The 72089-nt window shown below is 38.8% G+C and overlaps 2 protein-coding genes and 2 long non-coding RNA genes across 4 annotated transcripts; 3 read left to right on the plus strand and 1 right to left on the minus strand.

Annotated features, from left to right (window-relative positions):
* Window positions 1-16583: 16583 nt before the first annotated feature.
* LOC113315348 lies at window positions 16584-17318 on the minus strand. Its single transcript, XM_026563637.1, has one exon. It carries the CDS (start codon window positions 17316-17318, stop codon window positions 16584-16586), a length of 735 nt encoding a protein of 244 aa, XP_026419422.1.
* Window positions 17319-25198: 7880 nt separating this feature from the next.
* Window positions 25199-25756, plus strand: LOC113318096. Its single transcript, XR_003344278.1, has 3 exons — window positions 25199-25278; window positions 25363-25500; window positions 25633-25756. It is a non-coding gene; the product is annotated as an uncharacterized LOC113318096 (long non-coding RNA).
* A 15696-nt stretch (window positions 25757-41452) lies between these two features.
* LOC113319126 lies at window positions 41453-43732 on the plus strand. Its single transcript, XR_003345144.1, has 5 exons — window positions 41453-41742; window positions 42466-42558; window positions 42655-42851; window positions 43310-43376; window positions 43472-43732. It is a non-coding gene; the product is annotated as an uncharacterized LOC113319126 (long non-coding RNA).
* Window positions 43733-52107: 8375 nt separating this feature from the next.
* Window positions 52108-54755, plus strand: LOC113315349 (O-acyltransferase WSD1-like). Its single transcript, XM_026563639.1, has 6 exons — window positions 52108-52908; window positions 53003-53392; window positions 53477-53614; window positions 53738-53885; window positions 54114-54166; window positions 54576-54755. Exons 1-6 carry the CDS (start codon window positions 52108-52110, stop codon window positions 54753-54755), a joined length of 1710 nt encoding a protein of 569 aa, XP_026419424.1.
* Window positions 54756-72089: the final 17334 nt, after the last annotated feature.

Here is a 72089-nt window from a genome sequence, read left to right on the forward strand (position 1 = left end):
TCTTTACTAGTTCATTTGAGTCATTTGAACTAGTTGTGGTAAAGAAGAATATGGTTGACGTGAAAGTTCTCATATGGCTAACCATTGGTTAACTATTGTGAACCAACTAAGTGTACACGTTTAGGTACGGTTACTCAAACCTAAATGAAATACATTTCATTTGTGTATAACAAGCTAAGATTCAATCTAACGGTTGAAAGATATTAGCTTTAATCTAGTCAGGTTTTCATCTAATGGTGGATATTGAATTCTTTGTTATTAAGTTAACATTGATTGCAAACCCTAATTTGAAAATTATATAAATGAGAACTCTAGCAACTAAGAAACCTAATCCACACACCTCCTGTATGATACTAGTTGTGTTATCTAGAGTAGATTGTCCTTTAACCTTAGGTTTCTTCTCGAGACCCGGTAGGTTAACGACTTGAAGCCTTCATTGGGATTGTGAAGCTAGACCAGACTACTTTTCTTGTAGTTGTGTGATATGATCTTGTTGTATCTATCGTACGAGTACAATCGTAAGATTGGCTTGAGATTGATATCTCCGATAGGCAAGATAGAAAATAAGTCACAAACATCTTCGTCTCATCGTTTGTGATTCCGTAATATCTTGTTTCGCTAGTCGATTAAGATTATTATGAGGTGATCGATAATTCTAGGTTGTTCTTCGGGAATATAAGTCTGAGTTATCGATTGGTTCCTGTTCACCTTGATTTATCAAAAGACGGATCAAAACTCGTAGGTATTTCTATGGGAGACAAATTTATCTATTATCATAGACTTTTCTGTATGATACAAATTTGTTTATTAAAGTCTTCGACTTTGAGTCGTAGCAACTCTTAGTTGCGGGTGAGATCAGCTAAGGGAATCAAGGGCGTAGTATCCTGCTAGGATCAGAGACATAAGGAGCGCAACTGTACCTTGGATCAGTGTGAGATTGATTGGGGTTCAACTACTGTCCAGACCGAAGTTAGTTTGTAGTAGGCTAGTGTCTGTAGCGGCTTAATATAGTGTGTGTTCAATCTGGACTAGGTCCCGAGTTTTTTCTGCATTTGCAGTTTCCTCATTAACAAAACTTCTGGTGAAATATCACAGGTAGTGCGTTATTTCTGCATTTGCAGTTTTTTCTGCATTTGCAGTGTCTGTGTTATTTCTTTTCCGCATTATATTTTGTTATATAATTGAAATATCACAGGTTGTGCGTTGAATCGATCAATTGGGAAATCCAACCTTTGGTTGTTAATTGTAATTGATTGATCCTTGAACATTGGTCTTTGGTACCGTTCAAGTGATTTCTATTGTATTCAATTAGAGTCGCAGATTTTTATTTGCTTGAGTAAGTATTGAATCGAGAAATTGAGATATAACTCTTGGATATACTTTTTATAAGGTTGAGTCTAACTTTCTAGTTGATTCTTTTAAAAGTATATTGGAGTTTGTACATACACACTTCTAAGCGAAATATTGGGTGTGGTTGTTAGACCCCCGCTTTTTCACATGAGATGAAGGTAATAACAATAATAATAATAACGGGCCCCTAGCTCAGCTGGTCATCCCGTTCCCCAAAGTTTTGATGCGCTCCAGGGTGTCACAGGTTTGAGCCCCCGATGGCGCAATATTGCAGAATTTGACATGGAAGGTAGAGTTAGCTTGCCCCCCTTGTGACACAATCTCGTCCCCCCCTCCCGCTTCGGCTCCCTTGGATGGTTCCTCATAAGGCTCGTTGGTAGGCTAGAACGACAACCTGTTAAAGTAATGTAGTAGTGCATTGTTGGAGCCTAGCTTGTTAGGCTTCCAACTAGTTTCATGTAATAATCCTTATCCATTATATAAAAAAAAATTGATAGTAATAATAATAATAGTAAGGGGTGAAGAGAGAGAGTTCAGGCGATATCCAGGCAACAGAAAGCCTGAATTCTCTTCCGGGCAAAATCTCAAGAATTTCTTCACGGTTTTTCTTCTAATCCTCCTCTTTCCAATTCTCTTGTTACGATCTTTCGAACGATGCCATTTTCGCGCTGCCGATCTCTACAATCTTGGTACTGGTTCGACGGCTACTTGCAGTTACTACCATGCCTAGGCCTCGAAGAGTCCGTGCTTCATATGCAAACCCTACTGCATCTCCCATCATGCCTGCACCTTCCTGCAACAGCCCTCTAATGCAATGATCTCCTTGCCAGGGTGATCGTATTCATTGCCCTTTCCGTAGTTTTGATGAATGTACTGACGACGTTAATGGCAGAGGATATGTCCGTAGTTCTTTACAGAGGCATCTCAATGATCGTCACTTTTCTTCTGAAATGGCTAAGCAACAGTGTAGAGACAGATTGAGCACCGACATGAACATCTACACATCTTGGGAGTGTGTATTACAACAACTGCGTTGTTGGCTCTGCAGTCGTTGCATGATCCTGCATGCATGGAAGAAATCATGCACACACAACAACATACTTATTCCAGGGCCATCTAATGGCAGGCATGTCAATTTTCTGATTTCCGACATTGTCAAACCTCCAGCAGTTGTTACTGATACACCATCCTCTATCACCGTAGAGAATACTTCATTATTTATTTCCTTAGGCTTGCTAAATGAAGCTTTTCAACGGCAATTCACCACTATCGTAAGTATTCCTCCACCTTGCCGGTTGCAATTCTCAAGAACCATCAAAGCCTGTTTAGATGTTATTATTCTTAACCCCAAGGAGATGTCTTCCTGGATAAAACTATTACTACTCCCCATATGTACTCTTAATCGGTACAGCGCCAAAATCTCCTCCGAAGAACGATCAGGGAACAAGAAAAAGTTGCAAGTTGCCTCTATTAACCAAGCTTTGCTTGACTGGAAGGAATCCAATGGCTGTCTGACATTTATTAACACACTGTTAGCTCAGCCAAAACACACAATGGTGAGTAAGCCGAACAAGAAGAAATCACAGGATTGTGCAAACATAGACGCATGCAAAAACAAAATGTCATATGGACATTATACTGCCTCCATTAGAGTCCTCTCCTCTAATGGTGTTGCTCCATGTGACGACGCTACTTTTCTTGAATTGATGCAAAAGCACCCTTCCGCACCTCCACCTTCCATTCCTGCTGATCCCATTCCCTGCGATGCAATCACAGTTGACGTGGCAGCAGTTTTAAAGGCTATAAAGAGCTTCCCCAAGGGAACATCATGTGGGAGAGACGGATTGAGAGCTCAACACCTCCTAGACGCAATGAGTGGTGCATCCAATGCTGTCGCAGATGAACTACTCTTCTCTTTAACCAAGGTGGTTAACCTTTGGCTGGCTGGCCGTTTCCCCTTTGCTCTTGGCGAATACATTGCGAGTGCTTCACTCACACCGCTGCAGAAACCAGGTGGTGGTATGCGTCCTATTGCAGTAGGCACAATTTGGAGACGTTTAGTGTATAAGCTGGCAGCCACAAGCGTTGGAAGAGAAATGGCAGCGTACCTCGGTGACTTTCAATTTGGGGTTGGAGTGCCATGTGGTGGTGAGAGCATAGTTCACTCGGTTAACAGGCTCATGGAACTGAAAGGTAATGTGAGTGGTATCTCGATGCTACTCGTAGACTTCTCCAACGCCTTTAATATGGTTGACAAAACTGCACTAATTAGGGAAGTCCGTACACGATGCCGTGCGATTTCATACTGGGTTGAATTCTACTACGCACATCCAGCTAGGTTATACTACAACGAAGTCATTCTCTCCTCAGCCCAAGGGGTGCAACAGGGCGACCCACTTGGTCCCCTACTTTTCGCACTCACACTACACCCCATCGCGAAGGAGATTGCATCTTAATGTATCCTAGACTTGCAAGCCTGGTATTTGGACGACGGAACCATCATTGGCGATACCATGGAAGTCTTCAAAGCCTTACGCATCATCCAGAGAGAAGGAATCTCCAGAGGTGTCCATCTGAACGTTAGAAAAACTGAAATATATTGGCCGCTGACGGATCCGAGAAGCCTTAGCGAAGACGTGTTTCCTCACAACATCAGCAGACCTTCGTTAGGGGTCAAATTACTAGGAGGGCCAATTAGTTCTAACCTCCAGTTTTGCAAAGACATGGTCATGCAAAAAATGGACAAGACACTTCGACTAATGTACAATGTCAAGAGGCTTAAAGATCCCCAATGCGAACTCCTTTTATTGTGCAACTGTTCTGCCGTGTCTAAGTTGTATTTCACGATACGTACAACGAATCCGTTAGCCTTGGAGCAAGCCAAAACACACTACGACGATCACTTGTTTCAATATCTGCGACTGTTAGTGACTGGCGATGGTGCTGGCTTTGGCCTTTTACAGTTTCTCCTGGCCACTCTTCCAATCCGATACGGCGGCTTAGGCATCTACACTATGTCAGATACGTCTCATTATTGTTACTTGGCCTCTCATTTCCAAACGCAACCAGTCCAACGAGTTATTTTGAACAATATTCCCCCAGACGGACCAAGCCCCACATGCCAGTACGCTGTTCAACAGTTCAACCAGGTTTGTGGTGTCTCCCCTTCTTCATTTAGTTTCGACAGTACCGCCCATCTTCCCATGCATTTTATGCGTTCACTGGCAGTAATATACTTCGACGCCGTGAAGAAGCAGCTGCCTAATGAGTATAGTCTGACTTCACGGGATAATGTGTTATGGCAAAGCAATAGACTGAAGCACGCCCAAGATTACTTGCTTGCGATTCCAATCAGTGGGCTAAACCAAACTCTTTGCCCAAGAAAATTCCGTTGCGTTCTTAGTTACCACCTGGGCATTCCACTCTTCCCTGTTGGTAGTCGCTGCACTAGCTGCAATAGAGACATGGACATATATGGAGACCATGCATTACATTTTGCAAGCAAAGTTGGCCTCAAATTCAGGCACGATATATCTATGTAGATATTTGCTTTCGTGCAGGGGTATCATCCAGAAAGGAAGTATCACTTGGCCTTAGTTCTGCTGAGAACAATACCTTACTTCCTGCTGACTTGTTGGTTTATAATTGGGAAAATGGGAAGGATACATGCCTTGATCTCACCGGAGTGTCGCCCTTCATAGGTGACATACGCTCGTTCGTTCCAGGTCAGGCTATTGCCAAAGCGGTTCTTCGCAAACGCAACAAGTACCTAGCTACTTGTGAGTCCCATGGGTATGGCTTCGGCGTTCTCGCTTTCACCACCTTAGGTGAATTAGGAGATGACACAGTGAGTTTCTTGAAGCGACTCAAGAACTGTCTTGCAAACAGGGACGCTGATTGTGGCAGCAGTAGATTTTTATTTCATAGAATAGGCATGGCATGGCAATCCAGAAAGGTGTTGGTGCCTAGCTTGTGGCTCGACTACCGACCAACTCAGTGTAATAGAACCTTATGTTTATTTTCAATAAATGCCTCATAAGGCTATTTCATAATAATAATAATAATAATAATAAATTAAGGGATAATAGGGTGTAGGACCGGCCACGGCTAGGGCATGGCTTGCCGGATAGTAGGCTCGGTCCCGTAACACCTTTACCTATTTTTAATTATTTTTACATCGTGTAAAGGAAATATGGATAAACTAAGAGTTTTGCTCAAACTAGGGAGTTTGCTCAAATGATGGAGTTTTCATGATATTAGGAAAAATAATAAAATAAGTTAAAATAATAGGAGAGGCGTGGGGCCGGCCACGACGGCATGACCGACCGACCGACCGGTGGGCCTGGTCCCCTAGACGCCCCTTTTATTATTTTATTAATATTATTTTTCTTCCCTATTTTGCATAGGTTTCCTCGTTCGTCCATATTTTTGAATGCTCGTTCGTGTGTTCGGGTGCTCGTTCGTGCATTATTGCTAAGTACACTCACACCATTTTATCGAGGCTTACTCAGTGGTATCCCAGATGCCCAATCAGTGAATATTCATTACTAATTCATGAAATTCAGCTGAGAATCAGTCATGAAACAGAGTAATAAAGTAAATTGAGTATCTATTACTAGTCCATGGAATTCAGCTGAGAATCAACCATGAAACGGAGTAATGAGATAGAATGATTATCTTTTAGTAATCCATGGAATCCAGCTGAGGATCAGCCACGGAAAGGAGTAATGAGATAAATAGATTATTTTCTAGGAATTCAATTGATGAACGACAAACTAGAATTAATCTATGAATTGCTTTATACTAGCATGCGATATGTCTAGGAACAGGTTTGTTCGAGTATCGAGGTATGAGATAATGGAAGCATCATACTCGTTCTGAATATTGGGGGCGTATAGTCCGGGAACAACAAACAGTTTGACGTCCTGAAGACGTTAGCGATCTATATTTGCATGCAATATGTCTAGGAGCCGTCCAATCGTTAAGAGATTCTATACATGTTCTCTCTACATAGTCAGGGAACAACAAACAGTGTGACGTTATGAAGACGTTAACGCTCTATACTAGCATGAAATATGTTTAGGAGCCGTCCAATCATTTTGATTCTACACAGAGGTGATGATGAAATGTGTGAAGTGTTGAAAGCTCAGATGAGAGGCTTTTCGAGGAACATATTCATCATAGCTCTGAGAGGATATTCGCTCAGTCGTAGATCGTGAAATGGTTCACGAATCATAAAATATGAGTTTCACATAATTTTTGAAGTCGGGTCAGAAACATGCAGTATCATGATTTTACGATTTTATACTTTGTCGAAAATCCACCATCAACAAGTAGCTTTAGTAGTTGTTGTGGGTGAAGCATCTTGGGAAGTTGTAATTGATCTTGTTTGTACTGGTACAATAACTTGATAAGTAGTAGCATCTTCACATGTAGAAGGAGATAAAACTTGAGCGGTAACAGGGTCAGACTCATGATTAATTGGAGTAGGGCGTAAATATTGATTAGTAATAGGTTCGACCATTATTCTTGCTTCACTCAATTGGAAATAAATGCTTCTTAATTTATTGGTGCAGTTGACGACTCTCTTGTTATAATTTCTCTATGTATCATTAGTACAACAAGCGACAAATCATATAAATACTCCCCCACGGGCAATTCTTTTAGTTTATTTGAAGTTGAAAATGCGGTGCATATTCATCAAAACGTACATCTTAGAGATAATAAGTTTACGTGACACAACATTGCAGCATTTATATCCTTTTTGTATGGAAGAGTACCCAAAGAACATCACAATGAGCGCACATCAAATTTATCATGTTGAGGTGCTTGTACACGGACATAGCATACACATCCCAACACTCGTAAATGAGACAAATCAATCTTTCGGTCTTTTAAAACTTCTAAAGGAGACCTAAACTGAAGTACTCGAGTAGGGAGCATATCAATTAAATATGTTGCAGCCAATACCTCATGAGCCGAGTATTTTTCGGAATATTCATATGAAGCATTATAGCCCGCCCGGTTCCTAAGATATACCTATTTTTGTTTCATCCACACCATTTTGTTGTGATGTTCCCACATAACTTGTTTGGTGACAATGCCATTTCCACGAAGATATCCACGTAAGAGTCCTCTACAAAATCAAATTATATTATTTGTTCGCATCAAACTATTTCATTGGCATATCATGAAAAAGTTTGAAAATAGGGAAAACCTCAGTTTTAGATTTCAACAAATATAAACAATTACTGCGAGAATAATCATCAACAAATATAAAAAAATATTTAAAATCATCGTAAGATTCAATAAGTGATGACCACAAGTCCGAATTAGCTCAAAAGGTTTACCCGATAACGTCAAATAGTTATGAAATGGTAAACGAGTTTGCTTAGAAATTGACAAACATCACAAACACTAAAGGAAAGAGATATTTTAGAAGCCTATTATAGGGGATCCAACGATTTGGTTTTGAGGGCTCCTGGATTCAAATGTCTCAAATTTGTACGCCATTAGATAACTAACCGAATTACCTTTTAATAACTAACTTAAACCTAAACCAAAAACAAAACAAATATAAATCACATCTTCCTTTTCTTCATCCCTTCTTCTCCTCCATCGCCTTTTCTTCCTTTTGTTTCTTCTTCAACGACGATTAATCGTGGTTTCTCAGCCAATAATGACATCAATTAGGTGAGAAAAGAAAAACCCACAATTTTTTGGGATTTTTATTGCATGAATAAGTTAAATCTGATTAAATTAGGGTTTTAAAAATTAGTTTCTGAATTGCCTACGGTTGAGAAATCAATAATTCCTAATAATAAAAACGATTTCCACGGTTGGTAAAATATGAATTCTCAACGTAGAAATCCCTTACGGTAGGGAAAATATGAACTTCCAACCGTATATAATTTTTACGGTTAGGTATGTCTTTTACGGTTGGGAAAATATAAACTCCCAATCGTATATAATTTTTACGATTAGAAAACCTAACCGTATGTTAAGTTTCATCTAAAAAAGAATCAAAAATTTCCCAAACGTAAGTTACCCTGATTTTGTCTATGATATGAATTATATAGGGTTAAAGAAACCCAACCGTATGTTCAATTTACAGGAAAAAAATCAAGTTTTTTGATTTTTGATTCAAACACTAACTATGTATCAAATTATTAGTCTAACCTAATCACTAACCTCTCAAGAAACTCTCTCTCTCCTCTAAGAAACTCTCAACGACAAACCTTTCATCCTGATTTTTTTTTGCTCAGATCTGCTCCTTTGGTGGTGGATTCGAAACAACCTCAACCTCTGCTACTTCTTCTACTTGAGATTTGATTTCAACGTTTTTCTTTAGTTTTTGGTTCTGAATCTGAGTTTTCAGATTAGACCCAAACTTTTAGCTTTTCCTTTTTGATCTAGAATATTAGATGTTTCTTAGGTTCCATGTTAGTGTAATGACTTGGGGTTCTGATAGGTTTATATCAACTGGTTTTACAATCAGTCTGAGGTAGAAGATTAGGTTTACAGAAGCAAGCTTTTTATCAAAGACACCATCAACAACAGTTACTTCAAAGACACCAACAAATCGTTACAGAAGACCGATGATGAAGATTCCGACCGACTTCGACCGATTCCGATTTAACGTAATCGATTCAGGTTATCCTTGTTACTATGTTTATGAAAAACCCTTGAGAAATGGTTGGATCTTTGGATCCTAACATCTCTACTGATTGTGGAGTTTTTAATTGGTTTGGATAAGTTACTTTTCATCCAAACATGGACATTTAAACTTGTTCTACTATTGTTACTGTTACTTATGAAACTATGGAATCTAAAAGGAATGGATAGAATTCTCCATCAAAGTAGGGTTGTAACTGGTTTGGGAAATGCTTGGTTCGTTCCTGTTGTGCTTATTGTTGTCTGTTTAAGCTTTTAAAAACTGTTGGAAATCATATAACGAGTCAGTCCTCTGTAATGAGTCATGTAACCGATCCCGATTTCGACTCGGGTTATTATTATCAATATAAGTAAGGTTTTCCCGGAAAAAAACCTAATCTTTTTTTTAAAAGTTCACCAATTCATTAAGATAAGAAACTTGAGGTTACATTTCTAGGATATTTTGTTCCAATCCTATCATTAAATATAATTTCTTGGATGAAGGATGGGCATGTGAATTCCCAGCTATTAGTTGTTATCGCAGTTGTGTTGTTGGTTTGGTTTGTGACCACCTTATTTGTTAATCCATCGGCTGCTTGGTTCGCCTCTCTCCAGGTGTGTGTGATTTTGTAGCTTGGTATATCACTTAGGAGCGAGTTGATTTCTGCCAGCATGTTGTTTAGGTACCATGGTATTGGTTCCTTTTTTTGGATTAGACTGAGAAGTGCTTGCGAGTCAATTTCAAACCAGATTTTCTGCCATTGGTGTTGAGTAGATATTCTTGCCGCAAGTAGTAATCCCCATGTTTCCGCCTGAATTGAAGTGGTTATCCCCAGTGGTGCTGCCATTTCCTTCAGTAGATTCCCTTCACTATCTCTGCATATGATCCATGCTCCTTCCGTCCCGGGTTTCTTTGGATGCGCCATCTGTATTTACCTTGACCCAATTTATTTCCGATGGAGTCCATCTTATGTAGATTGTTGAAGTAGTCATTCTCTTCCTTTGTATTCTTACAATTTGGTCCATTAGCCATGATTGGAGCCATATATTCCTATGCTCGTTGATACTCTCCATACATTACCGTTATGATATTGAATGTTTGCTTTGGATGTTGTCGTTTCCTTTTGTACACTATTTCATTCCTGGCCAGCCATATGTACCATACCGTGAAACTCAGTAACTCTTTTTTTTGTTATGAGTATGCTCTGTGGAGTACGTCATGAATGTTGGTTGGACATCTGTGGTTGTTGGAGCTTGGTGGCCTTTGTTGATGTTGATGTTGATGTTGTGATCCTTCTTGTTGGTGTTGTCGTTGATGAGTATCGTTTGTCTCTGGAATACCTACTAAATGATTTATTATTATTTCCAAACTTCTTTTGAGTTATTACATTCGAACAGTAGATGTTGTGTTGATTCTTCCTCATTGTTGCAATTTGGACATGTATTTGGTGTTGTGATGTTGAGTCGGTGAAGCCGTTGGAATGTTGGTAATCCATGGTGTGTGACCTTCCACAAGAAAAGTCTTATTTTTGGTGGACATTTTAGTTTCCAAATTGAGTTGGAGTACACAGGGTGCTGAGTTGATGCTTGGTTTGTTGGGGGATTGGTTGTTTGGTAGGTGAGTTTGCTATAACCATTTTTGGATGTGTAATTGCCTGTTTTTGAGTGTGTTCATACTAGGTGATCGGCTTTTGTTTTTTTGGGGAGGTGAATACTGATGATATTTTGTGCTATGGGTGGAGGGAAGGTTGAGAAAATGAGGTTGTGGTTCCATGTATTTGATGAAGGTTCAATGAAGTAGCTAACTGGTGTATTGAGTGGGATGTTGATTGGTAGGTTTTGAAGTGATAAAGGTTGTGAATTTGGAATCCAGTTTTGGCTTATCATTGTGTTTTTTCCATCTTCCACCTGTGAGAAAACTAAACCCTGCAAAAAAGTAGAAGTGTTGGCTAAGCTTTTCCAAAAGGGACTGGCTGATGATTGAGGCTTTGGGAATGGTAGTGATTTTGAATTGGTTTTGAAGTATTTTGGAGTGCAGATTGAGGTCCACACTGATTCTTTTTACTGTTATAACTGCCAGACTCGTTTCATCAGCAATGCTTGGTTATGTTCTTTGCTTTTCCTGATACCAAGGCCTCCCTGTGATGATGGTTTTGTCACTGTTTCCCAACCAATTGGGTGCATCTTTCTTGTTTGACTATCTTGGCCCCATAGAAAGTTCATGGTGATTCTGTCTATCTTGTTGTGCACCGCAGTTGGTAGTTGTTGAGCTTGCATGACATGGTTCACAGTTGGGGTCAACGCTGTTTTCATCAGAACTAGCCTTACCGCTTGATTGACACACTTGGTTATCCAGCCTTTTTCCTTTCTTTCCAACCTGTTTAGAAGTTCAGTAAATAGATTTGAGTAGTTCCTACCATTATTGAACGGGATGCCTAGGTACGTCGGTGGGGTTGTTGTTGTGTTGATGTTGAAACAGATCTTGAGTTGTTGAACCAAAGCCGGATGTAATTTAGGGTGGTGGATGATAGAAGATTTTTCCCTACTAATTGCTTATCCATCCGAAGTGGAGTACCGTTGGAGGAGTCGTTGTAAGGTTTCACATGACTTCACATCAGCCGAACATGTGATTAATATGTCATCTGCTTACATCAGGTGCAGCATTGGTGGTGAATTCCTTGCAATTTTTAGACCTTTCAATGCTCCAGTTTGTTCTAACACACCCAAATTAGTGGAGAGTACTTCAGCGCAGAGGATGAAAATGTATGGTGAAAGTGGATCCCCTTGGCGTAGTCCTCTCTTTAGCTGGATGAGATCTTGTGCAGAGCCATTGAGATTGATAGAGTATGAAACCGATGTAATGCATTCCATGATGTATTGTATGAAGGTTGGGGGGAATCCCATTTTTTCCAGAGTGAGACGGATGAAGCCCCAATCAAGACTATCATACGTTTTCTGTATATCAAGTTTCATAGCAATTTTTGGGTTTTTTGATGGTGTGGTGGTTCTGATTGTATGGAATAGTTATGTTGCAATGGCAATATTGTCATGGATTGCACTGTCAGGTACAAAGGCACTCTGGAATAGGCTGACTATGAATTGTAGTAGAGGTCTTAAACGGTTAACAAGGATTTTGTCTATAACTTTGTAGGTCACATTACATAGCCCAATTGGTCAAAAATGATTTGGTTTGGTGGGGTTTTGGATTTTTGGGATTAAAGTGATGTTTATGTGATTAAAAGGTTGTTCAATCTGGGATTGTTCAAAGAAATGTTGTACCATTCCTATCACTTGTTGTTTGATTGAAGGCCAAAAGTAGGTGTAGAACTTACTAGTGAACCCGTCCGGCCCAGGAGCTTTGTTGGTCCCAATCGAGAATACGGCTTTGTCAATTTCCTCTTCCGTGACTGGCTGAATCAAGCCCCTGCATTGGTTTGGAGTAAGCCTATTGGAGATACAATCGAACAGATTTTGATCAATGAGTGTAGATGGAGCTACATATTGATTTGTGAAGAATTGTTGTATCACTCTCAAGATGGCTTGTGGATGTGTATGCTTATCTTCCCTGGTCATCTTGAATATGCGAAATATGTTTAATTCTCCAGTGAATTGTTGCTTTTGTATGGAAGAATATGGTATTCGCATCTCCTTCTTGCATCCATTGTATTCTCGATCGTTGTTTCCAGTATAGGTCGTTGCAGTTTACCAGCATCAAATGTGTATGCCTGTTGTCTTTTTCATTTTGTAGCCAATCTTGCAGTGTTGGGCCTGTTGAGGTTGCACACATATGTTGGGCTTGTTTGATGATGTGTTCCATTGTAGCGATCATTGATGGAAGGTATCCAAATGTGGCCTTGCTCCATTTTTGTAAGGCATTGGTTGTATTTCGCATTTTATTCAGCAGGTCGATGGGTGGTGAAGGTGAGAGAGATTGGTTCCAAGCTTCCAGCACCACTTCTTTCATTTGGGGGTGAATAAACCATAGGTGTTCCATTCTGAAATTTGTTGTTGGCATCCGTCTGATGAAATTTTCTTGGAGCAGAAGGGGTGCATGATCAGAGGCTATTCTGGGTAGATGTTTGATCGTCATGTTGGGGTGTAAAGATAGCTAGGCTTGGTTGCTCAGTCCACGGTCTAATCTTTCCATGATAATGTTTTCCCCCATTTGTTTGTTGATCCAAGTATATTGATAATCATGTATATGCTACATTTTATACCCATATTTATATTAGCTATGATACAATATTTTAGTTACTAATACTATTTTAGTGCTTTTGTAGAAAGTACAAGTGAATTTGATCATCCAGCGAATAAACAACAAAATGTGAGACTTAATGGTGTTTGCGACGAAAATGGAAAAATGTGGTTGGCATGGTACTTCCATATATCAACAACCACAATGATGAAATGTGTTTGGCCTGGTATTTCCATGTATCAGCAACCACAATGATCAATTATGATGGCCTGGTATTTCTATATATCAGCAGAACTTATTATGCTGGCCTGGTATTTCCATGTATCAGCAGCCGGGTTGGCCTGGTATTTCCATGTATCAGCAACCACAATTATGAAATGGGGTTGGCCTGGTATTTCCATATATCAGCAACCACAATGATGAAATGAGGTTGGCCTGGTATTTCCATATATCAGCAACCACAATGAAAAAAATGACAAAATGTAGCTGGCCTGGTATCTCCATATATATCGGCAGCATAAAATTGTTTCATATGCGAGGCACAAACGCAACAAAGGAATTGAAATCAAAATGGGGTTGGCACATGCAAACTGAAAATGAGAAGTATTTTATCTTTCTTACTTTATTACAAATATATTCCACCGGGAAAGATAATTTATTTGTCATGTGAAGAATTAATTGAGGAATATTCACACGTGAGATTATTTTGGAAATAAAATAATTCTTTCTTCATTTAGGAGATTTTGGAAATAAGGAGAGTTTATTTGGGGAAAGATACTGATGACGACATCAACTTGTGTTCAAGTATTTCATAGAATAATTTGTTTTGATACTTTGTTTAATGAAATAAAATAAAGGGAAGGTGTATAAGAAGGATGTCGAATATTTGAGAGGAGAGGCACCCGACCATAGTGCCGCAACAAAGGAATGGTTTTGAAGTTTTGTTTTGTTTTCGATTCTTCATTTTTCATTAGCTAGAGTTTAATTTTAATATGTTTATGGATTTTGAGAAAGCCATTTCTAGCTAGTGTTATGTTAGGGTTTAGGTAGAAACCAATAAATTGTGTAAACTCTATATTTATATGCTCAATAATGATTTGAATGACTAGTAGTTTTTCTTCATATAGCTTGGTATTTTATTGTTCATGTGATTTCATTGATTATTTATGCTTTTCAATTGATATGGCGTGCTTTGGTTAAATCCCTTGACGTGATATGCTTTAGGATTGATAGGTAATGCTTTAGAATCGCTATCCATGAAGCGAAGGAAACTATAGCGGAGAAATAATATTTGAAAATTCATGGAATTCATTTTTAACGAATAGAGAATTTGCATAATTAATTGGTGGAAACCGAAAACCCTAATAACCCACACTCATTTTGTTTATATTTAAATTATTCATCATTTCATTTTGTTCCGAATTTCCAAAAATCCTTAAAACATTATCTTGTTGATTACTTAATTTTTGGTATTAGTTGGTAGAGTATTTCACACTCCTTGTGGGAACGACCTGTGCTTGCCATTGTCTACTAGTTAGACGTTGTGCACTTGCAGTACATTATTGTAGGTTTCCAAACCTACCATATATGTGTCTCCCTAAAAGCCTAAATCTATGAGCCCATTTGTGTCAATCACCTCTTTAAAATCTTTTTCTTGGTTGCTATGGACAGGACGTCCTCCCATTTTTTCAGATTGGTTTAGAACCTCATTGAAATATCCCATCAACAGCCATGGAAGGTTATGTTGAGGAATTATTGAGTTGAATTCTTTCCAAAGGTTCCATCTTGCTTGAGGTTGTGGAGGTCCATAAATGCCATTGAATATCCATGGTTGAGAGTTTGAAACAAGTTCAACATAGACATGAACAAAACTTTGATTAGCAAGTAAAACAGTAATGTTAACTATGGAGTTCCACAAAAGCCCTAGCCCTCCTTTATGACCATTACAAGGCACATCAAAACAGTTATCATATCCTAGAGAAGTTTTCAAAAAAGAAATATGATGTGTAGATGATAGCGTTTCAGATAAAAACATAATAGAAGGTCTATAATTGCGTGTGTACTCACGTAATTTCTGGATTGTCAAGGTATTGTGGGCACCTTGACAATTCCAGACCAAGTAATTCATAATGAAGGCGAGTGTTGGCCTTGGCCAACATCTCGCTGAGGAGTATCACTGGTAATGCCATCAGTCTCATCTTCAAGAGATAGATGCCAAGTCGTTGTGGTTGAGGTGCCCTTGGTAGTTGTACTGGTTGTATGGGGATCTGTATCTTTTGGATTTTGTTGTTGTTACTGTATCCCTTCAGTAGGTTGAGAGGTGCGCCCAATATAGATGGAAGATCTTGGTTTTCTTGTCCCTACCACTGGTACTTCATGAGTTGGTTGTGATGTTCTACTCGATCATGTCCTCAGTTCTGATAAGGATATGAACTTTTGTAGTTTTGATGGCGGTGCTGGAGCTCTAAATGCAGGAGTTGGTGGAATGAGTAGGTGTTTTGGTAAACTTTTCCTCACCCTTCTTTCTTTGCGTTTTCATGTCTTCACAGGTGTACCTACTGTTGGTGCAGGATTTTGAACAGTAGATTGCACAACTGGAGATACAGTTGTGGTTTCTATCTCTTCCGTGTATCTATGGGTCATCTTAACATGAGGGTTATCATTCACAGCTGTGATTTGCAGGTTCACAGTGGCCTCCTTCTTCTGCAAGAAGTTCATCAATAATTGAGAGAAACTGAGTGAAAAATAAGTGGAGAGAGGGAATAATTGGATGGATGCGGGCCCTGGTGCTGCTGGAGTCACTCGTTGCAGTTCTCGGATATGAAATGGTGAAGTTGTAGTGCTTGTAGAACTCATTGTGCCTTTCCCTTTGTCATCACTCTTGTTGGTTTCTCGATTGAGCCCAGTACTAGCTTCGGTAAGCTCTGCGACCGACATATATGCCTGGGTTGTTTTATGTGGTGATGGCTGAACCGGTTGTTCGGAACTGGTAGGTACAGTTCGGGTTTGCGGGTTCGGGTAAACCGGCCCGCTTCCGTGGGCCCTAGTCATTGAGCTTTCAGATGGGACATTCTTTCGGCTAGTAGAATCCTTGGTACTTGGTGCAGAGATATGGATAGTTGATGGTGAAGCTTCTACGTCAGAGACAGTGTCAGACTGTTGAAGTTCCTTGGATTTCGCCGGGATAACAACAGTAGCACCTTGTTTTTGGGGAACCGGATTCCAGTTGAGTCCTTGTTGAGTCATGGCTGGGGCTAGTCTTATTGGGATCGGTCTCGAAACGGTGGAGGATGGTTGTGGTAGTGGTTGTTGTGGTGTTGAAAACTGTTCTGGTAGCTGGGTTGGTTATGTGTAAGAGATTGGGGAGGTGTTCATGACTGGTGGATCATGATTGGTGGGTAGAGGCTGATGTTTTTGAGGGGATATTGGATGAAGAGGATGTCAGCATATTTTGGGTTTTTGGTTGTGGGTTTTGATCTTTCATCCTGCTGTTGAGGCGGTGATATGGAAATTTGGGGAACTGAGTATCCATCAGAACATGGTCTGTGCTAACGAATTTGGAACATTCTCTTGCTATGTGGCCGAGAAAACCACATCGATAACAAATCATGGGTAGATATTCATAAGCCAGCTGGATCCAAGTAGCTTTTTCACAGTTCAGTAGAATACCTGGGGTAAAGGGGTTTTGGAGGTCCATTTCTATTTTAGCTCTTGGTGGAGAAGAACTAAGATCAACTTCCAGTACTGTTCCGACGTTCTGTAGTAGTTGTTCAATGGAGAGCTTGTCGATCCAGTACCTTGGGAGATGGAGAATCTGCAGCCAAAAAACAGCAACTAGAAAACTCTGATCAGGGTTAGCGATGAACTTTTCATAGTCCTCAAACAATACCACTTGTTCAGAAATAATCCAGGGTTTATGTTCTAAAATCTTGTTCTTATCAGTTTCATGATGCATAACCAGTTTGTAGGCCTCCGTATGAGTAATAGTTTCTAGGTGTTTAATTTGCATGGGGGTCCAGTGATTTTTCAGTTCAATCTGTAGGGTATTATACGAGAACTTTCCTGACAGGATATTTACAGCTAAACAGTGACGATGGTGGTCTTTCATTAGATCTTGCATCCTTTCGGTGAGTTGGAAAAGGTTAGTATCTTTGTACTTTTCTTTGATGATGAGGGTTTGCCAAAAAGGTGTGAGTGATGAGGAGTTTTTTGTCTGATCTGGTAAAGTTTGCTGGTTTTCTTTTTGAAGATTCTCTTGAGTTGGGTGGTTGATGTCTGGTTCTTTTTGGACAGAGGATGGGGGTGAGAAAAAGGAGGTAGAGGTAGACGATGAAGAAGCTGAGAAGGTAATGTTGTTGATGGTACCGATGGGGGATAGAAAAGGGTTGGGAGGTGCTACGGCTACATCATGATTGCAGGGTATTGGAATAGTCGAAAGTTGTGGGGGGTTGTGAAGCTTTTCAGACGTGGTGGAGTTGGATGTCAGGGGGGAAAGATGGTTGAGATGGGTTTGCTGGGGCGGAGCTATTGGGTGGTTTACACGGTGGCTGAAATTCCATTAGTTGAGCAGGAATTGATTAAAGAACTGGTAGGAGAAGTGGGTGATAGCAACGAGGTTTTGATTTCTTAGTAAGAGCAACAAAATCCCAGTAAATCTAGCCTAGATTTCCTCCTTACCAACATAGCAAATTGACATGAAAGATTTTAACACTCAGTGTAAAGAAAGATTCTCGGGTATTGATATGAGTAAGAACAAGATAATGTAGGTGATATGCAGATTTGTTTAAAACTCAACTCATGGTCAAAACTCGGCGACCCAAGTCAAGGAGAGATCTGTTCTCAGGTGTACGCCCGGTTAATTTCACTTTAAAAAAAAACCTAATCACTTACCTTATTTTGTTTAGTTAATCAAATCATTAACTCTAATTAATCCAGGGATTCTAACCATTAACAAAACTACAACAATAAAAGGTATTAGAATTTAGAGTCAAAGCATATCAATTCATATCAATCAGAATTGATATGCTTCCATATTTAGTGTTTTAGATTTATTTTCCCTTCCTTATTAATATCTTGTAAAATCACAATTATCAGTGATTGACGTAATTGCATATTTCTCTCCTAGATTACAGTCATTCTTTATTGTATATTGTTTATAATAATCTCTATAAGTAAGAAAACTTTCACCATTGTTTGTCATACAGTGAACAACAATTAGACCGTGTCATTAGATTTGAAATGGTATCTTTTTTCTAGGTTGTCTAGGTTGATCATATCATATCATCTTTTCTTTTTCGTTTTTTTTATCTTTGTTTCTTCATATCTTTTTTCTTTTTGTGCTATGGACTGTATGGATGGTTCAAAAGGAGCTACACCGATACTACTAACCCGAGACCAGTTAATAGGTTTTATCGATGGAACTGCCGAGAAGCCAACTGATCTGATCGAGTTACGCAAATGGCAGAGTCATAATAACATGGTACGTAAATGGCTTTTAAATTCTACCAATCATGATGTTCGATCAACCATAGCAAATGCTACAACTGCCCATAAGGGTTTTAATCTCACATAAGATGATCTTTCTGTGTCCGAGTACTATGAAAAATTCAAATCTTCATGGGATTAGTTAGACTCCACTAACTCATTTCCTCCCATTGAATCTGTTATGCCAAATGTTCAAGAAAGGCAACATGCTCCAAGTGAGTTTTCAAACTATTCTACCGTTAGATCACGCCATCCCAACAGAGGAAGACGTTCTCAATGTGACCACTGTGGTAAAAGGGGTCACACTAAATCCGCCTGTTACAAGCTTCATGGGAGTCCCCCAACAGTTAAGGAAGGAACCGGCTCATTTCTTCCTCACAGAATTTTGAGATGAACACTCCATCTTCATAAAAGCCTCTCACTATTGCGCAGTATGCTAAACTGCTGGCTCTTCTTTTAACTATGCCAAGAGCAAATCTTGTAGCCGTACATCAAACTAGTGACTGCTATTCCGATGGTGGAGTCAGCTACAGCTGGTAATAATTCTCCGACAGATGCGCCAACAGTCCCATCTGCCAACTTAGTAGGTATGGTTCTACCATCTCAATCCCCTTGGATTATTGACACTGGTGCGTCGAAACATATATGTTCTTCGCTTTCATTTTTTATTTTCTACATATATAAAAGCTCCTCTAGATATATATGTACAGCTGCCTAATGGTGAAAATCACCTTGTTTCTCATATCGGTACAGTGGTTTTCTCTCCCACTTTTCAAATTCGAGATGTTTTTTATGTACCGTCGTTTAAGTTTAACTTGCTGTCTATATCTCAATTAACAGCCTCTCTAAAATGTGCGGTGATTTTTAATCAATCGCATTGTGTGTTTCAGGACCCTTCGATAAAATTGGAAATTGGTCGGGATAAAGCCAAAGATGGCCTCTATTTTCTATGCTCAACAGCAAGTACTCATGTTTCAGCTTTAATGTTGAATAATTTCGATCTATGGAATTGGCGCTTAGACCACCCATCAGATCTTAGATTCAAATTTTTATATAAGACTTATCCTTATATGAACTGCTCTTGTGATGTATGCCCCCGGGCAAAGCAATCTCGCTTAAATTTTAATAAAAGCACTAATTCTACTACTCGCGCATTTCAACTTATACAATATTTTCTAACAATCGTTGATGATTATACAAGGTGCACATGGATCTATTTAATGTCTGCTAAATCAGACACAAAGAAATACTTGGTGTATTTTTCAAATATTATAAAAACTCAATTTCAGTCAAAAATTGATACTCTACAATCTGGTAATGGTGATATTTTTATACCACAAATTCAAATCATCCCGTCGGACAATGGCACCGAGTTCCTCCTTAAAGACATTCAATCATGGTATTTCCAGAGTGGAGTTCTTCATTAACGTAGTTGTGTTGATACACCGCAGCAAAATAGTGTCGTAGAATGAAAAACCTCTTGATGTTGCTCGTTCCCTTCGATTCCAGTCGGGGCTACCATTATCCTTTTGGGGAGAATGTATCTCACCGCTGCCTATTTGATAAACAAAATGCCAACTCCTATTTTGAGCAATTTGTCTCCTCACCAAATGTTATTTGGCACTCCACCATCTTATTCAACACTTAAATTTTCGGATGTCTTTGTTTTGCTCGAAACACTCACATTAAAAATAAATTTGATGCCCGAGCTGATCCAGGATTTTTTGCAGGTTACCCTTATGGTCAAAAAGGGTATCGTGTTTTTAACGTTGAAACACGTAAAATTATTATTTCTCGTGATGTAGTTTTTCATGAATGAGTATCTTTATCACAAAATTAGTTAAAAAGACCAAAATCAACAATTCTTGGATGAAAAAGACATGTAAACTTTGATAATGTTTAAATGGACAAAATTTTAAAAATAGACAGGATGTAAACAGTTTCATCCTGCCCATTTTCAAGTATTTTTTCTTGTTTTAAATATACATCAGGATGCAACCAATTTCATCCTCGCTCTTTTCTAAGTTTAAGACAGGATGAAACCATTTTCATTCTTGCTATTTTTTTGTGTCCATTTCACCAATACTAATTTCTACTCGTCCATTTGAACCGTGTTTTAAAAATATTTGGACAAATGACACATTTTCCGTATTTTTATTTCTCGATACGGTTAAATATAATCAAAATAAGTTCCAGCCGTTGATATCTCTTCCGGTTATAAATGATAGTCCTATATTTGATTATGTTGATTGTTCCCAAAAGCATAATTCGGCATCAACTGATCCTAATATCACTCTATCTCAGGAATCAACATTAAGAAATGTACAAGCATCACCTGTACACTCTCCAAGTCCTTCCCACTTGGACTTGAGCATTGATGGTAATTCTCGGCCCATATCAAGTTCAAATCCAAGTTCTCCTTCAAGGTTGGAAATTCAAATCCCAAATAATGATGCAAATTCTCCGTTCACATTCTCCAGGTCCTTCACAGGTAGACCTGAATACTTCATTTTCTCCTAATAATTCTACATATTTGGACAGACCATCTCGACAACGTCAACCACCTAAATGGTTAGATAATTATCATTGCTCTAGTATCTCTTCAACACCATATCCATTGGTTAATTTTATTTCACTTGAATCATTTTCTCAATCTCATCAGGCTTTTTTTATCTTCCGTTCTTAATTCCACTAAACCCACTTCCTTTACCCAAGCCATGAAAGATCCGAAATTGCGTGATTCAATGAAAAAGGAAGTTTCAGCTTTAGAAGCTAATAATACTTGGACTCGCACCTCTTTACCTCCTGGTAAACAACCAATAGGTTGTAAGTGGGTCTATAAAATCAATTACCAACCCGATGGGTCTATTGAACGCTACAAATCCGGTCTTGTAGCTAAGGGATACACTCAAGTCGAAGGTATTGATTATCACGATACTTTCGCACCAGTTGAGAAACTTGTTACCGTTTGTCTTCTTCTCTCTGTTGCAGCTGTAAAAGGTTGGTCACTCTACCAATTAGACCTAAATAATGTTTTTCTTCAAGGTGATCTTGAAGTAGAAATCTATATGAAATTGCCACCTGGGTTTTCTCGTGAGAGGGAGAATTCCGTTTGCAAATTAAACAAATCACTATATGGCCTTAAACAAGCTTCTCGCTAGTGGTTTTCAAAATTCTCTAACACCCTTAAACAAAAGGGTTTCACTCAATCAATTGCCGATTACAGCCTTTTTACATGTATAAAAAGGGTTCAATTTCTCTTTTTGTACTCGTTTATGTGGATGATATCATCATTACCGGCAATAATGAAACATCAATTTCCAAACTTAAATCTTATTTGGAAAACTCTTTTTTGATTAAAGATCTTGGTAAACTTCAATATTTTCTAGGAATTGAAGTATCTCGTTCAAAACAAGGTATATTTTTATGCCAACGAAAGTATATTCTTGATATCTTAAAAGACGCGGGCCTGACAGGGGCTCGCGCTTCTGATTTCCCTATGGAACAACACCTTCGGCTAAAACTTGATGATGGTCAACCTATAACCGATCCAACTCTCTTCCGCCGCCTCATTGGTCGATTATTATATCTTACCGTAACAAGACCAGATATCACATATGTTGTTAATACTCTGAGTCAATTTATGAGTGATCCTCACACAGCTCACATGGATGCCGCAAATCGCATTCTTCGTTATGTAAAAGGTACTATTGGAAAATGCCTTTTTCTATCATCTAGCAGTACCCTTCATCTAAGTGGTTATTGCGACTCTGATTGGGTTGGATACCCGACAACCAGAAGATCCACCACATGCTATTTTACTATGCTTGGTGGTAGTCCAATTTCTTGGAAAACCAAGAAACAAGCAACAGTTTTCCGCTCTTCTGCAGAAGCGGAGTATCGTGTTCTTGCCACACTTACATGTGAAGTTCAATGGTTAAAGTATATCCTAAATGATCTTGGTATACCTCATTCAGAACCAATTTTTATTTTCTTTGTGACAATCAAGTTGCAATCCACATTACCGAAAAACCAGTCTTCCATGAACGAACTAAACATACTGAATTGGATTGCCACTTCATTCAGGAGGAAATAATCTCAAAATTGATTGCACATAGCTATGTGCGCTCCATCGATCAACTCGTCGGCGTCTTCACAAAACCATTGGGAGCCAAAGTACATCGTAGACTAACTTCCAAGTTGGGTGTGGTCGATCTTCCTTCTCCCACGCCAACTTGAGGGGAGTATTAAAATTTAGAGTCAAAGCATATCAATTCATATCAATCAGAATTGATATGCTTCCATATTTAGTGTTTTAGATTTGTTTTCCTTTTCTTATTAATATCTTGTACAATCACAATTATGAGTGATTGACGTAATTGCATATTTCTCTCCTAGATTACAGTCATTCTTTATTGTATATTATTTGTAATAATCTCTATAAATAAGAAAATCTTCACCAATACTTTTTATATAGTGAACAACATTAGACTGTGTCATTAAATTTGAAAAAGGGTTCCGTTCACAGATATTTGATGACTTGATTTTGTCATCTTGTGAGCTCTTAGAACCATTATAATATGTTTCATATTTTAAGATGCGACTACATGGATGCATAATAATATGAATTTCCATTATATTATTATTAGTGGCCTAACATGCTTTATCGGAGGATGGTATAAGGAAAGCCCATTAGAATACATTCCATCCGTTCTCGTCTTTGCATCCTCAAATATGAGAAAGTGGGTGAGAAGATAACATCACAATTTAAAGCTTCCCTAATTTTTCCGACTGATAACAGTTGAACCGGAAAGGCGGGGACCACTAGAATGTCAGAGAAGACGAAGTTTGTGGAATCTGTTAATATTTTCACCCCCTAGTACGGGTAATTTCCACTCCCATGGACTTCAATGCATGTAGTATGCTTTTCAGTTTTCATATAAATCAATTACTTTCTTAGCTAATTGATGCAGTGTGAAACCAAAATATATTGTTGGTACTTGGTAGATAAGAAGACCTCAGTGATGACTTAACTGTAATTCTCGGAACAATCAAAAGCCATACTCCACAAGTGGGTGGAACTTTAAATTATTTTCATCCATATTTGGTTTTCTTTTACCGAAATTAATTTTCATGAGTCAGAAGTGGGTGAAACTTAACCATATTACTAGTGTGGTGTGGACTGTGGAGGAGTAATTAGGAGGGGTGTCAGATGTCAATCTTTGAATGACTTGTATATATATATATGCACAAGAGAGAAAGGATATATGTACTAGCTAGACAAAAATCTATTTCTAAGAGCAAAAATGGATAACAGCCACAACAACAATGAAGCACATAGAGACGAAGAAACAAGTCCTCCAGTGAGCCCAGTATCACAGAGCCTGAACAGTAAAATCGTATCACTCATCATTTACGTTGTTTTCGAACTAGAAACATTGATCACAGAATTCGAAACACTAGAATTTTTGTGCACCCATTTGGTACCACAAAACATTCGTTTTTCTTCGATTATAGAGAGAAACAAGAAAGGTGTTTTAAGGTGGAAACGAGTTGGTATACGTCTCGAAGATCATAAATCGTTCCAACATTTCCTAATGGTTTAACTAGAGAACGTTACGATGAAATGTTGCGAGAATACATATCGAAGATAGGTTGTGAGAACTTTCCAGAAGGAAAACCATTATGGGAAGTTCATTTAGTTAAGTACCCAAGTTTGAAGGGTGCTTGTACTATGATCTTCAAGTTTAGTCATGCACTTGGTGACGGTTATTCATTTATGAGAGTCTTTTTCAAGTGTTGTGGAAGAGCTGACAAACCTTCACTTCCTCTTACTTTTCCGCAAACGGCACTGGTAAAAACACGACAGCAAGACCATGGTAATCGAGTAATAGGATTAGGGAAGAAGTTGTTAGGGTTGTTGGCTACGTGCATTAATACATCTTATGATATAGTTGAGACTAGTCTAAGGATAACGTGTTTAGAAGATCCTCCATCTGCAATCCGATATTCATACACATCGAAGAAAAGGGAGTTACTCAGACCTTTTAATGTCTACTCCGCGACAGTTTCACTTGACAGAGTCAAGCAAGTTAGAACCAAGCTTGGAGCGGTAAGTTCCACTACTCACCTTAATAATTATATATAATTAGAATGTTATAATTTATTATTGATTAGTAACAATACTGTGCAACTGTCATACGCAGACAGTAAATGATGTAATCATCGGACTACTGTCGTATATGATTCACTTGTACACTGAGAGGAAGAAGAAGCTGATGCAGCAGTACGGTGAAGAAGACGGCCTCCTGATGATGGACTCCAATGGCGCAACAAATATGACCTTATGTGTTATGGTAAACACGAGAGTACTTAAAGGCGCAAAGAACTTAGATGATATGATAAAGGCAGAAGCATGGGGGAACCGTTCTAGTATCGCGTTTGCGAAGTTACCGGCTTTTCCAACTGATGAGCAAGTTAACCCTCTTGATTTTATAATCACGGAAAAAAAGAATATGGACAGAAAGAAGAATTCCTTGATATTACCTCTTCTAGATCCTTTTCTGAAGACTGCGACACGGGTGCTGGGGCAAAAGGTACGTTAGACTATTAATTGGTTGTTCTTGGTTGTGGCAAATCTGAGAGTCATCCTAACTATGTAAATAAATAATATGATACAGGTGACTAATGGATTTTTGTATAAAAGCTTTAAGAACTCGAGCACGATGATATCGAATCTGATAGGGCCAAAAGAGCAAATGGCGTTCATGAACCACCCTGTTAGCAATTGTTACTATATTGTCTCGGGTATACCTCAGGTTAGTACGTATGAATTTATTAAGCAAAAATTACTTGTTTGGTATACTGAAAGCAACAGCACTATAACGAAAATACGACGAGGCAGTGAGACCTAAGCATTATTTGGTAATTGATATTTATATTGCATGCAGAGTACTACGTTTACATCAGTGACGAACAATGATAAATTGATGGTTGTGGTAACAATGGAGAAGGAATTTATTGATTCAGAACTTTTCACTTCATGTATGGATGAAGCCTTTGAAAACATTTTCCAAGCAGCTTTTGGAGATAATCAAGGCAAGGACGACAATGAAATCAAGAATAAGTCCGACTAGATGAAGTCCTTTCTTATCATTCTAGACGCACGGAATTTAAAATCGCTAGCTTCAATTATTTCTTATTCGGACGGTCATCCAAAAATAATAATATGTCATCAGCATAACAATTTTGAGTATTGGCAATTTGCTTAAGCATCATCCGGAACATTTAGAATTTTTCCTAGTGTAACTTTTCTTTTAAACAGGAATAAAATTTGTTGTTACTGGAAACTTTCTTCTGAATTATGCTTGGTCGGGTGTAATAACAGCTCTACTATTTGCTGTTACTGGAAACTTTCTTCTGTATTTGTAATAGGTATTAGTAACGTAGAAGTAGGAATTACTGTTTAGTCCAGTTTTTCATGATCCAATTAATGGCCACAAAATTGGTTAAAAAGATCAAAATCAACAATTCCTGGGTGAAAAGGACACTTAGATTTTGATACTGTTTAAATAGATAAAAATGTAAAAATAACCAGAATGTAAACAGTTTCATCCTACCCATTTTCAAATATTTTTTCTTATTTTTAATTTACATCAGGATGCATCCAGTTTCATCCTTGCTATTTTTTAAGTTAAAGTCAGGATGAATCCAGTTTCATCCTTGTTATTTTTTTGGTGTCCATTTCACCCATACTAATTTTTACTCGTCCATTTGAACCATGTTTTAAAAATATTTGGACAAATGACACATTTTCCGATTAATGGCTAGTCCACCCGTGAAAAACATGTTTTTTGACTAGATTATTTACTCTCTAGTCCAAAACTTCGTGGAGATTATAAAGTGTCTTTTCTAAATGCCTAAAACACCCTTCCATGTCTAATTAGTATCAACACATGTAAATGTTACTAGTAGTATGTTACTACATACTAGTAATATCAATACGGTGATACTACATATTAATATGTACTATACTAGTAGTAACAAAAATATCTTACTAATTTGTTACTAGTAAATTAAGTAACTACTTTACTATACTAGTAGTAACTAGTATACACTATACTAGTACACTATTCTAGTGTACCCTATACTAATGTACTAGCATTTTCTCCCCCTCTTTAATGAGAGCAAGACTAATCAAAAGTCAAAAACATAAGTTATAGCAGTCGTTAGATCTCTTTTCTTTAAAATTAAGACCGTCAGATGAAAGAATATTCCTTAAAAGATTCCTGTCACAGACTTTTTTTGGTTACTCGACGAAAATGTGATAAGCACGTATGTGCTACATTTTATGCCCATATTTATATTAGCTAGGACCCAATATTTTGGATAATAACATTATTTTAATGTTTTTGTAGAAAGTATAAGCGAATTCACTCATCCGGAGAATAAATATCTTAACTAGAAGCTGGTGTTTGCGACGAAATATTGCCCAGGCTACTACTCACAGCTCCAAAGACAGTTATTTAAATGTGGCCGGCCTGGTATTTATGTATCAGCACCACTCAAGTTACCTTCTTGGCTACACATCACGGCCGAGAAGTCAGTAAGCAAAGCAAAGAGTTGTCTTTTCTAGTTGGAATGTGTTAGGCCCATTTGGAGTTAACAGATAAAAAAACTGGATGTGGCCCATCTCTCAACCACATTTTTGCGGAATGGAATTCCGCAAACAGTATTGTTCATTCTCTGTCGTGTAAATGGAATTCTCGTTTTCTTCTCCATGCAGCCGGTGGTTCTTATCAAAGCATCAGATGAAGTTCAGTTTCTTCTTTCGAGTTGGAGATCAGATGGGAAGCAAAATGGAGAGAGGATTTTGGTGATGCACTTGGGTTTGCAGGCATGAGAAGGAGGCGAGTATGCTGAACTGGTAATAGTTATGTAGGAATAATAGTTGATGGTGGTGTCTAGTTGGACTTGGTTTGGTCGATGTTGCTGATGGTGGAGTTGTTGCTGCCGGAGAGATGATCTTGTGCTGATGATGGCTAGATGTACATGGGTTGGTATTCGGTGACGACGAAAGTGGTGCTGTAGCCGAAAGGAGATATGGGTTCGATTGTGCTTGAGAGAGCGAGTGTTGGCTAATGGCTGGATATTCATTCTTTATGGAGCTCGAATTGGTGTCGCTTCATGAGCTGTACAAGGCAATTGAGATGAAATGTTGGTTTGAATAATGGTGGCTGCAATTCGAGTGAAGATGGAGATATGTGTTGGCTTTGTACGTGAAGGTTAAGCTAGGATTTTAATGACAAGATGCTCATAAGGTTTGAACCTGAGTTGCACACGCTGGTGGTGATGGACTTTTTCTGGGATACCAAGAAGCAAGACCGAGCTCATCTTCTACAGAAAGTGAAGAGGTTGAGCTAGTAGTAGGAAGTTAGAGGAAGGTGCGTACAAGGTCAGTAACTGAGTTATGTCTGCAATGAGGGTTGCTGGTGTCAGAGAGGTTTATGAGTTTTGTCATGTTTGAATGAAGCAAACAAAGAAAGAAGAGATGACAGTAAGAAGAGAACAACACTGCAACATAATGATTATTGGCATCGTCTTCATATATCCGTTGCCGACGACGTTCAAGTTCTTCTTCTTAGTCCAGCGACAGTTCGTGTTTGTGGTTGTCGATGGATGAAATACATTTTGGGGGTTTCTCATGTCATGCAAGATTATCAATGGAACTTCCCGGGTTGTACTCTTGGAGATGCAAAAAGAATAGTGGTTGTTCTAGCGGTGGAGAAGGTCAGGAAAAGAAGTTGTTGTATGGCCAAAAAATAGCAGTTGGCTGAGAAGAATTGCAGTGAGTGGTAGCTAAGTGCAAATCTTTGAAAGAATGGAGACTTGGAGTCTGCACGAGGAACAACATCAATTCCCGCATATTTCAGATGGAATGGAGAATGGGTGTGTTTCGGCTGCAGATTACGGTTGAAGTTGCATAAAAGATGGCTGAAGGTTCACGGTTAGCCGGACAGGAAGTGGAAAGTGTTGTGACCGTAGTTGACCAGTAATCTGATTCTGAAGTCGGGGCTGTTGGTTGGACTGGCAACTGCTAGGTTTTGATTGTCAGTCTTATTTGGACTCTCGCTGCAGTATAAATACAAAGCGACGCAGAAATAGAAAGGGAGAGGCCGATTAGAGAGCCGAAACAAGGAGAGATTGGTTGTTGGTGACGGAAGGGAAACACGGGAAAGAAGGGGAGAACGCCGTAGGGTTTGAAGTTTTATTTCTCTCATTTCGATTTTGAATCTCTCTTATTTATTTATGGCTTTTGAGAAAGCCATGATTTGGTAAACTTAAGAACTAGGGTTTTATGTTGAAGCCACATAAAGTGTTAGGCTATTTTGATTGATTTATTGAGTAAAATATTATTATGATTTGAATAAGATTAATTTGTGATATTGTTTATTGATTTATCGTTATATGAGTTGTTTCTTCACCGGTTTTGTATAAACCTTTGTGCTTCATTGTTAGGGTTACAAGTATATTTTTTTACATATTTGATATTCCATGCTGGGTTAAATATTTTGATGGGGTATGCTTAGAATAGCCAGGTATTATTTGTGAATTTATATTTGGTTTCATATAACTTTCTCGCTAACGCAATTTGATGGTCCATGCTTTGATTTAATCTTTTGATGTTCCATGCTTAGGGCGTCCCAGTGATATTTGCGATTCTAATACTTATAATAGGTGATCTTGATAGAACGAACGATAAATAAATATTCATGAATTATGTTTCATTTCATTAATTGAATAGAAACAGTGGTGGATATTATAAACCCTGGTTACCGTTTTTTCCTGTGGACTCAATTGTTTTATTAGTTTAATTTATTTTCTTTGTTTATATTCTTTCAAAAATCCGAACCATCATCTCTGGTTTGTCAATCATAATTATTGATTACAGTATTTCCACCGCTCCTCGTGGAAACGACCCGTACTTGACGTTGTCTACTAGTTAGATGTCGTGCGGTATCGGTTATCATATATAGGCATCTCCGGATTCTATCAATTTTTAGCGCCGCTGCCGGGGAGCGGCTGTGAAATATTGTAATTAATATTTTTAATTTTGTAAATAGTTAGGTGTTTATTTATTTTATTTTTTTGTACAATATTTTTATTTTATTTTTTTAGGATTTCATTTTCCTTTTAACTTGTTTTGTGCTTCAAAATTTTATTTCAGGAGCCTTTTTGAGAACGGTGAGTGCTTTGCGCGAGACGTCGTCTATGACGCTTGGGGAATACATGTATGGGTCACGGTATAAGGAAGTTCTTGCTTATAATCATCTCAGGTATGGAACTTGGAATCCATGTAACTTCTCTATGGGTGGTTATTCAGATGAGTATCAACCCCAATACCATGAGGGTGAAAAGGAACTTGATACTAGAAGTGATTTTAGGAATTATGATATCGATATAATATCTGAATCTATTGTATCTTACACAACTCATGATATAATTGATTATTTGTCTATTCAAAAGGACGAGAGTTGTGTTAGAGATGCCATTTATTCAGATAATGATGATTTAGAAGAACATATTTATATAGAAGATACTATTGTTGAGTCTGATGACTTAGAGACAGTAGACATGCATAATGAGATATTTTCTAATCATTCAAATAATGAGTTTCCTATGAGTCACTTAGTGGCAGATAGTGATGAGGCGATTATTCATGATAATGTTGCTCCATTGTGCTCTTGTTTTTCTGATCCATCTAGTGATTTTCTGAATGCTGATGTGAATGTTCAACATATTGATATTGGTCAGATAACTTGTGTCGATGATTTTGAGCCTTTATCTGTTTGTTTAGCCCACTTTTCTGATTCCGATGACCCTATGATTATTGATATTATCAATGAATTGCGACCTCCAATAGTTAATCAAGGTAACTCAACAACGGAAGTTATTTCTGCAGACTTAGAACCAGATTTAAGAGTTTCTGATTTTGATAAACTTGAACCACTAGATGCATGTATAGGTCAGCGTGCTAATATTGATGATTGTTTGCCTTTTGTAACTGTCAATTCTTTGCTTCCTCTGATTTCTAGTGAATATATTGTGTCGACAGAAGTTATTTCAGCTGGTTTTCAAAATAAGAAAAAAAATGATGACCAGCTGTTTAGCGGGTCTAAAAAAAATTAAAAAATTAATTTTTTTTGATGATCAGCTATTTAGCGGGTCTTTCTGTCTAGTTGTTTAGCAGACATCTCTTCACCACTATTTAGTGGTTTCGTCTTGTTGTTTAGCAGACATTTTTCGATCTTGCTGTTTAACGGATCTGTCTCGCTGTTTAGTAGACATCTCTCGGTCTTGTTGTTTAGAGGATCTGTCTCGCTGTATAGCAGACAACACTGTTCATTTCCAGCTGTGTAGCGGATATATTCTTTGTTTTGCTCGGGGACTAGCAAAATATAAGTGTGGGGTGTTGATAAGCACGTATGTGCTACATTTTATGCCCATATTTATATTAGCTAGGACCCAATATTTTGGATAATAACACTATTTTATTGCTTTTGTAGAAAGTACAAGCGAATCCACTAATACAGAGAATAAATATCTTAACTAGAAGCTAAATTGGTGTTTGCGATGAAATATTGTCGAGGCTACTAGTCACAGCTCCAAATACAGTTATTTAAATTTGGTCGGCCTGGTATTTATGTATCAGCACCACTCAAGTTACCTTCTTGGCTACACATCACGGCCGAGAAGTCAGTAAGCAAAGCAAAGAGTTGTCTTTTCTAGTTGGAATGTGTTAGGCCCATTTGGAGTTAACAGATAAAAAAACTGGATGTGGCCCATATCTCAACAACATTTTTGCGGAATGGAAGGCATCAAACAGTATTGTTCATTCTCTGACGTGCAAATGGAATTCTCGTTTTCTTCTCCATGCAGCCGGTGGTTCTTATCAAAGCAGCAGATGAAGTTCAGTTTCTTCTTTCGATTTGGAGATCAGATGGGAAGAAAAATGGGGAGAAGATTTTGGTGATGCACTTGGGTTTGCAGGCATGAGAAGGAGACGAGTATGCTGAACTGGTAATAGTTATGTAAGAAGAATAGTTGATGGTGGTGTCTAGTTGGACGTGGTTTGGTCGATGTTGCTGATGGTGGAGTTGTTGCTGCCGGAAAGATGGTCTTGTGTTGATGATGGCTAGATGTACATGGGTTGGTTTGGAGTTGGTATTCGGTGACCACGAAAGTGGTGCTGTAGCCGAAAGGAGATATGGGTTCGATTGTGCTTGAGAGAGCAAGTGTTGGCTAATGGCTGGATATTCATTCTTTATGGAGCTCCAATTGGTGTGGCTTCATGAGCTGTACAAGGAAATTGAGATGAAATGTTGGTTTGAATAATGGTGGCTGCAATTCGAGTGAAGATGGAGATATGTGTTGGCTTTGTACGTGAAGGTTAAGCTGGGATTTCAATGACAAGATGCTCATAAGGTTTGAACCTGAGTTGCAGACGTTGGGGGTGATGGACTTTTTCTGGGATACCAAGAAGCAAGACCGAGCTCATCTTCTACAGAAAGTGGAGAGGTTGAGCTAGTAATAGGAAGTTAGACGAAGGTGCGTACAAGGTCAGTAACTGAGTTGCGTCTGCAATGAGGGTTGCTGGTGTCAGAGAGAATTATGAGTTTTGTCATGTTTGAATGAAGCAAACAAAGAAAGAAGAGATGACAGTAAGAAGAGAACAACACTGCAACATAATGATTATTGGCATCGTCTTCATATATATGTTGCCGACGACGTTCAAGTTCTTCTTCTTAGTCCAGCGACAGTTGGTGTTTGTGGTTGTCGATGGATGAAATACATTTTGGGGGTTTCTCATGTCATGCAAGATTATTAATGGAACTTCCCGGGCTGTACTCGTGGAGATGCAAATAGAATAGTGGTTGTTCTATCGGTGGAGAAGGCCAAGAAAAGTTGTTGTATGGCCAGAAAATAGCAGTTGGCTGAGAAGAATTGCAGTGAGTGGTAGCTAAGTGCAAATTGTTGAAAGGATGGAGACTTGGAGTCTGCACGAGGAACAACATCACTTCCCGCAGATTTCAGATGGAATGGAAAATGGGTGTGTTTCGGATGCAGATTACGGTTGAAGTTGTCATAAAAGATGGCTGAAGGTTCACGGTTAGCCGGACAGGAAGTGGAAAGTGTTGTGACCGGAGTTTACCAATAATCTGATTCTGAAGTCGTGGTTGTTGGTTGGACTGGCAACTGCTAGGTTTTGATTGTCAGTCTTATTTGGACTCTCGCTGCAGTATAAATACAAAGCGACGCAGACTAGAAAGGGAGAGGCCGGTTAGAGAGCCGAAACAAGGAGAGATTGGATGTTAGTGACGGAAGGGAGACAGAGGAAAGAAGGGGAGAACACCGTAGGGTTTGAAGTTTTATTTCTCTCATTTCGATTTTGGATCTCTGTTATTTGTTTATAGCTTTTGAGAAAGCCATGATTTGCTAAACTTAAGAAATACGGTTTTATGTTGAAGCCACATAAAGTGTTAGGCTATTTTGATTAATTTATTGAGTGATGTGTTTTCAAAGTTGTTGTAGTAGTATGATTCGTTCAAGACTTGTGAAAGCGATTTTTAGATTTTTTTTTTAATAAATAAAAATAGCGAACTAAATTAAAAAGATGTTGTGAAAATTATGGAGAGAATGGGACTAGGATTCCACCATTGGTTGATATTAGTGATTTAATAAAACAATAATTCTGCAACTCGACATTCAAATTGATTCTAATAGTATTGCCTATACATGTAGATTTCCAAAAGAATAGATCTTAATCCAAGCATAGAATATCAAAACCCTAAAGCAAGCATATTCTATCAAGAGAAAATACACCTAATTAATCAAAATCATATAAACAATTTTAGTACAATGCAAAAATCATAATAGAGTTGTTGTAATTAATTAATAAAAATATATCACTTTTACCGAAACAACGGCTTCCTCCATAGCCCCAAGGATTGGGTTTAGCTCCGCATATTGGAAACACACTCAGAATAATTTTTCATTGCTCAAAAGTGTTTACAAGTGATGAAATGGGAGAAAATAATGATTAAACCGGGTTTCTCTAAACGATCCCCAAACTCTCCATCCTCCTTCTATGTGATCCTAGGAACCTATTTATACCCAGTAGCACCAAGAAATCTCGCTATAACTCAAGATAATTCTCTCTTAACTCGGCCTTGATGAAAAATATTCTGGGAATATTTTCTTCCCATTTTCACACGTCTTCTGAGTTGTATGGTATATCCAAATCTACTCATTTAATTGAGCCAAATAATGAAGAGAATATCTTCAATTAATTCCGTGAATAATTCCTTCCCTGTTTTCGAAAATATCCAAAAGTATACGATTTCCTTCCATTCAAGACACATACAAAATCTTATTGTCATGGTAAGAAGATAATCATGTCTTAAAGATACAAATATCCCCATAATATCATGACCAGAATCTCACACAGTTGAGATTTCTTTTCCCGCCAAATATCTTTCCCGTGAAGAAGAAGATGGGTGCCCCCTATCCGGTCCTAGGGTGCGAATAGCAGATGCCATGAGGGATGTCTCTGATCAGCTGCTTGGGTGCAAATATCTTTTGGGAACCCCTTATCATTTGGGCGCCCCTTATCCACAAGTGAGAGTCTGAATAACATGTTCCTTCCGGTGCTTTAGACGACTTTTCGAGCCGATTTTTCTAAGAATGTTTATTTCCAAAAATACCTAAAAACACATAAAATACCATAATAAGTACAAAATCGAGTACCAACAATACATGAAATTAAGGACAACGTAGATACAAAAATGTGTCTATCAAATACCCCCAAACAATTATTTGCTAGTCCTCGAGCAAAACTAATCTAGAAAATAAAATGACTACACTTAGCACGTGCAGCAAACCGTTAGACCGCTAGGTGGCCCTAGCGGCGAAGTGTTGTCTCCGGAGGGTTTACCAAAGGTGTACCCACAAAACCTTTACTACAGACCCTAGCTATCTACGCAGAACCTTGGAAGGCACTAAAGAATCTCCTTGGTTGGCATACAATCATTGACTATATGAGGAAGTACCCTGATGCGAAATTCCAATTGTTGTACACGAGTTTGCACTCAGCATACTAAAATTCATATATAAGTGACAGAGCTCTACTCAGATAGTTTCTGTACATCATAACCGGAGTCAACCAATCACATGGAAAGATTAAGAAGATGGATAAAGAGATGGTTAAAAGTGAACGGTGTTTCCCATATCTGTCTGAAGGCCTCTGCCAAGGTGAACCTATCCTAATGGACTGAGATACCGGTCTGACTAATATCAACACACTGGCATATACAAGGGGACCAGTGGTCGATAAACCTAACTCTAGGTCAACACAACTGGCATATACAAGGGCACCAGTGGTCGACTTTATTGAATTTATTCCGGTTGGTCTAATGGTCTGGTCTTTTTTTTTTTTTTTTTTTTTTTTTTGGTATCTCAATCACTCTATTCCACCCTAGCAAAGGTAACAACTTGAATCGTGTGCCCCACCAAATCACTTAAAAAATAAAAACAGAAGGATTAGGATTCAACGAGATATGGCGAAACTACCATGTTTTTTTTAATTCTAACACCTGAGCTCTGTGCTTTTATGAATAGACTCTTTAGATGTTTCCATCTAATCAGATTGGTTCCTCAACTCCTACAACCAAGATGTTCCCATCCACTTAGATTGGTTAGTGCCAACCTTAATAAGCATAAATTTCTAGGCTCTGGAGTTTATTTGTTGCAGCTAAGAGCTAACAAAAAGTTTCTTCCCCACCCCCAAACTTAAATCTAACATTGTCCTCAATGTTCTAAAGATGAAATTAAAAGCATGAACAATAAGAAACTGTTACCACTTGATGGATGGAAAAAGAAATAAGGAAGGATATTACCGTAAGCATGAGTACCTCCCAGGAAATGCTAAATTTAAAGTCTTTAGCTAGACATCAAATACCTCAAAAAGGATTGTCACCTTCCAAAGTCATATATCAATAGTCGAAACAATTGTGGGTCCATAAGACCAAATAGAGCTGACACCAGTATGAGACAACTGCACTGATTCAGAAAAATGAAAAGAAGGAGCACGTCCTCATCTAAGGTTTCTGTCAAGACAACTGGGTTTATCTGCGGCGCGTAATTGAACTTCATATGTGTGTCTCGATAAATAGATTCATCCGAAAAAAGGGTCTCTAATACCTGGGTTACCTCCTGGACAGTATCAGGAGGATCGGGTTGCGGAGTCTGAAAAGACTCAAGTAATATCTCAGATGTACAAGGCTCGAGTCCCAAGTTAGGGACTCTAATTAGGGATACGATACAATCACAAGAACCATCACTACCCCCGAACTTAGGGTTCACAGACAAACCTCTAACTATTTCTTGAATTTCCGGATCTTCAGAGTCCTTAAAATACTCAAGAGATTCTTCTAGTTCTCTACCCCCAAACTTAGGGTCATCATTATTCTCAGAAAAACCTAAAACTATTGCCTGAATTTCTGGGTCCATAGAATCTTTAAAATACTCAAGAGCTTCTTCTAAAGATTGATCACATATCTGATCTAAGAGAATGGTTTCCTCAAAATCATCTAAAGAATCTACCAGTAAAGTGTCAAGCCAATTATCCTGAACCAAATCCTGAACTAAAGTGCTAATCATATTCACTTCTTCTAAATCATCATTCTCAGAAGGTTGTCTAGTAACATTAAAGACATTTAGTTCAGTGGTCATATTACCAAAGGATATGTTCATAAGCCCAGTCCTACAGTTGATGACAGCGTTAGCTGTGGCTAAAAATGGGCGACCTAAAATCACTGGGATTTGACGACTTGGGTCCTGAACAGGCTGGGTGTCTAGAAAAACGAAATCCACAGGATAAATAAACTTATCAACCTCAATCAGAACATCCTCTATGAAACCACGAGGTACTTTGACAGATATATCAGCTAATTGTAGTGTCATTTTAGTCAGTTTCAACTTACCAAGACCTAGCTGGGTGTATACATGATACGGGAGTAAGTTAACATTATCTCCTAAGTCAAGTAAAGCTTTATCGACCATGTGATTCCCAATCGCACAACATATGGTGGGGCATCCAGGATCCTTATACTTAGGGGGTGTTTGGTTCAGAAGAATGGAACTTACCTGACCAGCTAAAAAATCTTTCTTATGGACATTAAGCTTACGCTTTCGTGTACAAAGCTCTTTACGGAACTTGTCATAAGCATGCATCTGCCTAATTGCTTCTAATAGGAATGTTGATGTTCACCTGCTTAAATGTTTCCATTATCTCGTTGAAAGTCGACTCCTTCTTTGTTGGGCTAACAAATGTGGATATGGGGCTCTAGGCACAAAGGTAGACCTATCAGGAATTCTTGGGAATCCTTAGAGACTGTTTCAGTTTCCTCGTCTACGGGCTCCTCTTGGGAAGTAGAAGGTGGAACTAATATGTCCACTAGGCATGGCTACCTTATTGTCTACCGTTTTACCACTCCTAAGGGTTGTTATCGAGTTCACATGGTTTGATGATTTCTCACCAGCTAAAGATATTTGATGGACTCCCCTAGGGTTGGGTTGTGGTTGACTAGGAAACTTTCCTTTTTCTCTCAATGTCTCATTTATCTGACTAACCTGGGTTTTCAACTCGGAAATAGCCTGAGAGTTAGCCTGACCTATTCTTTTTTCTTCTAAACCTTGAGCAACAGATTGCTGAAACTGCACAGTGTTACGAGTTAACAAAGCAAGAGACTCTTCTAAACTCATAATCTTCTTATCCGAAGGGTTCTGAAACTGTGCCGGAGCTGAAGGATTCTTAGTATAGCCAAAACCTGGGGGAACCTGAGCATTACTAGACTGACCTTGATTCTGGCCCTTGGACCAAGAAAGGTTTGGATGGTTTCTCCATCCAGGGTTATAGGTTTCTGAATATGGGTCAAACTTCTGTTGGTTATCAAACCTAGTGTTGTTATAAAGAGCATTGGCTTGCTCTTCAACAGCATGGCCTTCCCAAAAAGGCTCATTTCTTCCACTACTACCACTAGAATGACCTAATTCTAAGGCTTCTAACCTTTTGGCTATAGCTGCTATTTTGGCATCTGACTCATAAGATCCTTCTACCTTATTAACATTTCCTCTACTTAGAAGAATTGTTTTCTGGGGTTCCCTACTATTTTCCCATTGTTGGGTCTTATCGGCGATTTCATTCAAAAATGTCATCGCTTCATCAACAGTTTTATTCTCAAACCCACCTGTGCATAAGGACTCAACCATGGTTGTTGTTGAATAATCTAAACCCTCGTAGAGGATCTGAACTAACCTAACCTTCTCCAAACCATGATGAGGACATTGAGATATCAAGTCATTGAACCTTTCTAAGTACCTATATAAAGATTCTCCCTCTTGTTGGGCAAAAGTACATATTTGTGTCCTAATAGCCGATGTTTTATGCCTTGGGAAAAACTTATGTATAAAGGCATAAGTAAGTTGGTCATAGGTTTCAATTGACTGAGAGTCCAAACTATACATCCAAGATTTGGCTTTATCTTTTAAGGAAAAGGGGAATAACCTAAGTTTCAATGCATCATCACTTAGGTTTTTAGTTTTCAGAGTACTACAAACTTCCTCAAATTCCCTAACATGAAAATAGGGGTTCTCATTCTCCTTCCCTAAAAACATTGGGAGCATCTGTAAAGTCCCAGGTTTCAGTTCATAATTTCCTCGGTTTCAACTAACTTGATACAAGACGGACGAGAGGTCCTAGTTGGGTTTATCAAAGCTTTCAAAGTTGTCATTTCTGGCACTACCAAAAGACTAGGAGTACTAGGGGTACTTTCCTCACAAAGAGACAGATTCTCAAAACTGAAGTTTCCAAAAACGGGGCTCTCAAAAGAAGAGTCTTCGAGATCCCCGTCTTCACAAGAAGAACTACTAGGTTTTTCACTAATCAAACGACCTAGTGTGTTTCTTTTCCAATCCCGTTTAAAAACTTCGGGCATACACTAGAAAAACAAAATCAAAAAGAAAATCCCTAAAAAGGAAGGGATGTTCTTTGCAAACACAAATAAGGCTGACTCCACCACAGCAAACCTACTGATTTCTAGTAAAAAAAAAGCATGATGGCTCCACTTAAATTGTTTCTAGACCAGCTTCTAATTCTTCGAACGGGAATTCGTTACAATTTAAGCAAACCCATCTGGAATCAATCCGAGTTAAAGTAAGTTGAATAGAGGCGAGGGAAGCTCGGTGGAGCTTTGATACCCAAGGCCTCACCGGTATTACAAGGCGGCACAGTCACGCATTCAACTTACAGAAACCGTCAAGAACTTCGAAGTATGCTTAAAAGAGTAACCAATATTTTTCGAATGACTTTCCTGTTAAGCTCGTTACCCTATCGGTCTCGTTCTAGTCAAAATTTTAGGCTTAGGTTCGCGTTTGGTGTCGTTTTCCTAAGGCGGGAAAGAAGAGAACGGTGATGAAATCCGAACCATTATATTGTATGTCCAGTCCTTGCCCTTTACTAGGAACTTAAAGCAGTCGTTTTCAAGTCCTCAACATATATGCATATGAAGGAAGACAATAACTCGCTGACAGGGGATTCACGAGTGTTTCGACAAACTTACCTCCCGTACCAGACGGGGGATGAACCTTTGTAGTCGACTCGGGCCACGACTCCTATGTCATGTCCGAACCCGAGGGGCCGAGGTGATATCGTAATCACCGTTCTTCTCTGCAAACAATTTTATTTAAACTACCCTTCCATAGGACTTAAAAATAATGATTCGTTCAAGACTTGTGAAAGCGGATTTTTAGATTATTTTTTTTAATAAATAAAAATAGCGAACTAAATTAAAAAGATGTTGTGAAAATTATGGAGAGAATGGGACTAGGATTCCACCATTGGTTGATATTAGTGATTTAATAAAACAATAATTATGCAACTCAACATTCAAATTGATTCTAATAGTATTGCCTAGATATGTAGATTTCCAAAAGAATAGATGTTAATCCAAGCATAGAATATCAAAACCCTAAAGCAAACATATTCTATCAAGAGAAAATACACCTAACTAATCAAAATCATATAAACAATTTTTAGTTCAATGCAAAAATCATAATAGAGTTGTTGTAATTAATTAATAAAAATATATCACTTTTACCGAAACAACGGCTTCCTCCATAGCCCCAAGGATTGGGTTTAGCTCCGCATATTGGAAACACACTCATAATAATTTTTCATTACTCAAAAGTGTTTACAAATGATGAAATGGGAAAAAATAATGATTAAACCGGGTTTGCTCTAAACGATACCCAAACTCTCCATCCTCCTTCTATGTGATCCTAAGAACCTATTTATACCCAGTAGCACCAAGAAATCTCGCTATAACTCAAGATAATTCTCTCTTAACTCGGCCTTGATGAAAAATATTCTGGGAATATTTTCTTCCCATTTTCACACGTCTTCTGAGTTGTATGGTATATCCAAATCTACTCATTTAATTGAGACAAATAATGAAGAGAATATCTTCAATTAATTCCGTGAATAATTCCTTCCCTGTTTCGAAAATATCCAAAAGTATATACGATTTCCTTCCATTCAAGACACGTACAAAATCTTACTGTCATGTTAAGAAGATAATCATGTCTTAAAGATACAAATATCCCCATAATATTATGACCAGAATCTCACACAGTTGAGATTTCTTTTCCCGCCAAATATCTTTCCCGTGAAGAAGAATATGGGTGCCCCCTATCCGGTCCTGGGGTGCGAATAGCAGATGCCATGAGGGATGTCTCTGATCAGCTGATTGGGTGCAAATATCCTTTAGGTACCCTTTATCATTTGGGCGCCCCTTATCCACAAGTGAGAGTCTGAATAACACGTTCCTTCCGGTGCTTTAGACGACTTTTCGAACCGATTTTTCCAAGAATGTTTATTTCCAAAAATACCTAAAAACACATAAAATACCATAATAAGTACAAAAATCGAGTACCAACAATACATGAAATTAAGGACAACGTAGACACAAAAATGTGTCTATCATTGAGCAAAAGACTATTATGATTTGAATACGATTAATTTGTGATATTGTTTATTGATTTATCGTTATATGAGTTGTTTCTTCACCGGTTTTGTATAAACCTTTGTGCTTCATTGTTAGGGTTACAAGTATATTTGTGTACATATTTTATATTCCATGCTGGGTTAAATATTTTGATGGGGTATGCTTAGAATATCCAGATATTATTTGTGAATCTATATTTGGTTTCGTATAACTTTCTCGCTAACGCAATTTGATGGTGCATGCTTTGGTTTAATCTTTTGATGTGCCATGTTTAGAGCGTCCCAGTGATATTTGTGATTCTAATACTTATAATAGGTGATGTTGATATAACGAACGATAAATAAATATTCATGAATTATGTTTCATTTCAGTAATTGAATAGAAAAAGTAGTGGATACTATAAACCATGGTTACCGTTTTTTCCTGTGGACTCACTTGTTTTATTAGTTTAATTTATTTTCTTTGTTTATGTTCTTTCAAAAATCCAAAAACATCATCTCTGGTTAGTCAATCATAATTATTGATTACATTATTTTCACCGTTCCTCGTGGAAACGACCCGTACTTGACGTTGTCTACTAGTTAGACGCCGTGCGATTACGGTTATCATATATAGGCATCTCAGGATGCTATCAAAATGCCCCTCCCATCTTTTCCTATTCTCTTCTAAATCCTTCTTCTCCGCCAAAACTCACCACCATCTATTTCTGTGTTTCCAAAGACAATCTCCCATTCACTTGAAACACCAACACCACCAAGACCATCACCACTACCAAATCTATTTATGAACTGCCACCACCGTCATCAGCATCAGCACCACCATAACCACCACCTTCTTTTCTTCCTCTCTTAACAACCACCACCGTCATTTTTAGTCGATTTAGAGAAGAAGAATTTTGATCAATTCGATCAACATCATGGAATATTATTCACTATAAAGGTTTGTTGCATCGCTTTATATTATCACTCTCCTTAAATTTGATTATACATGTTACAATCTTCCAGAATTGAAAATTAGGGTTCTTAAGGTTGAAACTTTTATGAGTTTTGTCAAATTCTTAGAGTTAATTAGGTTAATTTTGATTGAAATGTGAATTGGGTTTAGGTTAATTAGCGAATTTGAAATTTGTTTGTTATAGGCAGTGTTTTGGTGTGACATAAAAAATTTGATGATTTGCAAATTTTTGTGGAATTATAATTTGGAGAATTGTGTGAAATCAGTTGAATTTCTAAGGGCTAAGAGTTTCATCTCTCTGGTGGTTCTTATAATTTGTCAAGGTTTGCAAATTTCAAAACTCTACATCTCCCTGCCTTTGAAATATTCTCGGTACCCACCTATAATGTCTTAATGGTTATGCTTAATAATAACGATTTTGTGCTGTTTAAGCACTAAACATCAAGACCTAATGCTTGACTGCTATCTGTGATCAATTTATCTCTTATACCCACCATTTCTACTATGAGAGACCTCTAGAACTTTCTGAAAACAAAGTTCTGAACTGACATATGTTTTTTCCTCTGTGTGATTGAATTATATTTTTGAACATTGTCGATGCAAATGAAAGTACATGGTTAATTTGCTTTTTATAGTCCCTGGGGAATTTTTTGATAGTCCCTGTATAGATATGTTAATTTGTGGTCTGCATTCCTTTGCTTCTTGTAGATTTGGTTGCTATTAGAGAGAGTAGAGACTGACTTCAATAAAGTAAGAAACCCACAGTGGTTGGTTAAGGCTATTAAGGAAGCCTCTACTTCGGTATTCACGGTTTCCTTCTGTTCATTTCATTTTACATTTACCAATTTATATCTATCAGTCATTTTACTCAATTATTTTCGTTGGAGTTGGGTATAGGAGTGGGAGATGATGACTTCTTTGAGAACAACATTTCTCGCTGTGGCTTCCAAAAATCCAAGTATGCGACAGTAGCTGTGCATTGGTTGTTGTTAGTCCTACTCTGAAATAATCTTTGGTTGTGGTCGGGGATGAATTTACGAAAGTGGGATGTCCGTTGTTTTTCTTTCCATGAGACCATATAAAGCTGGAATAAGGTATTATGTCTCTCACTTACACCCCTTATTCACTTTGAAATGAGTTTTTGTGTCTGTTCATTGATTAGTGCCACGTATTTATTGTTTTTTCCTTCCATTAGCTTTGTTTATAGTTCTCAGGATTTAGTAAGAAAAAGTGTGATGTCCCATTCTAGACTACCCTGCAAGTGATATGTTTGCAGTTGTCACAGCAATGAAAGACGAAATTCATAATCTTCTTAGGTTTATTCTTGAATGCACATTTATGCATTTATTCTTGAAAATGCCAGCGAAGTTGGAACCAATTTAATAAATGATTCACCACACAAACTCAGTACCCATGTCTCACTAAATCCCCTCCAGTTGAACGGCATACGGCATATAAGAGTTTTTTCGTAGTTTGCACTTTTCATTTCGTGCTCATGGTTGATTTTCATAAGGTTTACTCTATGATGTGCTACTGATAGAAAGAACGACAGACTTTGTTAGGATACACGAAGTGAAGTATTTTAGTGTGGATGATCCCCAGAGAGTTGGCAGGTATAGGTAAGAAACTTGCTGATTGGATTCATTTCTTCTTTTACTCCTTTCTTTTTTCTTTCTTTTATTCTGAGGCTATGTTTTAATTATTGGCATTCCAGTTTGGATAGGCTTTCTGTACGATTGATTCTGTTTCGATGAAAGTCTTCTCGAGCATCCAAAGGGATGCCCCAAATATGGTGACAGAAAAACTTATCCAATTTTACGATTGGGTGTTTGTTATCTTGCTGAATAGTCTTCTTTTGCATTTTAATTCACTACTAATATTCACGTAAGAGAAACAATTTTAATTCACTGCTAATTTTTGTGTAAGAGAAACAATATTGGCTAACTGGGGTAGCAGAGTGTCATTTTTCTGCGAACATGGAAGATAAATGTGAAAAAGCTATGGTTTGCTGACGTGCAACGCACGTGCACTCCACTTGTACTAGTAGTAACATATGTAGTATCAATACATAACAATTTTTTGATATGTAGTATCAATACATAACATACTACATATCAATATATAATATACTACATATCAATATGTAATATCAATATATAACATACTACATATCAATATATAACAGTTACTACTAGTATACTAGTTACTACATATTACTACTAGTATACTAGTAGTATCAATATATAACATATTACATATTAATATGTAGTATCAATATATAACATATTACTACTAGTACTAGTTACAACTAGTATACTAGCTACTAGTAGTATGCTACATATTACTACTAGTATAATAGTTACTATATTGTATACTAATTACTACATATTACTACTAGTATACTACATAGCTACTAGTATATACTACATATGTTATTACTACATACTACATATGTAATAACATATGTATTAATATACATAATATTATATGTTAAGGTTAGTAGAGTAATTTTACTCTTTTCAAAACTTTTTTAGACTAGCGAGTAAATATGTTTTCCCGCTGAACTAGCCATTAATTCGGGTCGGGTTTACTAGACTAAACAAGAAAGTTCTCAGAAGTAGGAATTTCCTGATCTGACCTTTAAAACACGGAAAAACGGAATGCGGCCTGGTACTATTCCTAATTACTAAATTATGGCAACACAAGACGAAAATTATAGCAATGCCACTGAGAATCATGACGCGGGGGTATTTGAGTGTCTCATCAGCTGTCACACATTTGAGTGATCGGACTTTCTTCTTTCACTCTTTCTCTTTCCTGCAAAAAAGAAAACTCGTTCTTATCCTCACCGCCTCTTTATTTTTTCCAGATCTATGTTAATTCCTTTCTTGATTTGGGTCTTTATGGCTCAAATCGAGTAAGGAATTATCATGTCCATACTGTAAATATTCGTTTTCTTGTATATTTTTCGTTTGTTTTAGTTCCAGCATTTACTGTGTGTTCCAATTTGGATTTCTATTCCTAAATTAGTTGGTGGTTCAGTTGGTAGAGGAATGGATTGATTGGTTGACAGTGATGTTGGTTTGGGGTATCACAATCTCTGTTGGAGTATTTCCTCTCTGTGTTTAATACCTAAAATATGGATTGGAAGTTGTGATTCTCCTTAGGTGCTGATGCTACGTTTTGGGTTTGTTTGAAAGTAGTTTTTGGAGGTGGCTATAGTATCAGTGGTGATGATGGTGGTGGTAGAACTGGTGGAACAGCTTCTTTGCTTCTTGTGTTGAGCAGTTGATCATTTCTCTTTGATGGGTGATTCAATTCCTAGTTGCTTAAAGCTGTGACGAATCTCTTGATGGCAGCCTGTTTAGAGCTTGGTAATGATGGTGCTGCTTTGGTGCTGCTCTTCTCAGTGGTGATGAAGATGATTCAGTAGCGGCTAGGGTTTCGTTGGTTGCTGGGTCGGGTCGGGTCTTTTCAGAGCTGACTGCTAGGGTTTCGATGGATTGCGGGTCGGATCGGGTCTTTGGGGTCTGGGTTTGTTTGTAAACCTGGGCTTTGTGTATCTTTGGGGTCTAGTTTGTTGTTTTGTTTGTAAACTGTATGTGTTGCCTCCACTTCTTTCAGTGGAATCTGTTCTCAGAGTCGGTTCCTTATGTCTCGGTTTGGCTTCTTTAGTTGTCTGCAATATGGATGCTAGTTGTCCCTTATGATTTGTTCTGGGGATTTCCAATTGGTATTCAGTAGAAGCTTTTCGATTTATGGGTCGCCGTTTCGGCAACTGGTTTACTTTGTTATGGGGTCTTGTAACGTTGCTCTCTTGAGCTTTCGTTTAATGGAATATATCCCCTTTGTTCAAAAAAAAAGCTGTCACACATTGGAGGGTCAATGCATTTAAAGCAGAAACCATACATTATTCTATTATTACATTTGTCTTTATTTTTATTTTTTTGATTGGTCAATAGAAAATACTCACTGAAAAAGAGGTACTTAAGAGGGGTACCTCAACCCAATAAATATAGGGGTACCTCAACCCAATAAATATAACCGACACAAAAAAGAAGACCGAGTTTGGAATCGATCACCCAAAGAAAAAAAACAAAGAACAAATAGCCAAGTGAGAATAATAAAAATTAAACGCCATACGTCTCAAATCCAACTCAAAACGACCAGTGGAAATACGAGTCCCACAAAGCTATCACCATGTTAGCCGTCAAATCCAACATTTTAGTGTTTGCTTTCGTCCAAAAATAAGCTTAAATCTTAATATCTCGAATTATACTTTCTAAGTTTCTCTTTTTGTGATTGAAGATTCTAGAATTCATTTCTTTCCAAATGCACCACCATATTGCAACCGGTAAGTTGTTCAATATACGGTCAAGTTTTTCGTCACCTCTATCATGACTCCAAGTTTTTATAGTCGCGGAAATATTACTATCGTAATTCCAATTGAAGTTGCATCCTTCAGCAAAATAATCTCAAATTCTCTTTGTTCGCCAACAATGATAGAATAAATGGGCACTTGTTTCATCTTCTTCTTCACAAAACAGGCGCACTCTATCCACATCCATACCGCTTCTAATAAGCTTGTCCGTCGTCATCAAGCTTTCATGGTATAAAAGCCATAGAAAGAAGTTTACTTTGTACGGATAATGTCGACATCAAGTAATCTCACTTGGGAAGTTAATATAGCCTTGGTTGCTAAGAGATCTAAACCCGCATTTAACCGTATAAAATAGTATATAGAAGCGATCTCCCTCATTATGGATTTAGAATATTTACTTCGAGACATGAGCTTCCATTTGATGTCGTCACTCGCAATCTCATATAACCTAGCCACCACTTTCCCTTTTGTTTTTGAAGCTTCAAATGCCAATGGAAATCTTTTGATAAGACGGCATCTCCAATCCAAAAATATTCCCAAAATCTAATTTCAAAAATTCCCGCACCGATCTTAAATTTCACATGTTTATTAAAATCCTCTAGATCATTATAAATATTGTGCCAAAAACTACATCCCTTTGGCCCTTTCGGTTCAAGAGTTTCCCAACCGGTTGATGATTCTCCAAATTTTTCCACAATTATCTTTCTCCAAAAAGCATTCTTTTCCATTCCAAATCTCCACCATCACTCTTTGAGAAGCGCCGAGTTCATGTATTTAGACTTCCGGATTCCAAGACCACCACCTTCTCTAGATTTAACGATTATAGACCGCCTGACATTATGGATTCTTTTCTTGTTAGAATCGTCATCCCTAAGAAAGTTTCTTACTATCTTATCAATCTTATTTGTAATGGAGCATGGATCAAGAAAAACTGATAAATAATAAATGGGAAAACTAGCCAAAACACATTTGATGAGAGTCAACTTACATTTGTCTTTATTACTGGCTGATAAAAAAAATTCTTTCTCTTTTCTCAGCTGATAAAAACTATAGGGTTTCACTTATCAGCCTTGTGATCGATTGATTACAGAGGGTGAAAATTAGGTTTCATCACCAATTCCAGCGGTGAAACTTCTCATATCAAATGAATACAATATTGCTTAACGTTTGAAAGGCATATTTGCCTATAACGGTCATTATAAACGATTTCGTAACCGAACCACTGTGTACATTCTTTTATGTAAATTCAAGACAAACTTCTCACACCCTTATTTGAAACTATAATTAGAGTCTAATCTAAATATAAAAGGTGTTTGCTTGAATCTCAAGTTATTTTAGCTTGAATTCTAAGTAACCCTTAGTCTTGATCACCTATAAATAGAGACACTCATTCAACTGGGAAATTTAATCCCTGACACTTCATATCTACTTGATTTATAGACTTGTCCTCTATGGACCTAGGTTTCCTCTGAGAAACATAATCAGATTTCCGAGCCTTGATCTTTAAGATAAAGGGAAATCAAATCGGCTTATCTGTTAAAGGAAGATTGGTATCAAAAATCTTCACTTAGGCTGAAACAACTCTTAGGATGTAAAGGATGCCAACTAAGGGAATCAATTGCGTAGAGATTTGCGAGGTTCAAGTGTTGTAAGGAGCGCGACTGTAACTGAATTTCTTAGAGGGTGGATTCGGTCTCAACTACATTCTAGTCCGAAGTCTGATAGTAGGTCCCGAGGTCCCGAGGGTTTTCTACAGTTGCGGTTTCATCGTTAGCAAAAGTTCTGGTGTGTTGTGTTTTTCTTTTTCCGCATTATATTATTTATCTTTGTAATACGATTTACACAAGAAGTACATATCCAATCTTTGTGGATACGTCTATATCATTAAGATCAATTACAAGACTTGTTTCTTGTAGAATTCGTATCTTGAAAGATAAATAAAAGTTTCATAATTGACATAATTCGGATCTGAATGTATTGGATATGACTAGATTGATCTTGGATATTGATTTTTGAGATCTTCCAAGTACTCTTCTTAACATTCAGGTTCACGGACTCCTTTGTCTAGATTTTTTTTATTTAGAAGAGATAGAGATATAAACTCTATACACATATTTTCAAGGATCAATAAGTTGGTCTACTTGCAATTGTATTAGGTTTTGTCCATACAGGTTGTCGAACAAAAAAGTTGGTGGTGTACCTTGTACCCTCTCCTTTTACAAGTCGTTTGTGCAACTTTTCTTTGTATATCCCGATTTAACGTCCACATGGTAGACCCAACGAGACCACATGTGAGGGGGTGTGTTGAGATTAATTCCACACTGTATAGATTACCTAAGATCCCGCGGTTTATATGTCTTGGGAAACCCTAACTTTACAAACCGGTTTTTGAGGTTAGTTAGGCCCATTAATATTTGAGATTCAACACTATTAGGAGTCAACTCACCATCTTCATGAAAGTTCCCCCGATAATCAATAAGTGGGTCCGCAGGTCTTAACCCCAAGTATCATGTTTCCTCTAGAAAATCCAGTATATATTTTATTTTCTTTGATTTACAAAAATACCTTTCTTAGAGTAGGAGATTTCTAAATAAAGAAAATATTCGGAGATCCCTAAATCCTTTGTAGCAAATTTGGTGCAGAAGAGAGCCTTGAGTATTGTAATCTCAAAATAATCATCACCAGTTATCACGATGTCATCTATATATACTAAAAACACAGTAATACTCGACGATCCTCGTTTGAAAATAATATCGGACATGTATACTTTGTTTGAAATCACTTATCAAAAGAACTGATTTAGCTTTCCGTACGATGTTCGTGGTGATTTCTTTAGCCTGTATATCGCCTTATTAAATTTACATATTGTACCTAGTTTACATCTAGCAGTATGGTCGGATGACACATTCATATAAACTTTTTATTTTAGATCTCCATGTAAAAGAACATTTTTTACATACATCTGAATCAATTTTCGTTCTTGATTTGCAGTAAATGACATTAAAATTCTAAAGTATTCAATTTCGATGTAGGAGCAAATGTTTTTTTATAGTCTTCTGCATATGTTTTATCTCTCAATATTTTTGTCACTCATGTAATTTATTGTGTATATTCAATGACAACCGACAACCTATTTTCCTTGTGGTACGCAAAGAGTATCCCAACTTCCATTCTCGTCGCGAGTTCGCAATCCTTGCCGCATGGATTTCCTCAAAACTAGACTAAATTTTTCTTCTTTGAAATTCTTTATCTCGTCTTCCCTGGATAAGGCAGTAAGAAAAGCATAATGAGTTTGTGAAACATTATTAAAAGATATGTATTTTTATGTAGGAATCGTGGTTGCATGATAAGTAAAGAAATCTGTTAGTAGTTTTTATTTCTCTAATTGATATTCTATATGTTGGTACAGTAACTTGAAAAATAGTAGTTGATGCAGCAGTTTGAGAAGTAGTTGATTTTTTTTTTTGTGGTTGTACAATATCTTGAGAATTAGTGGTTGGTGCAGTAGCTTGAGAAATTATAATGGGTACAACGGCTTGGAAAATTGTAATTGATCTCGTTTGTGCCGGTACAGTAACTTGAAAAGTAGTATAACATATATATAGACATACAACTTGAATGGTAACGTAGTCAGAATCAACATCAGCTGGAGCGTGGTGTAAAGATTGATTAGTAAGAGGTTCGACCATTATTGTTGCTTCACTCAAATTGGAAATAACTATTTTTGAATTTATTGGTGCAGTTGACGACTCTCTTGTTATAATTTCTCTATATGTCCTTAGCGCAAGAGACGACAAATCACATAAATACTCCCCTGCACGCACATATTTTTGGTCTATTTGAAGTTGAAAATACGATGCATATCTTCATCAAAACATACATCTCTAGAGATAATAAGTTTACGTTCCGCAACATTATAGCATTCATATGTTTTTTATATGGAGGGATACACAAAAAACACACAACGCACTAAGCGCAGATCAAATTTAACATGTTGAGGTGCTTGTACGTGAACATAATATACAAATTTAAACACTCATAAATGAGAAAAAATCAATCTTCTAATCTTTCAAAACTTCTAAAGGAGGCCTAAATTGAGGTACTCAATATGGAAGCCTACTAATTAAATATGTTGCGGCCAACACCTCATGAGACCAATATTATTTTGGAACGTTCATGTAAAGAATTATAGGCCGCCCCATTTTTGAGATATACCTTCTTTTTTTCTTTCAGCCAAGCCATTTTGTTGTGGTGCTCCCACACAACTTGTTTGGTGCACAATACCATTTTCATGAACATATCCAAATTGGCGTCCCTTGAAAAATTCAGTTCCATAATTTGTTATAGATATTTTTTTATCCTGATATCAAGCTAGGTTGTTGACATAATGATGAAAAACTTATAAGATACGGAAAACCTCATTTTTAAATTTCAACAAATATAACCAATTAGTACGAGAATAATCATCAATAAATATAACAAAACATTCAAAATCATCATAAGATTCATTAGACGATGACCACAAGCCCAAATAACTTAGCTCAAATGGTTTAGCCGTTAACGACAAGGAATTGTGAAATGGTAAACGCGTTTGCTAGAAAATTGACAAATAGTACAAACACTAGATTTTGAATGATAGAAAAGGGAAGAGGAACTTTAAGATCTGACTTGATGGATGCAGAATATGATTTTCCAGCAAATTAGCGGCATGCCATGATTTATTAGGGCTGTATAAGTAAATCCCATTAGAATAAACTCCCTCACTAAACGTTCGCTTCCTGAAATATGACCCAAGTGGGTGAGATAATAACATCACAATTTGAAGTGTTCATAAGTTTTCCCGAACCGATAACAGTCAAATCGGAAAGGATGGAACCACTAGAACGTCAAAAGACGAAGTTTGTGGGAAAATATACAGAGGGTTATTCAATTGAGATTTGTACAGATATTGAGAAAGTTCTTATATAAGAGATTTCGAGAGACTCCTTGTGAGTTTATTATTTTGAAGAACTCTATGGGTTATTTCCAAGAAATCTCTGAGAATTATAGAGACAATAAATATATGAAAAATTTACCTTATAGCTTACATACATCAAACAAGAAAAAAGAAATTGTACAAAAATCATTTTATAAACTAAACAAATTGTAACTATCTTGTTAACCAAAAAATTAAACCTAATTGAACATGAACACGAGGAATGGATTGGACATATGGGGTTTCTGGAAGATAATATTAGTTTTCAAAGTTTATTATTATGAATTTTTCTTTTTTATATATACTTAATCCTCAAAGAAAAATTTAAATAAAAGAGTCTCAAAATATCACATATTTTGGAGAGATTTTGTTCAAGCTTTTTCATGGTATATTTTGTCATAAAAATCTCTAAAATTCTCTCGAATCTTTAAATCATTGATTTGGAAATCCAAATCCAAATAGAGAATTCTAGAGACTTTTAGAAAGTCTATATCCAATAAGAGAAAGTTTTAAAAATTTAAAGCGACCATATCGACTAAGAAGAGATTTGGAAAAGACTAATCCCTGTTAATATTTCCACTCCATAGTACAGGTAATTTCCACTCCCATGGGCTTTCAATATACATTAGTATGCTTTTCAGTTTTCATATAAAAAACCACTTCAATTACTTTCTTAGCTAATTGATGCGTGGTACCAAAACATATTGTTGGCAGATAAGACCTCTGTAACGGCTACTTATCTGTAATTCTCCGAACCATTAAATACCATTCGTCACCAGTGGGTGGAACCTTAAATTATTTCATCCATATTTGGTTTTCTTTTAACCGAAGTTAAATTTTCATATCAGAAGTGGGTAGTCACTAGTGGGTGTGGACTGTGGAGGAGTAATAAGGAGGGGTGTCAGATGTCATCTTTGAAGGACTTGTATATATATGCACAAGAGAGAAAGGATATCTGTACTAGCTAAACAAAAATCTATTTCTAAGAGCAAAAATGGATAACAGCCACAACAATGAAGCAAACAGAGACGAAGAAACAAGTCCTCCAGTGAGCCCAGTATCACAGAGCTTAAACAGTAAAATCGTATCACTCATCATTTACATTGTTTTCCAACTAGAAACATCGATTACAGAATTCGAAACACTAGAATTTCTGCGCACCCATTTGGTACCACAAAACGTTCGTTTTTCTTCGATTATGGAGAGAAACAAGAAAGGTGTTTTAAGGTGGAAACGAGTTGGTATACGACCCGAAGATCATATGATTGTTCCAACATTTCCTAATGGTTTAACTAGAGAACGTTACGATGAAATGCTGCGAGAATACATATCGAAGATAGGTTGTGAGAATTTTTCAAAAGGAAAACCATTATGGGAAGTTCATTTAGTTAAGTACCCAAGTATGAAGGGTGCTTCTACTCTGATCTTTAAGTTTACTCATGCAATTGGCGACGGTTATTCGTTTATGCGAGTTTTTTTCAAGGCTTGTAGAAGAGCTGATAAACCTTCACTTCCTCCTACTTTTCCACGAATGTCACTGATAAAAACACAACAAGATCATGGAAATGGAGTTATAGGATTAGGGAAGAAGTTGTTAGGGTTGATGGGTACGTGCATTAACACATCTTATGATGTAGTTGAGACTAGTTTAAGGGTAACGTGTTTAGAAGATCGTCCATCTGCAATCCGATATTCATACACATCGAAGAAAAGGGAGTTGCTCAGACCTTTTAATGTCTACTCGGAGACAGTTTCACTTGACAGAGTCAAGCAAGTTAGAACCAAGCTTGGAGCGGTAAGTTCCACTACTCACCTTAATAATTATATATAATTAGAATGTTATAATTTATTATTGATTAGTAACAATACTGTGCAACTGTCATACGCAGACAGTAAATGATGTAATCATCGGACTACTGTCGTATATGATTCACTTGTACACTGAGAGGAAGAAGAAGCTGATGCAGCAGTACGGTGAACAAGACGGCCTCCTGATGATGGACTCCAATGGCGCAACAAATATGACCTTATGTGTTATGGTAAACACGAGAGTATTTAAAGGCGCAAAGAACTTAGATGATATGATAAAGGCAGAAGCATGGGGGAACCGTTCTAGTATCGCGTTCGCGAAATTGCCGTCTTTTCCAAATGATGAGCAAGTTAATCCTCTTGATTTTATAATCCAGGCAAAAAAAAATATGGACAGAAAGAAGAATTCCTTGATGTTACCTCTTCTAGATCCTTTTCTAAAGAATGCGACGCAGATGCTGGGGCAAAAGGTATGTCAGACTGTTAATTGGTTGTTTTTGGTTGTGGAAAATCTGAGAGTCATCCTAACTATGTAAATAAATAATATGATACAGGTGACTAATGGATTTTTGTATAAAAGCTTTAAGAACTCGAGCACGATGATATCAAATCTGATAGGGCCAAAAGAGCAAATGGCATTCATGAACCACCCTGTTATCAACTTTTACTACATTGTCTCGGGTATACCTCAGGTTAGTACGTATGATTTTATTAAGTAAAAATTATATATTGAGATCGACGGCACTTGGATACCAATTTGGCGAGGCAGTGAGACTTCAGCATTATTTGATAATTGATATTTATGTTATATGCAGAGCACTACATTTACATCGATGACAAACAATGACAAATTGATGGTTGTGGTGACAATGGAGAAAGGATTTATTGATTCAGAACTTTTCACTTCTTGTATGGATGAAGCCTTTGAAAACATTTTCCAGGCAGCTTTCGGAGATAATCAAGGTAAGGACGACAGTGAAATCAAGAAGAAATCCGACTAGATGAAGTCCTTTCTTATCATTATAAACGCACGGAATTTAATGGCTAGCTTTCAATTATTTCTTATTCGGAGGTCATCCAATAAAGAATAATATGTCATCAGCATTCTAATTTTGAGTATTGGTAATTTGCTTAGCATCGTCCGGAACATTTGGAATTTTCCCAGTGTAACTTTTTTTTTTTTATAAACAGGAATAAAATTTGTTGTTGCTGGAAACTTTCCTCTGAAATTTGTATTAGGCAGAGTAGTAACATATATAAGCAATAATGATATGCGACTCACTGACTCTCAAATTTGATCATATTCTAGATCATAGAGCTTCTAAAAGATGTGATTTAGCAAGAAAAATCAAGAAAAATGTATCTCTATTCCTATTCAATAAGTTTTATCAAGAAAAACGTCTCTCAAAATGTGAGATAATCAGAATTTAAGAGCGTGAGCGGATTCTCCCTCGTTAACAAAATATAACCAAAATACCATGTATCACCTTTATGTTAGAATATGGGCATCTAACTCAAAACTAAATGGCAATGAGTGGAGAGGTCCTAAGGATTATAAACTGCAGGATCTTAGATAACCCAGAAAATGTGGGACTAATAGTCTCAACACTTCCTTTATCATTACTGAAATTAAAGTCATTACTGAAATTAAAGTCAGTGATTAAAGTCATTACTGAAATTAAAGGCAGTGATAAAAGAAGAGCAGTAGATGCTACCATTACTGAAATTAAAGTCAGCTCTTATCATTGGGTTTCGGCCAATTCAATTTCTGTCAACTATGTTCTCCAGGATGTTATTGCTAACTGGAGAACGTTATTATTTGAACCTTCTTAGATTGAGCGGATTTTTGGGTTTCCTTTGTTTCTCCTTTTCCTCCTCTCCCTCTATTTGGTGGCTTGCTTTGATGCTGCTTTTGTAATTAGCCTTTTTCTTAATATTTTTCCTACTTACCGAGCAAAAAAAAAAATAGTCTCAACACTTTAAAATGAAAAAGAAAATAGACAAGAAAAGGAAAAGAAAGGAAAGACCATAACCCCGATCAAAAAATTAAATAAAATCGGACTAAGTTCATGTGTCGCTTGGGTGTCTATTGTTTCATGTCGTACGCCATGATAATAAACAAATCTGCATTGATTCTATATATATACCACAATTTTTCGCAAAAAAAAAAACGAATGTTACCACTATGACATACGATGAAAAATTATTTGTCTATTATCTGTACAGACACACCTTATATGATCTTACAGAAACAATAACTGCCAAAAAGTGATTTCGACGAGGTGTAATTTGGTATATAGTTAGAATCCAAAACCGAATTAGCATGACCTGCTCCAACGGCTTCGACTGAAGAGTTTATGTGCCTTTTCTTGAGCCTCCATTCGAGATATGAAGCTGCTATGTGTACTATTTGGGTTTGGCTTTGTGCCTATGAAGATCTTGTTACAACTGGTTTCCCAGATGTGCCTAACTATAGTTGCACATAGTTCATTTCATTCATCGTCTTGAGCATCTCAACCTGTAGGAGGTTTTCCCCATTCTTGCATCCAATATTTCACACATAAATAAAAAAGAGCTGGGCACAAAAGGATTATAGTCTGAGTTGGACCAGATGTTAATTATTGAGGACTTAATAATATATGTTCATGAACTAGGAGGATTGGGCAACCCAGTTCGGCAACCCTAAGAGCATCTTCAATAGAGGGTTAAGTTTTTTGTTTTTCATGACAAGTAGGATTTTAGACCCCCACTTATCATAAATCCATATCCAATGGTTGGATCCTATAAATTAGGAGGGATGGGAAAATAAATATGAACGTGTTAAAGAAAGTCTTATTTACACCTTCACTTGCACCTCCACGTCATATTTTCAATTATTTTATTTTTTTAGAAATTCAGAACTAGTCATAAAAACCCAAGGTGACCAAACTTGTGGTACAAAAACCCCATTCAAATGTTGGGATCAATTAAAACTCCATCTTAAACAAAATTGATACAAAACCCCCAAATTTTTAAAAAGGTGATAGAAAAATCCCAAATTTCAAAATTGGTTTCATCAAAATTCTTTGGGGTTTTTGTGTTACTTTTATTTTGATGGGGTCTTTGTGTTACTTTTGTTTTGATGGGTTTTTTATGGATGGATAGTGACACCTTTGGGGTTATAACTCGCGGACCGTTAGAAATTAGTTAAAGTAAAGATAAATGGGTAAGATTTCATTATATAAAATATATTAAAGATTACACCTTTTACTATTGGAAATAGTTTTTTAACCACGGGGTCCTAGGTTTACTAAATGTGTATAATCTCCTAAATAAAAGTCTTAATTAGACTTCAAGATAGAATTTTTTACACCCACTGTTAGAGATGCTCTAAGGCCCTGAATTTCGTGAACTAGGAGGGTTGGCCAACCCAGATAGCCAACTGTAGGGTCTTTAATTTTTCCTACTTTAGGTTAGACATGTTTTTGGGAAGGGGATTCCTAAACCGGCTAGGATTCTTGGTAGCTAATATTGTAACTTATATAAATAGGTTATTAGACCTTGTAGGGAGTTTAAGAAACGATAAGAGATTGAGAGAGATTTTTTGTAATAGCTTTCGGTAAAAAGTTAGGGTTTCATGGTGAGTGCAAATTGGTGAGGAACAAAAGCTAAGGTGATTGTCTCGAGTAATTTTTGTGGTGTAACCAAGGGTTTGATGGGATTCACACGAGTTCTATGTTGTAATCGTTTCTCTCATAATGGATTTGAGTTGGTGCGGCTCAAAGTGGAAATAAACAATATATACACGTTGTATGTATTGTTGAACCACTATAAATCTTGTATCTTGTGAGTTTATTTATCTTTCTCGTTTATTATTGTTGCTTGTGTTTGCTTTACTTCATCATAATATTCCAAGATCCTGTTTATTACGCGTTTGTTAGAATTCTATAAGAATTGTGTGCACCAGTTCGGCTAGAATTTTGCTGACAACTAGTATCAAAGCATAGGATTCCAGTATAATTAGAGTAAGAGTTATGGGTGATAATAACGAAAGTACCGTAGTAAAGATTAATGTTTTCAATAGCAGTGTTATTAGTTTTCAATTTGATTTGATTGACTAACGGTTGTTGAAACTTTGATTGCACCTAGTTTGTTTATTCTTGAGAATCTTCTCTTCTGATATAAGATTCACTCAGACTAGAACAAAGTATCGACGGGATCTTTAGATTTGTTGTTAGATCTAAAGACATCTTGTGATAATCCATTGTTAACAGACTCCGTTGTGTGTTGATTCATCACAAGAGATTCAGGTGGTGTTGTGCAGGTATTTGAAGGAAATATAGGATTTGAAGACGAATAAGAATTCTTATTAGTTTTCGTATTTTGTGGATTTAGTGCATAAACCTTGATCGGTTGGGATCCAACTAGAATCGATTTATCTTTGATAGTGTTGATGGTGGTTCTTAGTTCAAGGGTAAAATCGTAAAATCATGTATTTAATACGTTGTCATCCTGCTGTTTGAGGGTGAAAACGATTTCTGCTGATTTTGGTAATTTCGGGTGTGTGGGTGAGAAACGAGTTTAAACCCTAAACAATGTACTGCAAGGGAGTACTTTAAATTTGAGAGATCAATCTGTACAAATCCGGCCTAAACCGAGAAATAGTCGTTCCAGACTTGCTTCGGTCACAAAGTGAATGAGAAGGGTTGGTTTTTGGGAGGGAAGCGAAGAGAGTGTTGAGACCAGAATAGTTGATTCTGGAAGAGTAGTTGTTTCACGACTTGTATCAGAAAGTGGGAAGCTAACAGATGGAAAGCTAGCAAATATTTTATGAGTGTTGTATCCTCCTGACCTGAACTTGTTGTTCGGTGGAAATAGGTAAGACCTATTTATACAAGTCGAAGTTAAACGTACTCTGGTCTCATTAAGAAATGGAAAACGGATGAGTAAATGGGAGGAGGTGGTAACCGTAACGCCTGAAATTGATGTTCCATAAAAGAAAGCATTTCACCATTACCCCCTGTATTTACTAACCGCCTCATCCTTATGACACTGTCTTATAAAGGGGGTAGTGTACACCGCACGCTGTAAACCGCCAAACCAATACCCCATGATCATCCCCCAGTTTGTGACATGTGTTGATGTCTCACGTGTTTTCGTGGAAAACATGTAGCATGTTGTTGTTGTCTGGCAAGTTGAGCTTGGGAGACTTGCCGGCTCGGTGGTGACCTTCGACGGTCGAGATTTTGCATCTTAAGAGGAAAGGTAGCCATTGATTATTGCAACTCTTCGTTTGGTAGCGAGTGGCATGAAATCATGCTCGGTATGGCTTTAATATGGCCTGGTTTAGGCGCGTCCAAAACTTAGGGTTTTGGATTTGTTTAGGCGCGACCAAACTAGGGCCAAAAGTTGCCATGCGTTAGCTGGTAACCTTGGACGGCTAAGATTTACATCTAAGGTGGAAGGGTGGCCGTTGATCGTCGCACGCCTTTGTTTTGGTAGCCGCTTAGGGAAGGACGGCATGGTATGGTGTGGCAAGGTGGTTGGTATGCCATTGGCACATGTGGCATCGCATGCCTTGGCACGGTTTGGCGTGGCCAAACTAGGGTTTTGGGCCAAAGGTTACCATGCGTTGGTTAGCGACCTTGGACGGATTTGATTTGCCTCTAAGGTGGAAGGGTGGCCGTTGATCGTCGCATGCCTTCATTTTGGTAGCCGCATCGGGAAGGCCGGCATTGTATGGTGCGGAAAGGTGGTTGGCATGCCATTAGCACATGTGGCATGGCATGCCTTGGCGCGGTTTGGCGTGGCCAACACTAGGGCTTTGGGCCAAAGGTTACCATGCGTTGGTTGGCGACCTTGGACGACTAAGATTTGCATCTAAGGTGGAATGGTGGTCATTGATCGTCGCACGCCTTCGTTTTGGTAGCCTCATAGGGAAGGCCGACATGGTATGGTGCGGCGTGGCTGGCATGGCATGCCATTGGCACAGTGGTGCGGCTGGCATGGTTGGCATGCCTTGGCGCGGTAGACGTGGCTGGCATGGCATGCCATTGGCACAGTGGTGCGGCTGGCATGGTTGGCATGCCTTGACGCGGTAGACGTGGCTGGCATGGCATGCCATTGGAATAGTGGTGCGGCTGGCATGGTTGGAATGCCTTGGCGCGTAGACGTGGCTTGCATGGCATGCCATTGGCACAGTGGTGCGGCTGGCATGGTTGGCATGCCTTGGCGTTGTAGCATGAGAATTAGGGTTTGGCATAGATGATGTCGGTCAATGTTAAGGGTTCTGCCGTGGAACATGACATATAAAAAAAGGTACCCTGGTAATTCTTACGTAGGCATGCTGATCGATTCAATCAATGTGATAATGGTCATAGTGACGTCATGTCAGATGTGCGGTTTTACGATTTTAACCCTAAGTTAAAAACCACCATCAACATTAAGTCTCCTGCTTAGCTTGGAACGGGAGCATTGTTGCGAGGTAAGAATAAGATGGTAACAGGATAGGACAAAATCGAAACGACAAGTCGTGAAAAGATGGTCAGGAAGGTACGACTAACCTTTTTCGAGAGGTAAGGAGAGTTCATGATCCTCGTGTCTGGCGGCCTTGCATAGATTCTATTTATGGTGTAGACCGTGAAGTGGTGAGGTTAAGATTGTCGGCTTAGTCTGGGCATGCATCACCTTGGTCGGATTAGGGAACATCGTGACGCTGGCTTGGCGAGTTGTTGGTGTTGGCGCGGCACGGTGGTGCAAAGCATGACGCGGCTTGGTGAGGAAGGCATGGCGCGGACGGCTTGGCATGGTGGGGCCAAGGCAATGGCGCGGACGGATTAGCATAGTGGGGCCAAGGCAAATGGCGTGGACGGCTTGGCATGGTGGGGCCAAGGCAATGGCGAGGACGGATTGGCAAGGCATGCGCGGACGGCTTGGCACGGTGGTGATTTGTCTCTGCGGGCTCGATTGCCTCTTTTACTTACTTGACTCAAATAGGAATTCCTTTCCTTATTCAAACTCCTAAGTGTTACGCCTATAAAAGAGGCCGGCCTCTCCTTTTATTTCACACCTTTGTTGTTTTTTTTTCTTATTTTGGCCATGTGGTAGTAGTAAAGCGGACGAGCGAATCCCAGGAATGTCTTCTAGCACTTCCTTTTTAACTTGTTTTTCTTGTGTTAGTGCAAACCCTAGCCGTAGTCGTACCTTTTCATGAAATTGTAGAAATATTGTTCTTCTGTGTTGGTATGAATCCTAGCCATAGATATGTTTTGCATGAACTTGTAGTAACATTTAGTGTGAATACCGTAGTAATGTTGGCCGCCCCAATTACTGTGCAAAGTAGGCATGCATGAGCTAGTAATTGTCATTCCATTCCCGTGAAAACCTACCTTCTAGGGTTTTCTCCTTTTTCCTCGTGTGGCCATGTGCATGGTTCCCATAGTGGGGCGCGCCTTCTCGGTCGGGCGCCAACTTACTGCTGCGGGGTATGGCCATGGCATGAGGTGGTGATGCATGGTCTGTCAGTCCTCATTTCTTTGTCTACGCGTATTATGACTTTGCAACAAATTGGCTTACGTTCAGGATGGATCTCATGTGTCTGATAAAACAATTTCCATGCGCTTTCCGTAATAATTTCTCTTCGTATTGTTCGATTGTATTTATTTCGAAGGTGAAAGTAGCGTGAGAGAATTTTTGTTAGGATGTCACTTTCTGCCGTACTGAAAGATGTTGGCAATTCCAAGCCAAACATAGAGGATGAGTTCTTTAAAACATCCGCCACAATTAGGAAGAATCATCCCAAGTATGTGTCGATTCTTGTGACTTGTATGAAAAGTGAAGGAGAGGCCCGGTCGGTTCTTCCAGGAGGTGTAATAAGGTTTTTGTCTTCATAGGAAAGAGTATTTTGCTTCTCACATCGAATTTAAAATCTGTGTGAGTCTGTTGCGTCCCTTTGAGCAATGGATGCAATTCATGATGAGCCGGGAATGTGTAAAAGCCAGTTTGACCAAGGCGCAGATTATTGATGTTATCGCGGCTTCCGCAGTGCTTCAAATTAGGAAAGATATTCCAGGCTTGGTTGCCTTTATTTCCAGATGGTGTCCGGACACTCACACGGCCATATGCAGGTGGGGTGAAATGACGATTTCCTTAGAGAGCGTGGTCGTACTACTGAACCTTCCCGTAATAGGAAACCTCGATGTCAAATTGTCTGCAGATGAAGAAGAAATGTGCGCCGCTCTGGTTGCGAAATCAAAAGGATTTATCCGGAAAGAAAACGAGACGAGGTGCTTTTATGGCTGGTGGGTATCTCAGTGGTTTCCTGATGAGTTGGAGCCAAATCAGAAGAATAGTACGCTTCATGTCGCGTCGTTCTTGGCTCTTTGGTTATCCAGGGATATTTTCGATGACGGCTCTGGTAAGAAAGAGATAAGACAGGAACTTATCAAGCTTGCCATAAAATTGGAAAAAGGTGTCGTTCTCCCTATTGGCGGCTTGTTTCTTGGTTCTCTGTACACACACTTGGATCAGCTGGTCACGGATATGTGCGCTTCAAATGGTTACATGAAAGTGGATTCATATATTCATGTTGTCTTTCTCCAAGTGTGGTTATGGGAGCACTTCGAAAGGTATGATCCAAAACCGTTGGCCGTACTTCCCGAGTCTTGGGGTGGCTCTAGGATGCTGCGCTGGTCGAATAGGCGCCCAAAGATTGGTTCGGACCTGGTTGGATTCCTTGAAAACTCGCACACGATCAATTTTCGTCCATGGGCTCCGGTGCATGCGTCCGTAACTCAGATCAGTACCTTTGCTCCTGCACCGAGCATGTCTTTGTCTTCTGATAAAGAGGATATGAGTGTTGGAGAGATGGTGTTCATGCGAAACTGCACACCCGGTTATGTGCCGTCTTTCTTTCGAGGATGTTGCAAAGCAGTTTCTTAAAATATCGATAGGGCGGCTCGGCATATGGGTTTTGGCCAAGGGGTCCCACTCGTTCGTCAGCCAGTTGTTCCAAAAAACTCGTTGCCAACTGTTCTCGATGCTAGTGTTCTTGAGTCGGGTAAAAGCCTCCCTTTTCTTCTCGCGGAACGAAATCCATCAACAACCTCCAAATATAACATATTCTGGCAGGATGAGTTTCTTTCTATTCATGGGTTTGTGAATGATGTGGTAGAAAACCGTCGCGGTAAGCCTTCTCTTGCGGTTTTAGTGGAGCACACATTGCTGAGGGATCCTTCTTCAACCAAGCAAAAATCCGTTAGCCTGGACGCGTACAGTCCCCAAGTGAAGGAGCGAAGGTCTAAAAGCCGTGCAGATGGTTCCCAGTCAGATTCGGTGGATTTTCCGACTTTTAGTTCGTCTAAAATGCGAGTATGTATGATTTTATCTTTGATTTTAGTTGGATTGCGTATATCCTCATCTCTTTTCTAAGCGTCTGTCTTCGTGCCTTGCCCAGGGTCTCAGCAGCGTGAACGCCTTTACCAAACTTTCTAGTAGTCAGAAAACAACGTTTCTCGAGGAAGGAAGTGGCGGTGATGAACCTTTCCGTGGTGAGGGGGAATCCGAGAAGGGAGAAAGTTCGGAGTCTAGTGACGACGAGAATAGTTCTTCCGACAGTAGCGCTGAATCTTCTTCTGGCCGGTCTGAAAGCGGATCAGTGAGTCTTCTACATGTTTTTCCTTCTTCCTTCTTTCTTTCTTCTCTTTGGAAAAGCATCTAATATGTGATATCACAGGGGGAAGCCGTTTCTGAAGATGAACCCGAGACGGAGGTTGGTGGAGATACAGCTTTGTCTCCAACTGTGGCAGCTGCACCGGGCGACCATGAAATGGAGGTTGATCGAGGTGAAGACGTCGTTGTGACTCAGACAATGGAGAGCACCCCAGTGGCCGCAGGTGCAATTGTCGGTAGGAATCCCTTGTCGGTCGCTGATACAGTCGCGGGCGTCACCTTCAACCCTCCATACCTGGTTCCTCATCCGGATCATATGTTGGTCGGGGGATTTAGCGTGCCAGCAAAATATGTGGCGCTGTATACTAAGATATGGGAGATATACGGACATATCGCCATGACCAAGAAAATTACTAGTCGATTTGCGTTGGTTAAGCGTGTGGAGGAAGCCTTGTCTTCAATTGACGACATGTGAAACGTGACTGGCTGTACCGTTTCTGAGGATGTAATCTCAAGTTGGAGGTTCCATCGTGACATGTGCATAAATTTCGAGTTCAATGCTCCCTGGTTCATCGAGGGTTTCTCTGAGGTTGAAAAGTTTCTGGTCGAAACAGCCGAAGGTCCTTCTGCATATATGGTCAAACAGCAGGAAGCGGAAGTCGAAAAGTTGTCCAAGAAGCTGAAGTTGAAACGGGCGGCTCTCCAAAGTACGAAGGAGGCTTTCGCTAAGAACAGCAAGCCGTTGTTGAAAAACTTTCCTTGAATGCATTTTTGTCTTCTGAACTTCTTATCTTAGTTTTTTTTTTGAAAGGCAAATGAAACGCCTAGTTTACAGTTTTGATTTTCTTGATTTTTGGGTTGATATACAAGTATTACCCTGAGGGTTTTGGATTATTATTTGGAATGAACTGTTTTAGAATAATGATGTTTTGGTTATGATTGTAAGTAACACAAACATCTCAGGGAAGATATGGAAACGTGAACATTGCGTGTCGGTAGATGACATGGGATGAAATATAACATGGATATCGGTTTTATCATTCCCGTGAAATCTTGAAATAGTAAACCATGTATTTTTTTCTAGGCAGGACTTACTCGATTTTTTGGATCTGCTAACGAAAAATGAGTCGGGTGCAAGTCCAGGTTTTGTGGGAAGCACCGCGATTGCGGAAAGTCCTCAGTCGTCCCCGAGTCACTTGGTAATCGAGTCGTCGATCCTTGGGCGGATCGTTTGATTTTGACCTCTGTGAAGTCCCCAGTCGCCCGTTGCCATGTCATGACTGGTAAACGGGCTGTCTGGTAGCTGAGTCGTCGATTCTTGAGCGGATCGTTTGATTCTACCGTCCTGACGTATGGGTCGAAATATGAGATCGAGGATTGAAAGTTGACATTGTAACCGAAAGATCAATCTCCCACTGTGGTCGCCAATTGTTTGAGGGTGAAAACGATTTCTGCTAATTTTGGTAATTTCGGGTGTGTGGGTGAGAAACGAGTTTAAACCCTAAATAATGTACTGCAAGGGAGTACTTTAGATTCGAGAGATCAATCTGTACAAATCCGTCCTAAACCAAGAAATGGTCGTTCCAGACTTTCTTCGGTCACAAAGTGAAGGAGAATGGTTGGTTTTGGTGAGGGATGCGAAGAGAGTGTTGACACCAGAATAGTTGATTCTGGAAGAGTAGTTGTTTCACGACTTGTATCAGAAAGTGGGAAGCTAACAGGTGGAAAGCTAGCAAATATTTTATGAGTGTTGTATCCTCCTGACCTGAACTTGTTGTTCGGTGGAAATAGGTAAGACCTATTTATACAAGTCGAAGTGAAACGTACTCTGGTCTCATTAAGAAATGGAAAACGGATAAGTAAATGGGAGGAGGTGGTAACCGTAACGCCTGGAATTGATGTTCCATAAATGAAAGCGTTTCACCATTACCCCCTGTATTTACTAACCGCCCCATCCTTATGACACTGTCTTATAACGGGCGTAGTGTACGCCGCACGCTGTAAACCGCCAAACCAATACCCCATGAGCATCCCCCAGTTTGTGACATCTGTTGATGTCTTGAGTGCTTTCGTGGAAAACATGTAGCATGTTGTTGTTGTCTGGCAAGTTGAGCTTGGGAGACTTTCCGGCTCGGTAGTGACCTTCGACGATCAAGATTTTGCATCTTAAGAAGAAAGGTAGTCGTTGATTATTGTAACCCTTCGTTTGGCAGCCAGTGGCATTAAAGCATGCTCGGTATGGCTTTAATATGGCCTGGTTTAGGCACGTCCAAAAGTTAGGGTTTGGGCTTTGTTTAGGCGCGACCAAATTAGGGCCAAAAGTTGCCATGAGTTAGGTGGTAACCTTGGACGGCTAATATTTGCATCTAAGGTGGAAGGGTGGCCGTTGATCGTCGCATGCCTTCGTTTTGGTAGCCGCATATGGAAGGCCGGCATGGTATGGTGCGGCAAGGTGGTTGGCATGCCATTGGCACATGTGGCATGGCATGCCTTGGCGCGGTTTGGCGCGGCCAAAACTAGGGTTTTGGGCCAAAGGTTACCGTGCGTTGGTTGGCGACCTTGGACGGCTAAGATTTGCCTCTAAGGTGTAAGGGTGGTCGTTGGTCGTCGCACGCCTTCGTTTTGGTAGCCGCATAGGGAAGGCCTGCATGGTATGGTGCGGCAAGGTGGTTGGTATGCCATTGGCACATGTGGCATGGCATGCCTTGGCGCGGTTTGGCGTGGCCAACACTAGGGTTTTTGTCCAAAGGTTACCATGCGTTGGTTGGCGACCTTGGATGGATAAGATTTGCATCTAAGGTGGAAGGGTGGTCGTTGATCGTCGCACGCCTTCGTTTTGGTAGCCGCATATGGAAGGCTGACATGGTACGGTGCGGCGAGGTGGTTGGAATGCCATTGGCACATGTGGCATGGCATGCCTTGGCACGGTTTGGCGTGGCCAAAACTAGGGTTTTGGGCCAAAGGTTACCATGCATTGGTTGGCTATCTTGGACGGCTAAGATTTGCATCTAAGGTGGAAGGGTGGCCGTTGATCGTCGCACGCCTTCGTTTTGGTAGCCGCAAAGGGAAGGCCGGCATGGTATGGTGCGGCGTGGCTGGTTGGCATGCCATTGGCACATTGGCATGGCATGCCTTGGCGCGGTTTGGCGTGGCCAAAACTAGGGTTTCGTGCCAAAGGTTACCATGTGGTTGTTGGCGATCTTGGACGGCTAAGATTTTCATCTAAGGTGGAAGGGTGGTCGTTGATCGTCGCACGCTTTCGTTTTGGTAGCCGCATAGGGAAGGCCTGCATGGTATGGTGCGGCGTGGCTGGCATGGAATGTCATTGGCACAGTGGTGCGGCTGGCATGGTTGGCATGCCTTGGCGCGGTAGACGTGGCTGGCATGGTTGGCATGCCTTGGCGCGGTAGACGTGGCTGGCATGGCATGCCATTGGCACAGTGGTGCAGCTGGAATGGTTGACATGCCTTGGCGCGGTAGACGTGGCTTGCATGGCATGTCATTGGCACAGTGGTGCGGCTGGCATGGTTGGCATGCCTTGGCGCGGTAGACATGGCTGGCATGGCATGCCATTGGCACAGTGGTGCGGCTGGCATGGTTGGCATTCCTTGGCGTGGTAGACGTGGCTGGCATGGCATGTCATTGGCACAGTGGTGCGGCTGACATGGTTGGCATGCCTTGGCGCAGTAGACGTGGCTGGCATGGCATGCCATTGGCACAGTGGTGCGGCTGACATGGTTGGCATGCCTTGGCGCGGTAGACGTGACTGGCATGGCATGCCATTGGAACAGTGGTGCGGCTGACATGGTTGGCATGCCTTGGCGCGGTAGCATGAGAATTAGGGTTTGGCATAGATGATGTCGGTTAATGTTAAGGGTTCTGTCGTGGAACATGACACATAAAAAAAGGTACCCTTGTAATTCTTACGTAGGCATGCTGATCGATTCAATTAATGTGCTAATGGTCATAGTGACATCATGTAAGATGTGCGGTTTTGTGATTTTAACCCCCAGCTAAAAACCACCGTCAACACCTGCAAAGGAACAAAAGCCATCTGAAAGTGATGAGTGCATAAACCTCTTCGGTCACAGATGTATTGAGCAATTCAATATATTTGTATATATATATATAATCCCAAATATTCTATGAATTTTATTTTCCACCAGCATTATTCAATAATGTATTGCCTGCCTAGTATTTTCCTATGTTATGATCCCCAGCTGAACTCTCAATATTGGCATGACATGAAAATTAATGTTCACTCGCAGCGGAGTAGCACGAATCCCCCAAAGTGTCAGTATTCAAATCTACATGAAAACACTTATACATGCTGCACCACTCTCTGATAAAGAGATTTTCGTATCAACACGCTTTTAATTAAAAGTTAGCACGATCGACGCGCTTAAATTCCTTGAGGAAAACCTAGAATGTCCATGACAGTCTAAGGAGCAATCATGGCCACAAGATTTGGCCAGACAATGAACAAGCTTAGCCTTTTCCCAGCAGAACTAGGCAACCTCCATAATGTCCACCGGTGGCCCACTATCATCCCTGCCGATCGGAATCCTTTTAATTCACCCGCAACACCTCTAATCGTTAGCGAGAACCAGGGTGATCGTGTTGTTGAAAGAAAGCTCAAACGAGCTAAGACCGACCATAAAGGTCTCAAATTCATCACATCCTCCCAACTTAGCTAGCCTAGTTGGACGGTCTAGATCTTCCTTCAAATGATCAAAGAGGTGTTGGCATGTTCAAGGGCGACCCAGATCCATCCCTGGTCGATCAACCTGCCCATGGCAAGCCAAGAGTGCATCAAATCGTTTGCTCAAACTAGGGTGAACCCGCTGTTTCGGAAACCCTAAAGTTGTGTTGCGACAGCGTGCTACTGTCGCAAATCGATCACAACTGTCTACCTTCGCCAGCCAAATTGGATGGATTAGATCAAATTTTTGGCGGCCCAATAGATGTCAGCATGCTCACCGGGAGCTTTCCTTTGCGTCTGGCCAATCGGCCCGCTCAAACTAGAGCCCATTGCTTTAATCGATTAGCCAAAATAGGGTTGGCCACACGGCTTCTAAACCCTAATTTGAACCAACGGCGGTAAGCAACTGCTGAAAATCATATGGTCTATCCAACTTCGCTAGCCTAGTCGGATGGTCTAGATTTATTTTCAGGAGACCGACAAGGTGATGTCGCGATCACCGGCCAACCTTCCTTCACAGGGAACGATCGGCCAAGTCATGGATCGTTCATAGGGTTCCCAAACGATCACTCAAAAGTGGCCATTTCCTCTACTTGTATGATTTAACAACTGTCATTAACTGACGCAAATCGTCTCAGCCACTCAACTTGGATAGCCGATTTAAGCGGTCCAGATCTAACCTGGATCGACCAATAGGATTTTAGAATGGCTACCAGTCGCCACTCTTCTATAGGGCCTGACCGGCCACTCCATGGGATGCGTGCGTAGTTTCTACCGACTCCCTGAAGGAGGGAGGTCACGCTCATTTTAAGACACTAAGCTCCGTGACTAACTCAGACGAGCTCGGAAACAATGATGCTTCATGAACATCGATTATTTTCAGCTGCTTGTTTAAAAGCGATGCTTTATATACATCGATTATAAACAATGTTTTATAAATATTGGTTCCACAAATAATTTTGTTATTTGACCTAAAAGCACTATATGTTGCTTTTAGTGGCAAGTCTCACGACTTGACCCATTTACTCGAGACATCAAACATGTCATAAAATGGGGGATGCTCACTGGGGTATTGGTCTAAATATTGGCTGCACAAATAATTTTGTTATTTGACCTAAAAGCACTATGTGATGCTTTTAGCGGCAAGTCTCACGACGTAACCCATTTACTCGAGACATCAAACATGTCACAAACTGGGGGATGCTCACTGGGGTATTGGTCTGGCGGTTTACAACGTGCGGCGTGCAATGCGCCCATTACGAGAAAGTGTCAGGAAAGGACGGAAAGTTAACAACAATGAGAGTAGTGGGTGAAAGGGTGGCCAGTCTTCCCTCATAATGAAAACGTATGATCACCACCTTTCGGACAACCCCACTTCTTCACTACCTAACTGCCTCCACTTCCTACGAGATCAGGATGCGTTCGAACATGACTTGTATAAATAGGATTTCAACCTATTTCAACACAACATAAGTGATCAATAAAAGTATCCAGAAAACACCGAGAACTGATAGCTTACATTTTGCAAGCCAGTTTCACATTATGATACAAGTCATAAAACAACCATACCTTCATAATTCAATATTCTGATCTCAAACACCTTCTTCGCTTCCCTCCTTAAGATCAACTCCTTCACTTTGTGACTGAATTGAATCTGGAACAGACATTTCTTGGTTTAGGCCAGAGTCTTACAGATTGATCTCTCGAATCTAAAAGTACTCATGTACAATACATTTCTTTATGGTTTGAATTCGTTTCTCATCAACACACCCAAATTTACCAAAAACAGAAGAATCAGTTTTTACTGCAAAACAGATAGATTTGATTGATTAGTTGCATGAGATCGGCATTCTCTATATTTCTCTTTGAGGTATATATTGATTGAGTGTGAATCTAGACTTGACTATTTCGGTAGTTATTGTTTAGATTGATCTAACCAGACAAAAGAGTTTATTAGATTAAACATAAGAGCCTTTGTCAACGACTCATCTTATCTTGTAGCAAGATTGAACTCACCAATCGTTGGTATGCCAAGGTTGGTTGTCATATTTTAGTGTCAAAACTCATTTAGAGTCGCTTGATTAAATACTAGAGTCAACTTTGTTTTGGTTAGAATAGAAAGTCTAGGAATGTTGAGACATACAAGTATTATTCCGAAGACCTGAAGAATGTGAAGAAGTAGCGAACTACAACGACGACATCATCCTTCCACTTGAGGTTAGTAATACTTACTTGAACTTGTTTCAATCTTAACGTATCTTTCAAGTCGTGCATATTGAATACATATAACTACGAAGATTTATATATTATACATATTGTATATAATACTCTATTGGTGAGACATGATCATAATAACATGATCATAGTATTAAGGAATTAGACTACGATATATAACGCTTATCTTTTGAATTTCGTAGATATGACATCGACATAATCTTGTATATAGTTTTATGATTATGTGAATGGGTGTATGGTGAAGATTTCATCCTAGGAAACAATGTTTTATATTTGTTCAAATGAAGTACATTCATGAACTTGTTTCATGAATCGAAAGGGAAATCAATAGGTTTATTGGTCCGGCTATTCAATGCATATTGTTTGGATGACCAATATGTGTGAGTTGGTGGAACCGATCTTAACTCGGGTTATGTATCTTGGTATAACCGATCACAATACCTAGACTTATAATTTGGTATGACCGGTCCTGGTAATTGGTGTAACCGATCCTAAGTAATCACCATAAGATGGTATGATTGATCCTTGTAATTGGTATAACCGATCCTGGTAATTGGTGTGACCGATCATAAGTATGTGTGACCGATCCTTGTAATTGGTGTAACCGATCCTAGTGACTAGTGTGACCTATCACAAGTACATACCATGTTTAGGTAGAACCGATCCGAACCCATGTATGTGACTTGGTAGAACCGATCACAACTAACCATTTTTACTTGGTATGGCCAATCACATAGTAGTCTTGTAATTCTAGTAGAACCAATTATAAACTTGTTTGGAAGTGTGGTAGAACCCATTTCAAGATGCAAATCCATGTAAATATGAAATAAGGATTTGCAATGAAAAGATATCAACATACTTTGAACATGAGCAGCAACTCTTATCATTTATTGTTCAAAGATATTCCTTGGTACTCAAGGTGATTCTGTGCAGAAATAAATTAAGAATCTTTTAATTAAGATTTTTGGTTTTATATGCTTTAATTACCAGCAATTAATGCGTAGCTCTAGAGAATAAAAATTAGTAATGTGCATTTACTATTGGAGATTTTCTATGAGAGATTTCGGAAATATTGAACCAGCATTTATTGGAATTAGGAAAACCAAATTTTGGCATTCATTGCATATCTTGAAAATATTTTCGGTTTTGGAAATTCCTTGGTGTCCAAACATCCTTGGTCTATAAATACCTAAATTTTCATTTCTAGCAAACTATCCTAAGAGCCAGGAAAACTTCATTTCTTGTTGTTTATGGTGGAGCCGTATATTCGGAGAGGAAAGTATCCTAATTAGGTGAAATCTCTTACGATCGCTCGTTTGAAGACTTATATGGGATCAAGAAGCTACACGAGTATCGTTGGTGGGAAACTACATAATTGCGGTGTTATTAGTTTTCGATTTGATTTGATTGACTCATGGTTGTTGAGACTTTGGTTGCACCTAGTTTGTTTATTCTTGAGAATCTTCTCTTCTGATATAAGATTCACTCAGACTAGATCAAAGTATCGACGAGATCTTTAGAACTGTTTTTAAATCTAAATATATCTTGTGATAATCCAGTGTACAAAATCCGTTCTGTGTGTGATTGATCACAAGAGATTCAAGTGGTGTTGTGCAGGTATTTCAAGGCAATAGAAGACTTGAAGACGAAGAAGAATTCTTATTAGTTTTCATATCTTATGGATTTAGTGCACAAACCTTGATCGGCTGGGATCCAACTAGAATCGATTTATCTTTGATAGATCTGATTGATTAATTACGTGAGATCGAGATTTTCTATATTTCTCTTTGAGATCTTTATTGATTGAGTGCGGATCTAGACTTGACTATTTCGGTAGTTATTGTTTAAATTGATCTAACCAGACAAATTATTAGATTAAAAACCTTTTCCAACGACTCATCTTTTCTTGTAGCAAGATTGATTAGAGTGGTTACCAAACAGATTATTCATTTATTGTTTGGAATACGATCTAAAGGACTTGCTATTCACCTGCGTGACTCTAGAAGTCGAAGACGCATGGATATTGAGGAAACTAAGTATCTAGGGGTAGTGTACTTGGTATCAACTATACGAAGTTGGTATTAGATTTTGTATATCGACTTAATTCTGAGAGTATTTAAAACTGGACTAGGTCCTGGGGTTTTTCTGCATTTGCGGTTTTCTTGTTAACAAAATCTTGTTGTGCCATTTACTTTACTTTTCTACATTATAATTTTTTTATTATAATTAAAGTAAATTGCACTTTACGTTAACTCTGTAATACTTGATAGTGATCCTATAGAGTTTCGGTTTTCGGAACCTATTATCAAGTACACACTTTGTTTTCGTATCGCCTCGATCTTGTATCCATAGTCAATCACACAATAGTTATCTTGTTATTGTATTGTCTCGATCTCGTATCCATAGACGATCACAAGAAGTGTGAACCGAATTGTCATATTATCTCGACTCTGTCCATAGACGATCACATTCGCTAATGGACCTATAGGTTGAAATAAAAAGATTGTGGTGTATTTGGGTACCCCCGTCTTTCCAAATTCCACCATTGGCTGACATTAGTAATTTAATAAAACAATAATTAT

Source organism: Papaver somniferum, chromosome 10 (assembly GCF_003573695.1).
Source record: "Papaver somniferum cultivar HN1 chromosome 10, ASM357369v1, whole genome shotgun sequence".
Taxonomy (NCBI): domain Eukaryota; kingdom Viridiplantae; phylum Streptophyta; class Magnoliopsida; order Ranunculales; family Papaveraceae; genus Papaver; species Papaver somniferum.

Excerpts from the sequence above, each read along its gene's own strand:
- LOC113315348 (XM_026563637.1), bottom strand. The coding sequence starts at position 17,318 with ATGCAAGATCTAATGAAAGACCACCATCGTCACTGTTTAGCTGTAAAT.
- LOC113315349 (XM_026563639.1), top strand. The coding sequence starts at position 52,108 with ATGGATAACAGCCACAACAATGAAGCAAACAGAGACGAAGAAACAAGT. Across the intron at positions 52,909-53,002 it reads TTAGAACCAAGCTTGGAGCG|ACAGTAAATGATGTAATCAT; the intron begins GTAAGTTCCACT and ends TGTCATACGCAG. Across the intron at positions 53,886-54,113 it reads AGCTTTCGGAGATAATCAAG|GAATAAAATTTGTTGTTGCT; the intron begins GTAAGGACGACA and ends TTTTATAAACAG.